The sequence below is a fragment of the Hypanus sabinus genome, chromosome 7, assembly GCF_030144855.1.
Source record: "Hypanus sabinus isolate sHypSab1 chromosome 7, sHypSab1.hap1, whole genome shotgun sequence".
NCBI lineage: Eukaryota > Metazoa > Chordata > Chondrichthyes > Myliobatiformes > Dasyatidae > Hypanus > Hypanus sabinus.
Genome location: NC_082712.1, coordinates 164803318 through 164875406, shown reverse-complemented (window position 1 = coordinate 164875406; position 72089 = coordinate 164803318). Strand labels below are relative to the sequence as shown.

Sequence of the window (72089 nt, the reverse complement as noted above, 5' to 3'; positions counted from 1 at the left end):
AAAAGGTGAAATATTCGAGATGAACTTGAGGGAATCTTCTTCGGTTGGAGGTTGGTGCAAGTGTGGAACAAGCTGTCTGCAGAAGTGGTAGATACGGGTTCAATTGTATCATACAGTACAAGAAAGGTTTTGATAGGTAGGTGGATCAGAGGGGTTTGGAGGGATATGTACAGGTGTAGATAGGTCAGCATAGACTGGATGGGCTGAAAAGTTTTTGCTCAATAGGATGCTATGACTCAATGGTCACAATGAATGTGACATAAATATATATATGTACAATTGTTTGAGACTGCAGCTGAAGGATTTTGACAACTGAATTATGTTGAACTGTTCAATATCCCCTGTTCTTTGTGGCAATGCGTCCCCGCAAATTTGATCAGCGATGGGAACAAGAAACAGTGCATTCACCCAATATTCACAAATAGTTTTAACACTTACTCCACATGTTGACTGGGTTGACTCTCACCAGCTTCAGAGCTGAGCGTTCCCGCACCTTGACCATAGCCATAGCCCTTGGGTCCATACTTCTTGCCATAGCAGGACTTACAGTAGATTTCCGCTTCATGGGCAGCCATGGTGGTGCTGTCCAAGGCTTTTCTGCAGGTCACTAGAAAGGGAAGGGAGAGAAAGGAAACAAAAGCTACTGCAGAATGAGTTCCTCCAGCATTTTGCTGTGTTACTCTTGATCTCCAGCATCCGCAGAATCTCGTGTGCTAATAACTAGCAAAGGGCCAGAATGAGAAGTCCAGCTTGCATATACACAGAAAGGTGCCAGGAAGGGGTCAGTAACATCATGGAGGATCCCACCCACCTTGCTCATAGACTAGTTGTCCCTCTCCCATCAAGGAGGAGGCTAGGTAGCATCCACGCCAGGAACACCAGACTCAAAAGCAGTTACTTTCCTCAAGCGGTAAGGCTGATCAACACCTCCACTCATGAACACACCCTTCACACCCCAGCCACCAGTACTTTATCACTTCCTGTCAGTCACCTTCTGTACAGACATTACTGTACCTCATGTTGCCTAATGGACATGCAATCAATCTACGTATATAAGTTCACAAACACGAGGAAATCTGCAGATGCTGGAAATTCAAGCAACACACACAAAATGCTGGTGGAACGTAGCAGGCCAGGCAGCATCTATAGGGAGAAGCACAGTCGACGTTTCAGGCCGAGACCCTTCATCAGGACTACCTGAAAGAAGAGATAGTAAGTGATTTGAAAGTGGGAGGGGGAGTTACATTTTCAATGTTCCAGTCCTTTGGAACCATGCCAGAATCTGTTGATTTTTGAAGGATCATTACTAACGTCTCCACAATCTCTTCAGCCACCCCTTTCAGAACCCTGAGGAGTCAGTTCTGATGAAGGGTCTCGGCCGGAAACATTGACTTTTTTTTCCTCTCCGTAGATGCTGCCTGACTTGCTGAGTTCCTGCAGCATTTTCAGTGTGTTTATCTGGATTTCTGGCATCTGCAGAATCTCTTGTGTTATTCAGGGCACAGGTTCATGGACAACCCTTTGATAGCTGACAGAAATGGTGGTCTTAGCACTGTATACAAGAGAGCATGCGGGTAATTTTGCAATAAGGAGCCCACCTTTCGAAGCAAAGTTAAATTATAGCTATCAGCTCCCGAGACATAGAAGCCTTTTCATTTTGTACTCTGAGCAGTTTCTCAGCTTGCGACCTTTCTTGTTACTTTGGTACATGCTCCAAGATCAGAATCATTTGGGAAAGATTTGAATTAATTATGTGACTATTGTGAACTATTATTAGGCTTGCTATGCCTCTGGGAAGTTCGTTTCTTACAGCCGGTGCTCAAAGTGTGCAGAAGTTCAACACACATTTATCAGAGACCAAAAGAGTTTCTGCCAGTTGCTCTGATTTCCTTGAACATTCGGAGGATGTGCTAGTTGATTAATTGGGTAGTTATTGGTAAATTAGACTTTGGGTAAACTAAGGGAGAAAAAGGAGGATGAGATTAATCTGTGGGAAGCCGACTCGGATCTAAAGGACTGAGTATTTTCCTTCTATGGCAGAGTGAGTGAGTGAGTAAAATATAGTACTGGTTGCTGTTTACAAGGACAATACAACTTATGTCCTCAGCATTGTTTATGTATTTATCTGTCTATCCATTTATTAAATCTATTTATTTATTCCATTTATTACATTTATTTTATTTATTTTTTCATTTATTAAATCTATTTGTTTATCAGTTTATTTTACTTAATTATTTGTCTACTTATTTATTCACTTGCTTAATTAATTGACCACCTACTTATCTGTTTTTTTCTCTTATTTATTACTTCCATGTCTGTTTGTATATTTTATTTATTTTTGTATTTGCTGTTTGTTTTCTTTTGCATAAGTGGGTCTTTATTGGTCTTTGTGTGGAGTTGTTCATTGATTCGATTGTATTCCTTTGTTCTACTGTGAATGCCTGGAAGAAAATGAATCTCTGAGTAGTATAAGGTGATGTCTACATACTTTGATAATAGATTTACTATGAACGTTGAAAGATTGTACCTGTTGCTCCACTGAGGCTGACAAACCCTAATGTGAAATGCTAGGTACCAATGGCAAATGGTACTTTCAAATCACATTTTCCTCAAAAGATCAAGCACAACTGGTGTGGTACAGAGGAGTGTGGTAGAGCAGAGGGATCTGGAAATTAAGATCCCTTACTCCTTGAAAGAGGTGTCAGAGGTAACAAGGCTGCAAATAAAGCTTTTGGCACATTGGCTTTCATAAATCAGAGTATTGACAAGAGTCAGAATATTATGTTGAAGTGTTTAAGAAATGGATGAGGCTCAGTTTGGAGTATTGTGTGCAGTTCTGGTCACCTAGGAAAGGTATCAATAAGATGGAAAGAGTACAGAGAAAAATTATAGGATGGAGCTGGGACTGGAGGATCTGAGTCATAGAGAGAGGTTGAATAGGGTAGACATGTATTTACTGGAGCACAGGAGAATGAGGGGACATTTGATGGAGGTATAAAAAATTATGAGAGGTATTGATAGGGTAAATGCCAACAGTCTTTTTCCACTGAAGTTAGATGGGACTAGACCTAGAGACCATAGATTAAGAGTGAAAGATGAAATATTTAACGTGACCCTGAGGGACATCTTCACTCGGAGGGTGATGAGAGTGTTGATTGAGCAACCAGCAAAAGTGGTGGGCACAGGTTCTAGTGGAACATTTAACAGGTTTGGATAAGTACGTGGATTGGAGGGGTGTGGAGGTCTATGATTCAGGTGCAGGCAGATAAGCATAGGCAAAAGTATAGACTAGACATAGACATAGTTCAGTATAGACTAGATTGGCCAAATGGCCTATTTCTGTGATGTAATGCTCTATGACTCATTCCTATCCAACAGAAATGATATTTTTTGGGATCTTCAATTTGATGCTGAGCCACATGAAGCGGATAATCCTTTGGGAGAACATCTTGCTCAATTTGAGTGATCACACTAGCATCATTTACTAGTAAATAGTTACCTAGCTTAAACTCCACTCCCTTCAAATCTAAGTAAATCTACTAATTTACTAATCTGCCATGCATTGGGGGAGCATATTGGAGCAATTTCTTGTTGGAAATCATAAATAGGAATAAAAAAATCAGACAGACCTTGAAGTATATGTATAATCTGCTCGCACACAAAAATCACTTAATGCATATGCTGGTGGAAAAATATGATTTGGCTTTCAGTTTTAAACAAGATGACATCTGACCAGCATGGTGTTAATTGATAGTCCAACAGTGCTGATGAAGATGATACATTAAGAAAATGTAGTCACGTCGTAAAGAATTTCTAATTTTTAATTTCTCCTTATTTAGAGATACAGCATGAAACAGACCCTCCTGGCACTCTGAGCCACAATGTCCAGCAATGGTTTTTTTGTTCCCCACCTGCCCCCCAATTTAATACTAGCTTAGTTTAGGACAAATTTATAATGGCCAATTCAGCTATCAACTGGTACATCTTTGGACTGTGGGAGGAAGCCAGGCATCCTAAGGAAACCCACGAGGAACGGGGAGAACATACAAACTCCTTGCAGGCAGTGACGGGAATTGAACCCTGGTCATCTGTACCGTAAACCATTGTGCTAACCACTATGCCACCCCTTCAGTGAGATGTTTAAAGTTAGTACTGGTGTTTCAGGAATTATTTTATTTGATTTATTTCAAGATACAGCATGGTTTCTGATCCAACAGGCCCACATGTAACTTACGCTCGTGTGACCAATTCATCTACCGACCCGTGTGTCTTTTGGTACTTGGGAGGAAACCAGAGTAATGGCGGATCCCAATTCCTTGGAAAGCAGAAAGCTGGTTACACGTCGGCATCTGCTGCAGGGTTTGTTTAATTTTTGCTCCAGGGTTCTTTGTTTTGGGAAGGGTGGGGGAGAACTGCTAGCGTGTACTTACTGCAAACGAAGCAGGTTTTGTGGAAGCTTCGGTTGTTGCACTGTATTTCCTCTGCGTGGTAGACCGTCTTGTCACAGGCGGCACACTTGGCTCCACCACCCCACTGAGGCATTGCACCAGAATATAGGGAAGGCAAGAAACTAGACGAGAGAAAAAAACACAAACATAATCAGAAGTTTATTACTACTGATATTTATCAAGAAATCTGTTCTTTTAAGGCAGCAATAGAGTGCAATACATAAAAATTACTGTAAGTTAGTTTTGGAAGTGACTGTACCATTGAGAGCACTCTAACTAGCTGCCTTACCGAATGGTACGAAGGGGCCACTGACGGGTTTGCAAAAAGCTACAGAGGATTATAAATGTGGTCAGCTTCGTCATGGGCACGAGTTTGCCACCATTGAGGGCATCTTCAAAAGATGATGCCTCAAACATAGAAACATAGAAAACCTACAGCACAATACAGGCCCTTTGGCCCACAAAGTTATGCCAAACATGTCCCTACCTTAGAAATTACTAGGCTTACCTATAGCCCTCTATTTTTCTAAGCTCCATGTACCTATCCAAAAGTCTCTTAAAAGACCCTGTCATATCCGCCTCCTCCACCATTGCTGGCAGCCAATTCCACGCTCTCACCACTCTCTGAGTAAAAAACTTACCCCTGACATCTCCTCTGTACCTACTCCCCAGCACCTTAAACCTGTGCCCTCTTGTGGCAACCATTTCAGCCCTGGGAAAAAGCCTCTGACTATCCACACAATCAATGCCTCTCATCATCTTAAACAGGCTGCATCCATCATTAAAGACCCTCGCCATCCAGGACTTTCCCCCTTCTCATCGGGGGAAAGGGTACAGGGTGCCTAAAAAGCCATATTTAATGTTTGAGGAACAGCTTCTTCCCTTCCACCATCAGGTTTCTGAACGGGCAATGGACCCATGAACACTACCTGCCCATTCACCTCCTCCCTCCCAGTTCCAATCAGGACCCCAAACAGTCCTTCCAGGTGAAGCAACACTTCACCTGCGAATCTTTTGTGATAGTCTATTGTGTCTGGTGGACTCCTCCACGTTGGTGAGACCCATCATAAATTGGGAGGGCTGCTTTGTCGAGCACCTCTGCTCCATCTGCCAAAAGCAGAACTTCAAAGTAGCCAAACATTTTAATTCTCGTTGCCATTCCTGTTCCGACATGCCAGTCCGTGGCCTCCTCTTGTGTCATGATGAGACCACCCTCGGGTTGGAGATACAACCCAACCTGGGTCTGGGTGTCCTCCAGTCTGATGGCATGAATATAGATCTCTCTTTCTGGTTTAAAAAAAATTCCCTCACCCTCTCCTCTTCTTCTATTATCCACTCTGACCACTTAACTCCTCACATGCCTATCACCTCCCCCACGCCCCAGTGCACATCCTCCTTCCCTTTCTCCTATGGCCCACTCTCCTCTCCTATCAGATTCCTTCCACTCCAGCCCTTAACCTTTCCTACCCACCTGGCTTCAGCTATCACCTTCCAGCTTTCCTCCTTCGCCTCCCCACCTTTTCATTCTGTCATCTTCCCTCTCCCTTTCATTCTCCCTTTCATTCTCCCTTCCATTCTCCCTTCCATTCTCCCTTCCATTCTCCCTTTCATTCTCCCTTTCATTCCCTCTCATTCTGTCATCTTCCCTCTCCCTTTCCAGTCCTGAAAAAGGGTCTTAGGCTGAAACTTCGACTACTTATTCATTTCCTTTGACACTGCCTGGCCTGCTGAGTTCCTCCAGCATTTTCTGTGTGTTGTTTCCGTTTTCCAGCATCTGCAGATTTTCTTGTTTATTTTTGCTCTCGATTTGTGCAGCTTATTTATTTTTTATATTTATTTCTTGTTATAATTTAAAGCATATTTTATGTCTCGCTGCTGCAAAACAGCAGATTTCCCGACCTGCATCAGTGATAATAAAACCTGATTCTGGAAAAAAAAGTTCAAAAGATTCATGGGTTCATAGTCCATTCGGAAGTACGATGGCAGATAGGAAGAAATTGTTCTTAAAATGCTGGACACAGGAGTATTGATGCAAGTTATACCCCAGTGTCATTGACCAGCGTAGTGAAATGCTTTTGAGTCACTATCCACCATTTTCAGCGAGGAAACAGGTATAAAAATTAGAACAAAAACTAAATTTCAGATGGAATCTCTGTGGGATTTATGAAGAGTGGTTGAAATTGATGGAACTTACCTTGAAGGCTGAAAGAAATTTTACTGTAGTCATAAAAAGTAAATAGAATTTAATACTGTCGATTGTTTGTACCTGCAGCTTCACTGCACAGAATCAAGTGTAAGGAGCTGGTGTGAAGTTACCAGTGACAACAGTTACTTTCAAATTGCATCAACTTGAATCAATATTTAAATTAATGACTCATAGAAGAGTTAAAATTTGATGCTTAGTTATACCAGGAACTGGATAAGGGGGTACGTTCAAAGGACATGTGGGGGGGGGGCATCTTTTTTATACACAGAGAGTGGTGGGTGCCTGGAATGCACTGTCTGGAGTGGTGGTAGAGGCAGAACCATTAGGGATTTTTAAGAAACGTTTAGACAGGCGCATGAATGTGAGGGAAATGGAAGAATATGAACAGTAACACACGCAGAATGCTGGAGGAGCTCAGCAGGTCAGGCAGCTTCTATGGAAATGAACAGTCGATGTTTCAGGACATGTAGGCAGAAGGGATTAGTCTAGTTGGCTATTTGATTACTACTTCACTTGGTTTAGCCTAACGTTGTGAACCGTAGGGCATGTTCCTGTGCTGTACTGATCTATTGCCTTCATCAATCGTGGGATTGAGTTTAAGAGCCAAGAGGTAATGTTGCAGCTATATAGGACCCTGGTCAGACCCCACTTGGAGTACCGTGCTCAGTTCTGGTCGCCTCACTACAGGAAGGATGTGGAAACCATAGAAAGGGTGCAGAGGAGATTTACAAGGATGTTGCCTGGATTGGGGAGCGTGCCTTATGAGAATAAGTTGAGTGAACTCGGCCTTTTTTCCTTGGAGCAACTGAGGATGAGAGGTGACCCGATAGAGGTGTATAAGATGATGAGAGGATTTGATCGCGTGGAAAATCAGGCTTTTTCCCAGGGCAGAAATGGCTAACATGAGAGGGCACAGTTACAGAGGAGGTACAGAGGAGATGTCGGGGTAAGTTTTTTTACACAGAGAATGGTGAGTGCGTGGAATGGGCTGCTGGTGATGGTGGTGGAGGCGGACACTCCTGGATGGGTACATGGAGCTCAAAAACAGAGGGCTATGGGTAACCCTAGGTAATTTCTCGGATAAGGACATGTTCGGCACAGCTTTGTGGACCTAAGGGCCTGTATTGTGCTGTAGGTTTTCTATGTTTTTATGCTCTAACAAGTTCTTTTTCAGAGAAACACATTTGGAAAGTGTCCAAAAAGGAGTGGACTGAGTTTTCAGAGTCAATCCCAGAGCTCTGGGCTCAGGCAAATGAAAGCATCCACTATCCACATCAAGCTCTCCTCTCGCTGCTGCCGTTGAGAAGGAGGTACAGGAGCCTAAGGTTCAGAAAAAGTTATTACCCCTCAACCATCAGGCTCTTGAACCAGAGGGAATAACCATACTCATCCATCACTGAACTAATTCCACAAACTATGGACTCACTTTCAAGGACTCTGTAACTCACGTTCTCAGTATTATTTATTTAACTGTGAATCGATCTTCTATTTACTATTGTTAGTTTTTTTGGTACTTGCATAGTTTGTCCTTTCCATATTGGTTGTTTCGTCAGTCTTTGTGTGTAGTTTTTTATTGATTCTATTGTACTTCATTTTTCCTGTGAATGCCTGCAAGAAAGTGAATCTCAGGGTAGTTAATGGTGACATTTTGATAATAAATTTACTTTGAACTTCGATGGTCTTGATGCCGGTGCTGGAGTTTTATTTCCAAAATTCACCCAGAAGTATAGAGGGAGAATAAGGGGAAAATCCATAAAACAATTCAAAAATGAAGCTAAAAATGTGAAAGCTGTGGTTTTTAAACTGGACTAGGTGCTAATGCAAGCACAAAGCTGATGGCTGAGCAGGATTGGGTATGACAGTGAGTGCAGACAGAGGGACAGGCTTGCAAAGGTTAGAATGAGCAAGTCTTGAAAGATTCAAAGACCTGGGCAGGTTAAACACAGTTTCAGTTTAGCTGAAAAAAATAATACAAGCAGAAACATGACCTTAAATCAGAGTATTGTCCAGTCCTGATGCAGGGTCTCAACCCCAAATGTCAACCATCCCTCTATCTCCACTGATGCTACCTGCACAGTAAGTTCCTCCTGTAGTTTGTTTTTTTTTTAACCTCAGGTTACAGTGTATTTGCTGTTTCTTCACAGTATTGTCTAGCTTGCCTTGAGAACTAAAATCCACTAATTGCCTACAAAGAGAAAAATTGCATTCTACTTGATGTAATTCACTGATTGCAACAAGCTGTATTTTACAAATAATAATGTAATTATTCTTGCGATTAGGATCCAGTCACACTTATTGTGTTAAGTGTTCATAATTTTTGCATCCAAATAGAATTTATTTGTATTAGCTTGTAACATATTATGCTGCAAAACAGAATGTCAGAATCTCGGCTAAAATCTGCCCTGGCTACTACTTGTATGGTTCAATTCCTTCAACGTTATTTAACGTCTTCTGAGAATCGTCACCTTGTCGTGGTGGAGAGTTTTGTGAGTTCCTGGGATCCCAAGATTGATGCCGTCTTGAGCTGAGATACCAGTGGGGTCACCTATGGAGTTAAGGTCAGGTGGGAGGTTCTCAACAATGAACGAGCCAACCAAGGCCTCAAGGGTGGAGCTGGCAGAAGACGATGACATATCACAATGGCAGTGAGGGGTCCCCAGTTGTCTTGCATTCCATGCCACAGTCAAAGGCTCTGTCAATCTTTAAGGACTGTGGGGTTGCTGCCTCTTACGCAGCCTCCCCACGTTAAATAAAGTACGAGAGGTGATTGATACGTTCGTGGCCTCAGGTAGAAAGAGTCAATTTTAGAAAACCTAGCGCATTTATTTTTCAACATAGTCCCCTCCTACATTTACACACTTAGTCCAGCGGTCGTGGAGCATACGGATCTTGGACCTCCAGAAAGTGTCCACAGCAGGGGTGATTGATAAGTTCGTGGCCTAAGGTAGAAGGCGATGAGTTATTAACTTCAAACTTTCTGCATTACCACTCAAAGAGTTGAACTGCACATGCATGTAATGAAAGCTGTAGAACTCACTCCTTCTACCTTAGGCCATGAACCTATCAATCACCCCTGCTGTGGACACTTTCTGGAGGTCCAAGATCTGTATGCTCCACGACTGCTGGACTAAGTTGAAAAATAAATATGCTAGGTTTTCTAAAATTGACTCCTTTTACCTTAGGCCATGAACTTATCAATCACCCCTCGTGGGAGGTCTCTGTAAAGAAAATAACTGAATGGGTGAACTTCATGCTCCACTCGAGGCGTCGCACAACAACTACTTTACCTATTGCCACAGTTTAAAATGCCAATGTTACCAAAATGTTCGCCCCAGATCCTCTTATTTTTTTTGTTTTATATCTCCTGGTCATTGAATGCCATAAAATGGCAGGCTGTCAAACAGATACGATCCGATACTTCATTATCAGCTTGCTGCCATGCTTTGTCAGAGCAGATTGATTCTCACAATAGCTTTCCGTTTTAGAATCCATCATTGGAATTCACACCATTGCTTAGCATAACTGTGGTCTTTATTAATGGGGGAGGACAAATGAGATAACTTGTTCAGGAGAACAAGATTAGTTAGGACTCGCAGAAATAAACCAATGAATATTTTATAACCTGCCTCAAGAGTTCTCTCCATTAAAGTACAATCAGGGGAACCTTTACAGAAATGTGAAAAACAGCTTACAGATCTAATTTAAAATAAGCCCTTTTGTATTCACCACCTAAGTTTAACGGTAAATTGTTCCAGATAATAGCAATTTGAACACCTTTTTAAAAAGTGAACCATCTCAAAATCCTGCTGCTTATTCAGTCAGTTAGAATCTCCCGGACAGAGATGGTCCACTAGTTTAGTGGTTAGCACGTTTTACAGTGCCATCGACCTGGGTTCAATTCCCGCCACTGTCTGTAAGGAGTTTATATATTCTCGCCGTGACCTCATGGGTTTCCCTAGGTGTGCTGGTTTCCTCCTACAGTCCAAAGACTGTGGTTGGTAGGTTAATTGGTTATTGTGAATTGTCCTGTGATTGGGCTTGTGTTAAATTGAGTGTTGCTGGGCACTGCTCAAAGGCCTGGATCTCTGTCCTAACAGGACACTCCTCTATTCTGAGGCTGTGTCCTCTGGTCTTAGACTCTCCTACCATTGGAAACGTCCTCTCCACATCCACTCTACCAAGACCTTTCACCATTCAATAGGTTTCAATGAGGTCACCCCTCATTTTTCTGAATTCTAGTGAATTCAGGCCCACAGCCATCAAACACTCTTCATATGACAAGCCATTCAATCCTGAAATCATTTTCATGAACCTCCTTCGAACCCTCTCCAGTTTCAGCACATCCTTTCTAATGGGCTCAAAACCACTCACAATACTCCGGAAGAGGCCTCACCAGTGCTTTGTAAAGTCTCAACATTACATCCTTGCTTTTATATTCTAGTCCTCTTGAAATGGATGTTAACATTGCATTTGCCTTCCTCACCACAGACTCAACCTGCAAATTAACCTTTAAGGAATTCTGTACAGGGACTCCAAGTCCATTTGCACCTCTGTTTTTTCGTATTTTCTCTCCATTTAGAAAATAGACAACCTTTTCATTTCTTCCACCAAAGTGCAGGACCATATACTTCCTGTAACTGACTTCCATTTGCCATTTTTTACCCATTCTCTTTATCCAAGCCCTTCTGTAACCTCGCTACTTCCTCTAAACTATCTGCCCCTCCACCTATCTTTATATTGTCTGCAAACTTCGCAGCAAAGCCATCAATTCCATCTTCTGAATTCTTGACATGTAATGTAAAAAGAATCCCAACCTAGACCCCTGTGGAACACCACTAGTTACCGGCAGACAACCAGAAAAGGCTCCCTTTATTCCCATTCTTTGCCTCCTGCCAATTAGCCACTGCTTTAACCAAACTAGAATCTTCCCTGTAATACCATGGATTCATAGCTTGTTAAGCAGATTCGTGTGGAACCTTGAATAGAAGGATCAACAAAAATACTCTCAAATTATTACTTCCAGCTACAGATCTGTCAGAGTCATACAGAACAGCAGCCTGTCCTTCAGCCCAACTAGTCCACACTGACTAAGCTCGTCCCATTTACCTGCAAATGACACTCAGCCTCTAGGAGCTCATTTCATACACAGACTGTTCACTTGGTGTAAAAGGCTCCTACTATTTTTCTCTGAAGTGGTCAATCTAAACATTATTTCTGATTATCTTTCCACAGCTGGTGCCTTCAACATTTTCTGGAGCAACACACACAAAATGCTGGAGGAATTCAGCAGATCAGGCAGCATCTACGGAGGGGAAAAAGATCAGTCAACGTTTTCAGCCAAGACCCTTCATCGTGGCTGGAAAGGAAGGCGACAGAAGTCAGATTAAGAAGGTGGAGGGAGAGGAAGAAGTACAAGCTTGCAGGTGGTCGTTAAGGAGGATAAAGTAAGAAGCTGGGAGGTAGATAAAGAATACCAACTGTTTATTCCTCTCCATAGATGCTGCCTGACCTGCTAAGTTCCTCTTGCATTTTGTGTGTTTTTCTCTGGATACCCAGCATCTGCAGAACTTAACACAAGAGTTTAACATAGGGGAAGGATGAATAAGGTTAGAAACTTATTGTCTGGAGTGTTGGAGAATGAGGGGAGATTTAACAGAGGTATACAAAATTATCATGGGTAGATAGATAGGATTAACGCAAGCAGGCTTTTTCCACTGAGGTTAAATGAGGCTAGCACTAGAGGTCACATGTGAAGGGTGAAAAATTTAAGCTGATCCTGAAGGGTCCTTTCTTTTCTCAAAGGGAAGTGCGAGTGTGGAACGAGCCTCCAGCGGAAGTGGTGAATGTGGGTCTGATTCTAACATTTAAGAGAAGTTGGGAGAAGTACATGGACGGAGGGCTATGGGCGATGGGACTAGGCAGAATAACAGGTCAGCATGGCTTCGATGTGCCAGACGCCTGCTTCTGTGATGTCGTGCTCTTCTGACACCATTTCCTTTTCATATTTCAGATTTCCAGCAACTTCTACATTTTGCTTATGTATACTTTATAGGCATATGTTTTGAACAAGTATCTGGAAATTGATATGATGGGTTTGAATTTTTACTGTAACAACCCATGAGCCTGTGGGGAAGTTTTATTTTCAGGGCCCAGCTGTTGTTCTCTTTCAGTGAGAGAAAAAAAAATCAATCCCTCACACGATAAGATAGCAATGACTGGCAGCCTGGACTGATTGGCTCTAACATCACAGCTAATTCTGGTGTGGTATCAGTGAATGAAGAAAGGGGGCTAGCTGGAATGCTTTGATAAGGATCCAGGAATAGCTGGGTCAAAAGCCCCAATGACACTGCGGTAATGATGTTTTATTTTGCCTGAAATTACTCTGCCTCAAAAGGCTACTCCAGAAGTGACACTGATTATGTTACCATTATATAGAAATGAGTCACTCCTTCCATTATGTGAGAGTGGAGTGAGCAGTTGTTTCACTCACAGTTGGGGTTAGCCGTGCTCTAACCTTCAGTTTGTTACAGCACCAGGCATCTGATTATCTTCACAGCTTTCTTTTCAAAGTTCAACGTAAAGTTATTATCAAAGTACATTTCTACATAATACATATACTACCCTGAGATTAATTTTCTTGCAAGCAATCACGGTAGAACAAAAAAAAACAACAGAATCCGTGAAAAATTACACACAGAGACTGACAAACAACCAACGTGCAAGAGGAGACAGTATGTGCAAGTACATAAAAGTAAATAAATAAGTAAGTTTGGATAGATTAATTAATGCTGAGAATGAGTTGTAGAATCCTTGAAAGTGAATCTATAGGTTGTGGAATCATTCCAGAGTTGGGATGAGTGAGATAATCCACAGTTTTTTTTAAACTATTGAACGTTTTACTTCTTCTGAGGCGGTCCCTGAGAATCGAGGATGGCCTGCTTCTGCTCTAGTTTTGTGGGTTCTGAAGTCGCTCAAGGCCAGTGTGACCCTCACACTCACACTCATCTTCCTGATGGGGCAGGCAGGCACACAGTTTAAGACACAAGCGACTGCAGATGTTGGAATCTGGAGCAAAACAAAGAGCAAAATGCTGGAGAAACTCAGCAGGTCAGGAAGTGTCTACAGAGAGGAATAAATAGTTGACATATTGAGCTGAAGACTCTTCAAGACAGTTTATTCCTCTGCATTAATACTGTCTGATCTGCTGAGTTCCTCCAGCATTTTGTATGAGTTTCTCTGGATTTCCAGCATCTGCAGAATCTCAAACAAGGGAAAATCTGCTGGATGTTGGAAATCCAAGCAACACGCACACAAAGCTGGAAGAACTCAAGGCCAGGAAGCTTTAATGGAAAAGAGGACAGTTGACATTTCATGCTGAGACCCTTCATAACTAAGGTTATGTGGAGAAGGCAGGAGAATGATAATAAAGGGGATAATAAATCAGCCATGATTGAATGTACAAATGCTTTAGTTATGTCTTGTGTCTTAACTTCAGGAGTGAGAGAATTATCCACTTTCAGTATTACCCAGGGCTCTAGATTAATTAGGTACCCTTTGTACAAAATTCATAATCTGGACCTCAGTCTTAGCATCTTGCATTTTTCATCTCTCAAGATGCAAAAATAAAGTAGGAAGAGCAAATTTAAACATGGTCAGAGATGTGAGCTTCTCCCAAAGATATATTCAAAAAGTAGAACTGGAAGATCAGAGACCGTAAGATGTGGGAGCACAGTCAGATCATCTGACTCATCGAGTCTGCTCCGCCATTCCATCATGGCTGATTTATTATCCCTTGCGACCCCATTCTTGCCTTCTCCCTGTTACCATTGATGCCCTTACTGATCAAGGACCTAAGAATGCCTGTTTTAATGACTTGTCCTCCACCGCTGCCTGTGTCAATGAATTCCACAGATTCACCACACTCTGTCTAGAGAGACTGAAAGAATTCCAAAGGCTAGCATCAAAGCAGTGGCTTACACAGGATAAGGAGCTGAACTTTCCTTAAGTGCCCTTGAGTGTCTGGAAAGAGGCTGGAAAATTGACCCAAAGTGTCAGTTTAGATTACAGGATACATTCTCAGAAGCTGGACATAAATCCCCAACCTCTGAATCAGAGGGAAGAGGGCCACTCTCAACCACCGCAGACACCAGTGAATATAAAGCAGCTTCTCCAAGTGTCACAGAACACTGCACTGATGCAGGGAATGAGCTTCTGCTGTTTTTCCAAACAAACTGACTTTATCTTAAAAACGATTGTTCTGGAAGCTCACCAGCCATTTCCAAGAACATTTTGCACCAGATTAAAAATTGTGCGGAAGATCTGATGGCTTTCGTTTCATTTGTAACAGTGAAATGACTTCTGTTTTCAAGTTGGGAGAATAAAATGGAGCTAGTGTAAATAGGTGGTTGATGGTTAGTGCAGATTTGGTTCTACAATTTATATTCTCAGTATTATTTATTTGCTGCATTGTGCAGAAATCTTGGGCATGTATATAGCTAAGGTGCTTACTGCACAGTACTGTAGTAATTTTATGTATTGCACAGTACTGCTGCTGCAAAAATAAACAAATTTCATGACATGTGTGAGTGATGATAAACTTGATTCTGATATGGGTCTTTATTGTGGACTGAGAGTGGGAAGGGGGCAGGGAAAGGGAAATTATGGTTGGGAAAAGGGGAAGGAAGAGGGGAGGGAGCAGGAAGCACCAGAGAGACATTCTGTAATAATCAATAAACCAATTGCTTGGAATCAAATGACCTTGCCTGGTGTCTCAAGTTTAAGTCTGCCTGCACCTGCACGACATCCCTCCCCCCCCCCCCTTTTGGCCCTGGCACTCTCTTCTCTGCCACCTGTCCCACACTCCCCCTGCTGCACTCCACCCTCATCATTCCCAACATCCTTTGCTCCCGCAATATGTATCTAAAACTTTTGCACATTTCTGTGTTTAATTTTCATACTTGCTCAAATTGTCGTCTTTTGCACACTGGTTGCTTGTCAGTCTCGTGTGTGTAGTTTTTATTGATTCTATTGTACTTCTTCGTTCCACTTTGAATGCTTGCAGGAAAATAAATTTCAGGGTAAAATATGATGACATATAAGTACATTGATAATAAATTTATTTTGAACTCTGGTGGGCTTAAGGTCCTATTTCTGTGCTGTAGGAGTTTATGACTTAAAGTGAGAGAAAAAAAACCATCTGCTGATGTGGAGAGATCAGTTTGCAAATTTTAGATGATTTTAGGGAAGGTGCAAAATTGGTGTATTAATGCTATTTTATATTCAAGTCTGATTACTTGTGTGAAAATATGTTGTTTCATATCTACACATCTGTTACTGCAGACTGCTCCAACATTCATGGAGTAAGGGACTTGGACTATTTTTTTGTGTGGGGCTGTATCTTACTGATATCTTATATTTGCCTTGTGACTGTTGGCACTGTGATTTGCACCTTGGCTCTGGAGTAATGCTGTCTTGTTGGGTTGTATTCATGGTTATTCAAGAATGGTTGAAGGACAATTAAACTTGAATTCGCATCAGTTGTGTCGGTTCTGCAGAGCAGCAACTGAGCCAGGGAGAAAAAGTAAATAGCATTAATGCCAACTTCTAATTGACTACTTAATCATATGAGAAATTATAAGAAAAAGAATATTCTTCATGAGCCGAGGATCTGAAACAATGCAATTTATGTAATAAATTTCATTGTAATAAATAAATAAATAATTCCAAACTCATTTATAATCCGTTAAGTACTTCAGAAGAGTAGCCACTGTGAAAAATGTCATCACTAATTCCTGCATAGAGAAGTTCCCTCAAAAAGCAATATAATGATAACAAATGAGAAAATCTGCAGATGTTGGAGATCCAAAGCAGCACGCGCAAAATGCTGGAGGAGATCAGCAGGCCAGACAGCTTCTATGGAAAACAGTAAACAGCCAATGTTTTGATCCTGCTGAAGGGCCTCAGCTCGAAATGTCAACTGTTTACACTTTTCAATATGATGATGACATTGTGATTTTGGCTGAGGAATGAGAAATTTAATTTTGGATGGGATATCCTGGAAGAATGCTTTTGTTCCATTAGGGAGACTTGGTTTAATATCTCTTCCAAGTGTTGGCATCTCTTGATTAATGGCTGGTCAGATCAAATGCACAAGTCCCACAAAAGAGTCCTTGGCAAATTTTCAAAATTCTCACAACATATTTGCAATCATTTCTTGGCCCCGCTCCCCACTTACAACACAATGAAGAGCTGTACATTTCCAGTTCTAGCTTCTTGATCAACAGTTTAATTGCACTCCAGTAACAGCCATTTTTGACTAACAATGCCTTCCCTAAAACTCATTATTACTCATAAGACCATAAGCTATAGGAGCAGAAGTAGGCTATTCGGCCAACCAAGTCTGCTCCGCCATTCCATCATGGGCTGATCCAATTCTTCCAGTCCTCCCCACTCCCCTGCCTTCTCTCCATACCCTTTGATGCCCTGAATAATCAAGAACCTATCTATCTCTGCCTTAAATGCACCCAATGGCTTGACCTCCACAGCACTTGTGGCAACAAATTCCACAGATTTACCACCCTCTGATGTGGAGTAATTTCTCCGCATCTGTGTTCTAAATGGACATCCTTCAATCCTGAAGTTGTGCCTTCTTGTCCTAGACTCCCCTACCATGGGAAATAGCTTTGCCATATCTAATCTGTTCGGGCCTTTTAACATTCGGAATGTTTCTATGAGATCCCCCTCTCATTCTCCTGAATGCCAGGGAATACAGCCCAGGAGCTGCCAGACGTTCTTCATACATTCCTGGAATCATTCTCGTAAATCTTCTCTGAACCCTCTTCAATGTCAGTATATCCTTTCCAAAATAAGGAGCCCAAAACCACACACAATACTCGAAGTGTGGTCTCACGAGTGCCTTATAGAGCATCAACATCACATCCCTGCTCTTATATTCTGTACCTCTAGAAATGAATGTAAACATTGCATTTGCCTTCTTCACCACCGACTCAACCTGGAGGTTAACTTTTAGGGTATCCGGCACAAGGACTCCCAAGTCCCTTTGCATCTCTGCGTTTTGAATTCTCTCCCTATCTAAATAACAGTTTGCCCATTTATTTCTTCCACCAAAGTGCATGACCATACACTTTCCAACATTGTATTTCATTTGACACTTCTTTGCCCATTCCACTAAACTATCTAAGTCTCTCTGCAGGCTCTCTGTTTCCTCAACACGACCTGCTCCTCCACCTACCTTTGTATCATTGGCAAATATAGCCACAAATCCATTAATCCCATAGTCCAACTCATTGACAGACATCGTAAAAAGCGGCAGTCCCAACACTGACCCCTGTGGAACTCCACTGGTAATTGGCAGCCAGCCAGAATAGGATCCCTTTATTCCCACTCTGTTTTCTGCCAATCAGCCAATGCTCCAACCATGCTAGTAACTTTCCTGTAATTCCATGGGCTCTTATCTTGCTAAGCAGCCTCATGTGCAGTGCCTTGTCAAAGGCCTTCTGAGAATCCAAGTACACCACATCTACTGCATCTCCTTTGTCTACCATGCTTGTAATTTTCTCAAAGAATTGCAGTAGGTTAGTCAAGCAGGATCATCTTTTCAGGGAACCATGTTGGCTTTGGCCTATCTTGTCATGTACCCCCAGGTACTCCATAATCTCATCCCCAACAATCGATTCCAACAATTTCCCAACCACTGATGTCATTCTAACAAGTCTATACTTTCCTTTCTGCTGCCTTCCATCCTTCTTAAATAGCGGAATAACATTTGCAATTTTCCAGTCATCTGGTACAATGCCAGAATCTATCAACTCTTGAATCTCTCAAGCTACTTCCTTCAAGGGTGCATTCCATCAGGTCCAGGAGATGTATACACCCTCAGACCATTAAGCTTCCTGAGCACCTTCTCCGTCTTAATTTTCACTGCACAAACTTCACTTCCCTGACACTCTAGAATGGCTGGTATATTGCACATGACTTCCACTGTGAAGACTGATGCAAAGTAAGCATTCAGTTCCTCTGTCAACTCTGCGTCTCTCATTACAATCTCTGCAGCATCATTTTCTATTGGTCCTTTATCTACCCTCAACTCCTTCAAAAATCTAGATCTTTGTCTCATTTTTTTAACTAAGCATTTGCTTATCAGACCTTACATCTCTTTATGGAGTTCAATGCTAAATTTTGTTTGGAAGTCTTCCTGTGACCCGTCTGGGGACATTTTGTGTTGTTACAGTTGGCACTACATTGATACAGCAGTGAGTTATTGCAACCTCTGACCCAAGCTTGGCACCAAAGTGAATTGCTTTTAAGTTTGGGGTGAATCATACTGATGTTGTCACTGGTGCTCTGACAAGCGGTGTCCTCACTGGTAGAATTTTCCATTCATTTTGCTAATGACTTTTAAGAAATGTTTATTCTTAGACTTCCATTCTTAGATTGTAAACATAAGCATATTTATACTTTTTAAAAAATGAGACTCATCACAATAATATGCTGTTTCAGACCAACGAGCCTGTGCTGTCCTATTGCACCTATGTGACAAACTACCCTACTAACGTGTGTGTCTTTAGAACGTGAGAGGAAACCGGAGCAGCTGGAGGAGATCCACATGGTGACAGGGAGAATGTATAATCTCCTCACAGACAATAGTAGAGTCAAACCTGGGTTGTTGGCACTGTAATAGTGTTATGCTAACAGCTTCACTACTGTCAAACACTATTTTGCTATCAGCATCTATTTAGCAAGCATTCACTTTCTTCTTAAAAACCCTTTTAATTGAATTTTTCCCTTTGCTGCCTATTATTCCCAATGTTACCAAAGATCAGTAAATTTTTTACACATGTACCATGGAGAGCATTCTGACTGTCCTAGTGCCCTTCCCTTGGACAACACCTGTGGTGTGGAGAGGAGAGACTTGCAGCTTGGGCAAATGCTGGTCTTCCATTTAAAAAAAACACCTTATGCCCTGGAAACTTTCCAAGCCACAAATCCATGGTCTATCAAGACTAACGGAGGCCAACACTCTGACTGGTAGAATCACCGTCTGGTGTGGAGAGCTCCAATGCACAGAGATGGAAGAAGCTGTAGAGGCTTGTAAACTCAGCCAGCTCCATCATGGGGACTTGCCTCCCCATTAGCGAGGACACCATCACCAGGTAATGCCTCTAGAACAAGAGTTCCCAACCCGGAGTCCACAGACCCCTTGCTTAGTGGTTTTGGTCCATGGCATAAAAAGGCTGGGGACCCCTGCTCTAGAAGGTGATGTCCATTTTTAAAGATTATCACCACACAGGAGCTGCCCTCTTCTCTTTGCTACCATCAGGGAGGAGGCACAGAAGCCTGAGGACACACACTCAACAATTTAGGAATGGCTTCTTCCCCTCTGCTGTCAACTTTCTGAATGGACAATGAACTCATTTTGATATTTCTTATTGTAACTTATAATAATTGGAACATATTGCACTGTACTGCTGCCGCATAACAGCAAATTTCATGAGATACATCAGTGATAATAAATATGATTCTGAAACACTCTTGGTTGCTAGTACATCTCCCAGGCTGAAAATGAACCCCCTTGAACATCAGCAGACATTAGCGTATAATCCAGACGCGCACTGCATTTAGCAGAAGGTGGTTTTGACAGAATTTCCCAAAGCCTCGACCGCTGCCTCAGTGCATGGGAACACCACTGACTGCCGGTTCCAAATCGCCTAGCTTTCAGATCGGAAAACAGATTGCCATTCCTTCATCACTGCTGGGTCTAAATTCTGGATCTCCCCATCAAGTAGGCTGTGGCAGAGATATCAATTAAGAGTTTACAAATGTTCACCATCAATTATTATTCTTGATAAGGAGAAAACTTTGTCCTTCTCTAATTATCAAGATAAAGCTCAGTAACATAAGTTACTTTAACACAAGATCCATGTAACATAAGCAAATAACAAAATTCTGTGTTTGGATTGTTTAGAATAGATTTATTGTCATATGTACCTCAAAATATCGAAACTTAGAGTGAAATGCGTCATTTGCATCAATGACCTACACAGTCCGAAGATGTGCTGGGGGCAGCCCGTAAGCGTTGCCATGCTTCCAGACCCAACTTAGCCTGCTCAAGGCTTAAAAGCCCTAATCCTAAATTAGTCTTTGGAACGTGGAAGGAGACAGGGGCACCCAGTGGAAACCCACACAGTGATGGGGAGAATGTATAAGTTCCTTATGGCCAGCAGCGGGAATTGAAACCTGATCTTTGATTGCTGGTGGTGTGAAGTGTTGCCCTAACTGCTACAAATCAGCACGTACCGGAGAGCGATAGTTTACACTAAAGACAACAAGTTCTGCTGAGGGGTGGATACCCTCCATTTCGTGATTTCCGATTTTAACGAATTTAACGGAGAGGACACAAAACAAAATTAAACGTGACAGTGGCACTTACTATCAATACCCTAAAATGAGAGAAGTGTAAGATTGCATACAAGGAGGTGATCATTTCTTGAGGCTAAGAAAGGGGTAGAGAAAGCTGCACCAGTCTGATACACAGTACAAGTCCGAAACATCATGAACAGCTGAATGGATTTAAGGCATCATCTCAGTTACATTTTCACAAGTAGTCCAGTCCAGTCCAATCCACCACCCGGCAACCACTGTTTATGAACTAAAACAGCATGTGCTTCAGCAGGATTTGGCCAAAAGCATGTTACAGCTGAGGTAATTGTGTGATTATGTGACAAATGCACTTTCCGGAAAAGAGGGGTGAAGTGTCTGTAACCATTGGGAGTGTAAATTTCATAGCAAAAATATCAAATCAGATACATTTTCCACAAGACAATGTTGGATCCTGATAGCTTAACAAAATAAGTATAAAACAAAAATCTTCGACTCAACGAAACGAAAATATGATTATATATGATCAAGCGCATTATTAACAATTGGCAAGCAAAGGATAATGAATAGCAGCGATGACTCTTATTCTCCCATTATAAATACTTCATACTATAAAAATATGTCCCATACCCTATTTATAATTTGGCCTTCTCAAATTTAATTGCGGCTCTTTAATGTCCTGGACAGTTCTTCTGTAAGTTTACTTTTCCATTTGGCTGTGTTCCACAGTTCCTGATTTATTCAAGGTGCAAAGCGTGGACTTAAAAAAAAAACTGGTAAGCAAGTGAGAATTCAAGAACTTTCCCTGAATACTAAACACAGATAGCGTACACACGTATAATGTTATGCATTAGGTTTTGACATCTGACTGCACGCTGCTAATAAAGCAAAGATGAATAGTATATTGCTTTTTAATTGCTGGCTTGGGTCTTCTTTGAGTCATAGAGCTGTAAACACATAACCAGGCCCACCATACCCATGCCAACCATTTTAACCAATTACACCAATCCCATTTGCCTATTTAAGTATCTGACCAAATGCCTCAGAGATGCAGTGATGTATTTCCAGATACATTTCAAAATTTGAAACAACTGCCTAAAAGGAGGGTTAAAGTTCAAAGTTTGAAGTAAATATATTATCAAAGTGCTTTAATACAAAATTATGAGGGGTATCGCTTGGATAAATGCGAACAGGCTTTTTCCACTGATGTTGGGTGAGGCTGCAACGAGAGGTCATGGGTTAAGGGTGAAAGGTGAAATGTTTAAGGGCAACATGAGGGGAAACTTCTTTACTCAGAGGGTGGTGAGAGTGTGGAATGAGCTGCCAGCGCAAGTGGTAGATACGATTTCAACTTCAACATTCAAGAGAAGTTTGTATAGGTAAATGGGTGGGAAAGGTATGGGGGTCTATGGTGTGGGTGCAGGTCGATGGGAATAGGCAGTTTAAATGGTTTGGCATGGACTAGATGGGCCGAAGGGCCTGTTTATACGCTGTAGTTTTCTTTGACTTTAATGTCTCCATATACTACCCTGAGATTTGTTTTATTTATGTATTGAGATACAGTGTGGAATAGGCCTTTCGATCAGTGCCGCCCGGCAACTCCTGTTTTAACCTAGCCTAATCAATGGACTGTTTACAGGGACCATTCAACCAGCAGCTTGTTTCGCTGTTGTTGCTTTGTCTGTTTCATTGTGTTCTGTGTTGTTCTGCCAAGCAGGATGGGATGCCTGGCATGTGTGGAGACAACTGTGGGCTGCCCCCAGCACATCCTTGGGTGTGTTGTATGTTTCCGTGTACAGTACGTGTGATAAGTAAATATGAATCAGAATTAAAATTTAATGCATTAGAAATGTAAATCTTCAATGTTAAATTCCACCTTGGTGGTTAAAGTCTAAATTCCCAAAAATTGTTTTTCCTGATTTTAATGCTATCTTGGGGGCTTTAATAACCTCTTGACCTCACCTCTTGTAGTTAGTGGCTTGACTCGTGTTACTCTGAGGATATGCAACAGTGTTTTAGTAACACTTTGCCATGATCTATGGTTGTAAAGTTACAGGCCAGATGAAATTGAACAGATGGGCAATGAAATCCCTGCGCTGACAGATTACTGTCAATATATATCAAAAATAATGTTATGTAATCCTTTGACTTCTTAACTTTAAAGAGGAACAAAGCTAAATCGATGCTTCAAAGGATCTGCGGGTTGTTCAACCCATCAATGTGGGGCACGGAGGCAATGAGATTGTGGAAGGAAACTGAAGAACCTGAAGGAAACCCACGAAGTCACAGGGAGAATGTATAAACTCCTTATAATGGTGCCGGAATTGAACTTCGAAATGTGCCGTCTATAAGGAGTTTGATCTGTATTAAAAGCATGCAAGACAAGTTTTGACTGCATCTTGGTACATAAACCAATTCCAACAGCAATCTGAAATTTGCAGTACTGAATTACAGTTCCCTCAAGAAAGCATCTTTCAGATGAAATATTAAGTTAAGATCCATTTTTCCCCTTTAATTAGATGTAAAAGGTTCCATGTCACTGTTCTGAGAGAAGGGAAGTTATCTTTGATTTGGCCAATAGTTGTTCCTCAATCAACATTTAAAAGAATATCTACACATAATACTTTGACCTTACTGGGAAATTAGAATATAACATACAAGAGCAGAATTAGGCCATTTGGCCCATCGAGTTACTCCGCCATTCCATCAGGGCTGATAAGTTATCCTTCTCAACCCTATTCTCCTGCCTTCTCCCTATAACCTTTAATGTCCTTGCTAATTAAGAACCTGTCAACCTCCACTTTAAATATACCCAATGACGGCCTCCACAGCCGTCTGTGGCAATGAATTCCACAGATTCACCACCCTCTGACTAAAGAAATACCCTCTCTTCTGTGTTTCGTATCTCATATTTACTACTGGAGTTCTTATTTCACAACAGAAGCTTCACTTTTCATAAAGCACCATAAAAATTACTACGTTAATCATGTCTAAGTACAAGTTGTTATTTTATCCCCCTTTCCCTCCGACTACCCTCCCTCTGGGACTTCAATTTACTTGAGTTTAAACTATATTTAATAGGTTTCAATAGGTACATTTAATGTCAGAGAAACATATACAATATACATCCTGAAATTCGTTTTCTTTGCAAACATCCACAAAAACAGATGTGCCCCAAAGAATGAATGACAGTTAAATGTTAGAACCCCAAAGTCCCCCCAGCTCCCCCTCCCACGCATAAACAACAACCCCCGACCCCACCCCCAGCAGCAAAAAAGCATCTGCACCTTCCACCGAAGACTCAAGCCTTTGCTTTGTAATTTTTAAGTCAATAAAAAGAAATACAAATTTTGTAACTCTATTTACTCTGATAACATGATTTACCATATTTGTCTAATAAGTCTATTGCTTCCTGCAAAGTCCAATATGGAAGCTCATAAAATTGCACAAATCCACCAGCAGTGATGAAAAATAAGCATTTTACACAGATGTAATTTTACTTATCGAACATATCAGTATATTTATTGGCATTTATTGTAAGAGAAATGGAAAACATATGGAAGTGTTAAATCCAGTAATTGGTGAGAACACATCTCAAATACGACAGAGAGTTTCAGCTTCCTTATTTAAGGAGATGTATTCATGTGCTGGAAGCAGTTCAAATAGTCCCTAGGTGAATTTGCGGGATGAAAGGATTATTTGAAGGGGAAAGGTTACACTTTGAATTTCCAAAAGATGAGAAGTGATATTCCCTCAATTACTCAAGATAGTAATAGGGCTGGTGCTGAGAGAATGTTTCCTCTTGTGGGGAAACCTAGAATTAGACAGTTTAGTTTCAGGCTAAGGGACCACTACTTCAGATGGATAAAGAGAAGATTCTTCTTTCCGAGGGTTGTGAATCTTAGGAATACTCCATTTTGGAAAGCTCTGGAGCTTAGCTCAAAGAAGGGATTCAAGACTAACATGGAATGATGTTAGAAATTGCAGCATTCAAGTGTTACCCATAATCTTGAATAGTCCATACTCCCCAAGTCTTTTGGAAAGTGCATTTAAGTCTAAGATTCAATTAACTCTGATTTGTCAAATGGCAAAGCCGTCTTAGGTAATTTTTTAGACTTTTTTCCTCTCCTTTATCTTTTATTCTTACAAGTTATATTTGTAGACATCCCATGTGCACTTGGCTCCTATTTTAGTCCTTCCAACAATAACTAGATCCATTTATTAATTTTCTATTCCATCATTGTCTATAAAAGGTACTTTTGAAAGATATTTCTTTTTAAGACTGATTCAAGCACATTGTATGACATAGAAATATATTTTGATGGCTATAAATGTATTATTGCAGATAAAAATAGTTCAGATCAAATTAATCATTACAATTGATTCTGAAGAAAATGACCCAATATTGTTTTATCTTACCTGACTCTGAATCAGGTGCAGTTCTTGTAAGCACTGCTGAAGTAATTGGATCGTCTGGCGTTTCCCACAAAGGCTTCAAGGGCCACTTTAAATATCTTCACTCTGACTGACTGGGAGGTCTCTTGGTCAGCCAACTTGTGACGTGACTAATTTGTGACTTAAAACAGCCACTGACAAAGCCCAGGATGAATCCATGCATCAGAAATTATAAATGAACCAAGTAAAGGGTAGAAATGACCCACAAACAAGAATAGGCACAGGGTGAGTGCTTGGTTATTTTTGGAAAGTGATTTACAAGGTCTTTTATTTCTCTTGGGAAGTGCTGAGGGACATTGTTAAATCTATTTTAGGTTTTAGAATGGTTTGATCTAAAATGATTTGTCCAGAGAAAGTGATCTTCTAATGGTTGAAATTTTTGGTTAAACTATACATTGGAGGATATACAGAGGTATAGTGGTGATACAGAGGTTAAATTACCAGGCTGGTAATCCAGAGACGCAAATTCAAATCCTACCATGGCATCTGGGAAAATTTATATACAGTTAATCAGCTAAAAAATTTAAGAATAACAATTAACCATCAATATAAAAAAAATAGATTCATGGAGTAAAACAGCACTGTCACTTTTCTCACTGCCACCATCAGGAAAGTGGTACAGGAGCCTTAGGCATCAGGAACTGTAGAGGAGGCTTGACCCAAAAACAGAGCAGAAGAGGCAATTTAGCAATAAGCAATACTTTACTAATAGACCATAAAATAACCTGCCACAAGGGCCAGAAAACAAGAGAGTCCAGAAGGTAATCACAACAGGTAACAAAGGCAACTTGAGGCAAGGTTGGGAGCAACTGGTTAAGGACAGCTGGTTCAATGGGTGTGAATGAGAGCTGGGTTTAAATAGGCTGCAGGTGATGTGTTGGAAACAAGTGGCAAGTGATCCTGTTAGCTGGCTGGGACTGGGAAGTGCCTAACTGTGCAGGCCTGACAGCGTTTCTTTCACTCATATGGTTAAGTGCTGGCAGTAAATGCCATCTATGCAGAATTCCCATTTTAATTCATGTATTTCTTATGAGGATACTGCATGTGTCTTTCAGAACACTCATGTAGACAGCTAAAGAATCCCATTTATCCATCAATAGAGTTGTATCACTGGTGAAAAAGGCTTATGTAAAATTGTAAGCTGACATGGGACAATTAAATAAAAAGAAAATAAATGTTTTGTAGAAGAAGGGACAAAGATAAAGGCTAAACAAGTGGGTAATTGCTGTTTTTAATTATCTCAATTTAGTGTTGCCTTAGATAAGCTGAAAGTTGGTACAGAATAAAAATACAAAAATATTAATTTTTTTTCCAAATCTGAAGAAAAAAATAATCGGAACCAAAATCAGTCATCAACCATCAGGCTCCTGAACCAGTCTGGAGAACTTCTCTCACCACAACAGTGAACTGATTATTGAACACAGCCAATAGAGTCAATGACTCTACAATTCAACCTTTACGTGTTATTTATTTATTTATTTTAAATTTGAGGCTTGTCTTCTTTTGCACATTGCCTGCTTATCAGTCTTTCCTTGTGTGAAGTTTTTTTCATTGATTGTACTGTATTTCTTTCTTCTACTGTGAATGCCTGCAAGAAAATGAATCTGTATGGTGACATACTGTATTCGTACTTAGTTAATAAAGTTACTTTGAAATCATGCTCTTATTATAAAGTGCATCTCATCAGTCTGAATGTTCTGGTGAAGCACCATAGATATAATATTTTTACACGGTTAACTGGAATGCAAAGATAAAGAACTAATATATGACACAAGAGACTGTTGTATAAACTTCTCTATACACTTTTGATATTCTTTAGTTTTACCTAAGAAAATGGCTTCTGGTAGGGCAGCAAAATCACATAGTTGTGTTTTCAGTTCATTTGATTGAAATGAATCCATGGGTTCTTTGGGTCAAAGAATCACTTAATATCTAATTGAGCAATTGTATGGCACCAGTAATAACATATCAGTATCAAATAGGTGTGCAAATCCACCAGAAAATAGATTAAATTCCTTCTGTTGCTTTCAAGTTGTGTCTTTAGCCAGTGAACACCATGCCTTTTATTTCAAGGGTAGTTTTATTTCCCAAAGTCATTTACCAGAGCAATGAATCATTTGGCTTCCAGGAAATTTTTCTTTTAGTTAAATGCTCTTAATCAATCAACATGTTTGAGAGTTGTATCTCATTTTATACTTGTAGTTAAATGGGACAAGCTGGGAGAGATTAACATGTAACACCATGACGGTTAGTTATTGCAACCTGAGGTATTCCTTTCTTACTCACTCAGTCTAGCTTCAGCTGTCACAAGGTGTGCATAGTGATGCAGTTAGTAGAGCTACTTCCCCATAGTTCCAGAAAGCCAGGGTCAATCCCGATCTCCAATGCTGTCTGCATGGAAATTGCATGTTCCCTTCTGACTAAATGGATTTTCTCTATCTGCTCTGGTTTGCTCCCACATCTCAGAGAAATGCAAGTTATTGGGTAGGCTGGCCAATGTAATTTGCCCGTGGTGCACAGGAGGATGGTAGAATTTGGGGAAGTTAATTGGAACATGGTGAATAAAATGGGATTAGTATAAATGAGTGCTTACTATAAATATAATATGCTTAATACTTAGCATTGATTCCATGAGCTAAGAGGCCCATTTCTGTATTGTTCTGTTCAGTTTATTGGACATGTTCCAGATGCCTGCACTATTGATCCGGAGACACAGATTTGAATCTCACCAGATTCACAATGCACACAGATTTAAAAATATGCTTGCAGTATCATCACCCAGTATCAAAATCTGATCTGAAATGTTGTCATCCTTCAGAGAAGGAGGTATTCCATCCTTGCTAATCTGGCCAAAGTATGACTCCAAATCAGTCAAGGTCAAAGGCTCTGACCTTCCAGTCAAGATGGCGCCAGCAAACAGGTGACATCTTCCAGCTATATGTCTTTCCAATTGTTTCATTTCCTATGCCTTCTGCATGTTCTTTTTGTCTTGCTTGTATCACGGGAAATGTTGGAGAATGTGATGTACAGTTTGGAACTCGATCGAAGGATCCTGTGCTGTGCTGTGTCCGGAGAGCTGCCTCGTGGAGATCAGAGATCGGGGCGGGGGGTGAGGGGGGGGGGAATGGATGGTGAGGAGGTCCAAGAACACAAGCTGACTCATGGAAAATACAGAAACAAGGCACGGGGTCATAAATGACTCCATCTCAAAGTGGTGAGGAAGACTGAAGCATCGAGGTGAATACAGAGGGGGTCAGCAATGGCTCTCAACAGAGACAGTCAGCAGCTGTGTAGGTACATTCAGCTCTAGGTTGGAGACCGCTCTTTACGGAAAAACCAAGTTTGTGCGGCTGCTCATATGCAGAGGATAAGTCGTTTCCTATATTCTGAGACTTATCTGATTATTGGACTGTATTTTATATTGGTTTCCTTCAGTTTTTCGGTGTTTTATTTCTTGTGGATGATTGGTGGGTCTGTGATCTGTTAAATTTTGCATGTAGTGGGTTGGGGGTTTGGTGCTACTGTCCCTGTTCTTTTCTGTGAGTGAGGGTGTCAGGGATGTTATGTGTAGGGGACTATTGATTGTTACTGTGGCTGTTTTTTTGCAGCGGGCAAGGGAGGAATTTTGGAGTCTGCGAATTTTGTTTTTCTTTTTCATGCTGGTTGGGGGGAGTTGATGTTTTTTCTTTCATCGTCTTTCTGTACTTAATGGCTATCTGTAGTAAAGTATCAGCTATATCATACATACACACTTTGACAATAAAATGAACCTTTGAAATGAAGTTATTATCAAAGTATTTACATGTAACCATATACTATATTGAGATTCATCCTCTTGCATTTCCATGAAAATAAAGAAATTGAGTAAGGTTTATGAAAATCTTTTACATAAACAAAGGTTGACCAGCAAGTAATGTACAAAAGAAGACATATTGTGCAAATAAAAGGATAAACAATCCTGAGAACAAGTCCTTGAATCAGCTCAGAATTGAGGTGAGCAAAGTTATCCACGTGGTTCAGGAGTGTGTTGATTGCAAGGTAATAACTGTTCCTGAACTTGGTGGCGTGGGACCTAAGGCTCCTTCACCTCCTTCCCAATGGCAGCTTAGAGAAGAGAGCATGGCCTGGATGGTGGCGGTCCTTGATGAATGCTACTTTCTTGTGGCAGTGCTCCTTGCAGATGTGCTCGGTGGGGAAAGGCTTTGGCTGTGATGAACTGTGCTGCATTCACCTCGTTCTGTAGACTTTTCTGTTCCTGAGCTTTGGCGTTTCTATACCAGATTGTGATGAGACCTATTTTGATACTCTGTACATCTATATAAGTTTGTCAGTTTCAGATGACATGCCAAATCTACACAAAGTTCTAAGTAGACCTGCTGTTGTGTCTTCCTTGTAATAACACTTACATGCTGGTCCCAGGACGGACCCTGTGATATTTCAAGGAACTTAGTTATAGGCCCTCTCCACTTCCTGACTTTCAACAGTCTTCTTCAATGGCACAAGCCACTCTGTTCATGGACAAGAAATTCTCAATGCCCTGATCTTTGTATGAACTGAAAAGTGAACTATTTTCTTCCCTTTCTAGCAACTACTCTAAATCCGTAATTTCTAAACAATATTTTTCAGCCCCTGTAAGCTAGCTAGCTCCAGTGTGGTCCTGGCCTCTCCTATGAAATACTTCAAATGATCAATTTTTTAAAATGCAATCATCACTATATATATATATATCTGTCCAGAATTGGCTTGGCCACAGAAGGCAATGAGTGGTTGTATATGGGTCACATTCTGCATGGAGGTTGGTGACCAGTGGAGTGCCTCAGGAATCTGTTCTGGGACCCCTACTCATTGTGATTTTTATAAATGACCTGGATGAGGAAGTGGAGGGATGGGTTAGTAAGGTTGGGGGCATTGTGGATAGTGGGGAGGGCTGTCAGAGGTTATAGTGGAACATTGATAGGATTCAAATCTGGGCTGAGAAGTGGCAGGTGGAGTTCAACCCAAATAAGTGTGAGGTGGCTCATTTTGGTAGGTCAAATATGATGGTAGAATATAATAATGTTAAGACTCTTGGCAGTGTGAAGGATCAGAGGGATCTTGAGGTCCTAGTCCATAAGACACTCAAAACTGCTGCGCAGTTTGGCTCTGTGGTTAAGAAGGCATACGGTGCATTGGTCTTCATCAACCATGGGTTTGAGCTTAGGAGCTGAGGTAACGTTGCAGCTATATAGGACCCTGGTCAGACCCCACTTGGAGTACTATGCTCAGTTGTGATCACCTCACTACAGGAAGAATGTGAAAACTATAGAAAAGGTGCAGAGGATATTTACAAGGATGGTGCCTGGATTGGGGTGCATGCTTTATAAGAATAGGTTGAGTGAACTTGGACTTTTCTCCTTTGAGTGACAGAGAATGAGAGGTGACCTGATAGAGGTATACAAGATGATGAGAGGCATTGATTGTGTGGATAGTCAGAGGCTTTTTCTCAGGGCTGAAAATGGCTAACACGAGAGGGCATAGTTTTAAAGTGTTCGGAAATAGGTACAGTAGAGATGTTGGGTTAAGTTTTTTATGCAGAGTGGTGAGTGCGTGGAGTGGGCTTCCAGCGACGATGGTGGAGGCAGATACAATGGGGTCTCTTAAGAGATTCCTGTATAGGTACATGGAGCTTAGAAAAATAGAGGACAATGTTAATTTCTGAAGTAAGTACATGTTTGGCACAGCACTGTGGGCCGAAAAGGCCTGTATTGTGCTGTAGGTTTTCTATGTTTCAGTTTTGTTGTACCTGTATCTTTAATGATTCAATTGTTGTGGTTTGGTGGAGTCTAGATTTTCGTTAAATTAAAATTATGTCTTTATTTGGAAATAAGCTTTTCACTAGTATGTACGGTGACAAAACTTGGTGGTTCGTTATGTTATAATATAATAAAAATAATTCTATGCAAAAAAAAGCTGTTTTGTACCTTGTTAAATCCAAAAAGCACAGGTAGGTAACAGGAAGCCATCTACTTTACCACACAACTCAAAGTGATAGCTCATGCAGTTGGACTTAAGAACCTGTAAATTTGTTACCCTGTCCATTCTCAAAAACAGGGCTTGATCAATTAGACAATAGGTGCAGAAGTAGACCATTCGGCCCTTCGAGCCTGCACCGCCAGTCTGAGATCATGGCTGATCATCTACTATCAATACCCCATTCCTGCCTTGTCCCCATATCCCTTGATTCCCCTATCCATAAGACACCTATCTAGCTCCTTCTTGAAAGCATCCAGAGAATTGGCCTCCACTACCTTCTGAGGCAGTGCATTCCAGACCCCCACAACTCTCTGGGAGAAGTTTTTCCTTAACTCTGTCCTAAATGACCTACCCCTTATTCTCAAACCATGCCTTCTGATACTGGACTCTCCCAGCATCTGGAACATATTTCCTGCCTCTATCTTGTCCAATCCCTTAATAATTCTGCTGCATTCAGAGGGAATGTCTATTTGTGATTTCTATGTGAGAAAGAAGCTACAAGAACCTTTCTAGATAATGAGTGAGCTTGCAATATGAAGGATGACTTATAAATGAACTTAGCTCTATTTAATATCATATTGAGTTATTGAATCAATTCTTTAAAAACTCAGGTTTGCTTTGAGTTTCAATTTGCCATGTGATAATAGTCATGTTGAACTGTAGTCTCAAGAAAGGTAAATATTTGCCACATAGCTATGCTTATTAATTAGGCAACCAGTAAGAACAACTTGTTGTGTAAAAGTTATTAAAAAAAGTACAGATTTATTTTTGAACCAGTCACAGTAGAGAACAGCAGAAGAATATAAATAAAATTGAAATAATTAAGACAGAATCTTGATTGAACTAACACAAAGATCACTTTCCACATTTTTAAGATTTAATTGTTAATAGCGCCAAAAAAAATCATAACAAACCTATGACTTTCTACAGTTCACAGTACCTGTGCAGGCTGGTTTTACAAGAGACAATTGAATAAGTATACCAATTTGAAATTAAATTCCATTTAAAATTAATGCTTTAATGTAATATAAATATAGCATTATGTACAAGTTACAGTACTTGTATTTTTTTCCAATGGATTATCATGTTTGTCAAGTACAGCCATACCATTTTTCACCTCCAATCAGATGTTTAGTTTCATCTTGATTTCCAACAGACCAAGTTGTGAAGTAACTATTACCAGCTAGTGTTCTCAATGGAGGAGGAGACTCAATACTATATATTCATCTATGACAAGTATGTTATTCCTTTTGGAAGATATTCATGGAATCCACAAGTTCAAGTGTGCAAATGGTTATACCACTCATACACCAACATAATAAACCAACTTCTAGATAGGATAGAATTCATCCTAATATGTTTCATGTCTTGTGTGCAAAGTGAATATTACTTGTAATTTTTGCTATGTTTAAACACATTACTTTCTATGAATATGATTTCATACTGGTTTTATTCTGCTGAGGCAGAAGATCATGGTTTAGTTAACTCTTGTCTATTGTTAACAGTCACATTGGTACAATGTAAACTTTTCAAATACAATTCTTTAGAGCAATATGCACCACCAGGTAACAAAAAATGCACTTAACGCAAATTACGTGTTACACGTTTAGAATCGACTGAGATTTGTTCTTAGCCTAGTAATGCATTAATTTTTATAATAAACAGACCATTTCAAAGTCATTGAAATTCTTCAGTGCAGACTTTGAGCTTTCGTTGAGGAAGGTGCACAGTTCCTTGAGGACAATTGCCATTGCCATTGGACATAACAGTAGATACTGATGATAGGATGGAAGATGATGGACGTCCTGGCGTACGGAAGAAATTCTCCCTACTGATAGACTGAGCATCCTCAGCTGTAGCTGGCATACTGGGCTGTAGAATTAAGAGAGTTGACTGTTAAGTTTTAATTGTTTCATAAAACAGCTTAGAATTGCTTTATTAGCAGCACAGTAGAATAGAAGGTAGCACAATGCTATTACAGCTTGGGGCATCAGAATTCAGTTCGGATGCTGTCTATAAGGAGTTTGTGCATTCCTCCCCATGAACGTGGGAGATTCTTCCAAATGCTCCGGTTTCCACCCACGTTCCAAAATCACACTAGTTAGTTGGTTAATTTGTCATTGTAAATTGTCCTCTGATTAGGCCAGGGTTAAATAGGTTAGGTTGTTCTGCTGTACGGCTCATTGAGCCAGAAGGGTCTGTTCTGTGCAGCACCTCCAAATAAATAAATTGAATTACAACTGCCTCTCTATTAAAACATATTTGACAATGTTTTAAATGGAGCTGATGCACAGAAATTTACCAAGCTGGTATATTGTCTTAACTAAGGATACCTTTTAAAATAAAATCTGACATCGCAGTTTTTTTGGTATTTGATAAAAATAAACATACATTCTCAAGAATAGATCAGAAATTTGCAGTACTTTTATGTATACATGTTGATAAACATGCAAATTTCTTAACAAATTTTAAACTGATAATCAATATCACTGAGGAAATGTCAAACTCATTTCATCGAAACAGAATAGGATGCTGCATCTACTCAAAATAAAATTAATTTAAAACTCAGAGGCAGAATCTCTGGCATTTATATTACCAAGTACAAGTTTCACACTTTGAAAACAATACTAATAAACTGACTCATTTTTGAAAAACTGAGAATTGAACATTTTGTATTTCTTTCTCAAGATTCAACTATTTTCTTCAGCAAGACTTGTACAGTGTATTTTGAATAAGCTGAACAGATACTGTTTAGTCCCAACTTCTCACATCTTGAGAGCCAGCTGTTAGAAATGAACCTACTACCATTAATATTGCACCTTACGTGTAACAAAAACATACAAAGCCCTCTTCAAAAAGTGTTAACAAACAAAAAAAAAAGAAGCCAGCCCACATTAGGAGATATTTGTGCAGTTAATTAAAGGGTTATTCAAAATATGATTCACGTCTGAAAAGAGGAAAAATGTGCAAGATACCAGAATTCCAGGCCTTGGAAGCACAACTGCCAGTGGAGGAATATTTAACCTTAGGTACTTGTGAGCCAGATATTGAAATAACTCAGTTACAGAAAAGAAAGAGGTTACAGAGAAATGTAGACATAAAGAGTCAGCAAGCAAACTGTTAGGTCTTGGTTTGAGCTAGGAAATGAGCAAAAGTGAATTACCTTTGTATATGCTTCTAAGACCTGGATAATTAAAGCAGGCATCTCAAGGCATTAGAATGAGCCCTCCAAAACTGTTTCCACAAAATCTTCCAAATTCATGGGAAGCAAACCAACGTCAGTTTCCTCTCTCAAGCTGCATTCCCAAAATCAGAGCCCAACTTAGTCAGTCAGTTCCCAACTAACTTGCCACAATGTTCCAATATTGGACACCAAACTCCCAAAGCAGACACTCTAATCCAAGCTCTTTCCACAGGAAGAGATTACCAAATTTACAAAGGAAAATATCGTTGAATAAAATGCAATATCTGCACTGATTCTTTAAGTCTTGACTCTTGGGAATCTCTGGTCCGTGACCACCAAGAGTGAAGGAGCAGTTAGAATGCTATTGTGAACTTTTGAGTCTATTTATCAGGGCTCACAGAAGTATGCTCACTTTCATCCAAAAAAGGGGAAGGGGTAGGAAATATGTTCTGGATTTGTTATTGTACTGTTCAGTTCTGTGAAAGCTGGTATGAACTAGCCATTCTTCACACTGGGGCCTAATTCCAATTATGAATAAGCTACTTGAATAAGGAATAAGGTCCGGTGTTAAGAACTGATGGAAGTCTTATGTCTTACATTCAAACATTCCCAAAAGACTAGTAACAGGAATTTCAGATTCCATTCCAAACCCCTTTCTGAATCACACAAATGAGAAATATTACCAATGCTGACAATCAAGTTAGATCAGATAATAAATTGAAAAATTATTTACCAATAAAATGTTACTTCAATATTGAATTCTTTAAGATGTTAGTGTTTAGGCATGCTACTACCTGAATCAAAAGAAATTTTAAATGTTAGCTGTGGCTTTGAGCATTTGAACAGCAGCTCACCTGTGGTAGACCGATCAGTGCTACAGACTGGTGATGAGGAGATACTGGCTTAACAAAGATCATCTTTCCATGTTGAAGATTTGTGTGTGCTGTGAGAGAACCAGCTTGTTCTGGGGAAGCAGTTGTCATTGAAGGTCCTTGATTCACCGAAAACTGCATTCCTGGATTGATTAAACCAAGATTCTGCAGTGTGAAATTCAGAATTCCTGGGCTGGGACTGTGACTAGGAAAATGATGACTTGAAGAAGTGAAAGATGATGCGTTGGCTTGGCTCACAACAGGAAGGGAGGCAACTGAAGATGGAACAGCCATTGGACAAGGCAATTTCAAAGGGGTGATGTGAGTGGCAGGTAAATTGGCAGGGGAAAAATCCGAAGTTGTCATTGGTGTAATGCCTAAGGGGGGAGAAAAAGAGCATTTTAAATGCTTATTGACAACGCTAGAATAAATACTTTTTAAAAAAAAACCCATTGTTAAGTATTCAAGACTTTAACCAAATAATGACAAAAATTGCATAAGCAGCAGTAATAGAATGCAACTAATACTTTCCCCTTAGTCCATGTAACATAATTTTATCTGAAAGATATCAAAATTGCTGGAATCAGCAACTTCTGCACAATACCATGCATATTTGTCTTCAGACAGAGTATCAAAGAATTGGCACAAAGCAGCTGTTCAAGTGAAGAGAAATTGTGAAGTAACATTTAAACCGGTCTTAGTGAAAGATGATAACCAAAACAGGAAAGATCTTAAACAAAAAAATCTGATAGAATTATGAGACCTGAAAGGTAAAATGCATTCAGGATCTCATAATTTAGATGAAATTTGAAAGTTAGGAAGATGGCCACAGGAGCTTTTATGACAAAGGAACATTAAGTTACAGCAGATTTAAGAACTGTGATTTTCTGTGGCTACCTGATAATGGCGAATGATAAAGCTGTTGCTCAGGCGAGGACACGGAATTGTCTTTCATTTCAGGAGATCTATCACTTGAGTTACTACAAGATGATTGCTGTGGCAATGGGATGAGATATCCTGATGGCATTAAAGTCTAAGGCAAATAAAACAAAATAAACTATGACAATCATGACCAATGAAAATTCAAACCGTGTGGAAAGGAACGGATTCTTTTGATGCTAGAACTAATCTGAGAAGTGGAAAAGTGATTTCAGCTTCAGGCTCATGGCTAATTTTGTTAATCATATTTATCAGTTTATAAAACTCAGATCTTACCTCGGGGACTGAACAAAGATGGGCAGGAAACGCAAATGCCACTGGAACATTTTTGACCATGGCAGCTTGTCCTTCTGACAAAACAATCCCACACTTCTCTTCATTCTCAAGAAAACATTCAACACTGTGCTCTAGTTTTTCTGAACCAAGACTCTTATCTTCAGGAGCGTTGATGAACTCTGGGTCAAGATGTAGGGCCCTAGGGGAAGGCCGAGTTGTCATCAAGGCTCTACGGGCCTTCAGCCTTGCTTGGTGAACCTCAAAAAGCTGATCTTTATTTGGTGATTGGCCCTTCAAGAAAAATGATAATTTTTCTCATTTTCAGAGCATATCAGTTTAAATGTAAACAGAGAAAGTAAGTTACCTAAAATTACCAAATTCATTTCTTTAAGATGATTTTGTTTTGTTTCCCAAACTTACATTGGAAGGCATTATAGCGGTCTGATAGTTCAGAGGAGGAACAGGAAGGAGAATTAACATGACTGTCGGTTGGTTAACAGGTTGCTAATGTACTTGGTTATGAAATATATCATAAAGTAAACAGTGCTGTATAACAGGCACTAATGCCATTTTAAATTGGACCATTCTTCTGTACAAGTATTTCCACCGATCATTTCAGATAAGAAGATTCATGCAGCATGACAAATAAATACTAAGAGTATTGATCATCTCAAAGTGCCAATTGCATAAGAAGGCAAGCTAAATTTAAATATCAAAGACAACTTCAAAATATAAACTTAGCATAACCTGAAATAAAACAAAACTTCATAGTTTCTTTGACATGTATACATGGGATGTGACAAATGTATATAGTCAAAAAAACAGGATCTTTACACATCATGTTCTTTAAAAGATATTTCAAAGACAGACCTCTAACAAATTTTCTAGCACTTTAGCAGTCTGCTCCCGATGAGGCTCATTTGTTAGGCTGTTGAACTCAGAATGAAGTATTCTTTGAGACAAACATCTATATTTACTGCACTACTTAACAGAGGGACATGAACTAATCATTTGTCAATAATGCACCTCTTAGGTTATTACACAAACTTCTGAGTAATTTGTAAGTCACCTGTAACAAGTTTTGTATAAATCCAATCACAACCAAAATTATAAACTGAGCAAGTAGATTAAATGCAGAATATAGGCATCAGGGTTGAGTGTTAAACAACGCAGAAACAGATCCTTTAGCCAACCAGGTCCATGCCGACCATTAATTGCCCGTATATACTAAGCCTATTTACCTGTTCTTGGTTTGTAGCCAATTCAAGTGCTCTTTTAGATCTTTCTTAAATCTTAAGAAAGCCCACTTCAACTTCTCATTCAGGTACTGCATTTCAGATTCCTACTATCCTCTGCTGAAAAATAATTTGTCCTCAGATCCCATCTGGGTTATTTTCTTTTACACAAATCATGCCCTCCAGTTTTTAAACAGCTGTCATTGTGAAAATCTATGGCCCTCACAATATTGTACGCCTTATCAAGTCCCCCTTCAGTCTCCTCCATTCTAGAAATATAAAAAGCAGCCAAACCAGTTTCTCCTCAAAACTGACTGGTTTCATTTCATGCCTGGCCTGCTGAATTCCTTGAGCACTTGGTGTGTTGCTCGGATTTCCAGCATCTTCAGATTTTCTCTTGTTTGAGGTTTCATTCCAGGCAACTTCTTGAACCCCTCTGCACTTTCTCCAGTGCAAACACACCCTCTCTGTAACCAGAAATGGACACTGAACCCTAGGTGTGGTATACGTAACAAGACAATACTTTTTTGCTCTTATAATCTATGTCCTGGCTAATGAAGGCCAGTATTCTGTGAGTAAATCACACAAAAAACTCAGCAGGTCAGGCAGCATCTGAGACCCTCTCCAGTTTTCAGTGTTCTGCAAGCCCTCTTCATTGCCTTATTTACGTGTGTTTAGGAATCCTTGATGCTGTATACCAAGGTCCATTTATTCTTCAGTATAGGAATAGGGGCCGGCCACTCATTGCATCATCCCAAATACCCAAGTTATATCATCTTGCACTTACTAGAATTACATTTCATCTGTTATTGCTCTCATTTTTACCAAATGATCAACATCTTCCTGTCATTCAAGTTTTTTCCTCGGCAATTTTCATTTCAAACATGAACCTAATCATACTTCCTACAATCGTATCCAAATCATTTATGTAAATAATAAACACAAAGGTTCCACTACTTACACCCATATACCTATGATCATAGGCTTCCAATCACAAAAACAACCCTCAACAAAACCCTCTGTGTTCATCATCAAGCCAACTAGCCTTTGAAACTAGAAGCATAGGCTTAGGGTAAATGTCAAGGAGCTTGGGGGGTGGTGATGTAGGAATTGGAAGAATATACACTTAGTAGCCACTTTATTAGATATGCCTTGTCCAGTGATGGGTTCCTGAAGGTTGTTATATTATAGCAAGGTGGGGGTGGGGGTGGGAGAGGGGATGAGTTCTCACTACCTATTAAATGCTCCCAATGGTGTGTGCCTCTGACAACCAAATCCACGTCCAGGCCTCTACGCATGGCTTAGCTACTAAGCTCAGTGGAACCTTTCTACTGACAGAAGAGGCAAAGGTGGGTCACTTTGGGCAGATGGAGCTTGTCAGCTGTTGTTGGCAGCTCATCTAGAAGGAAAACTCTGATCTCTAACCTCTGTTGCCTTGCAGCTATACCCATTCATAACCATGTCTCTTGACTACATCTACGTGCTTTTATGCATTGAGTTGCTGCTACATGATTGACTGATTAGATATTTGTATTAATGAACAGGTGGACAAGTGTACCAAATAAAGTGGCCACAAATTTTTAAAGAATTGGTAGGTTCAAGAGCCTGCTTCTGCACTGTATAACTAATATTACACAGGTTAGTTCAACTTCTATAGAGTAATTTTGTCTGGAGAGATCAAATTGAGTAATAACATATCAAACGTACTTTAATATGATAGGAATCTGCAAAAAAAGCAATCCAAGATTTTGGCTTTGCAATCAATCCAAGATACATTTGTTGTAAAATAAAACCATTACACAATTGTAGGAATATGATACTATTTTCTGGTATCACCCAGTTTCTGGAGAGCAAGGTGTGTGGCACCTTGTGTGGCAATTTAATTCTCTAACTACTGACACCTGCAGTCTTTGTCTTCTACAGTCTGCGTTTAAAGGATTCACTCTGCCAAGCACGGAGATTTAATAAGTAGGAAGGAAATAAGTCCCTGGAATAATGAAATTGTGTCTTAGGGGTAAAGGATGGATTTAACCAGAGTGCAGGCAACCTTTCTACTGATGATTCAATCTAGCCCCTTTATCTGGAATGCAGTATCATGGAAAACGGCTCCAGCTCATAGAAATAGCTCAACCCTTCAAAATACCACCACTGAGACAATCAACACTACTACTCACAAACAGTGTATCTTTGCTTCATGGTAGGCAGAAAGAAGCTGTTATCTTATTAAATCAGACTGGGTTTAACAGTAACAGACTAAAACAAATTAAATTAAAAGACTATGGAAACTAGTTCAAATTTGAAGGACGGTTTCAGCCATTAAAATGCATTAGTTGATTATTTCCAATAGAAAAATTAATAGCTAAATGAATTTCTCTGGTTCATAATCATGGAGGAGGTGGGAAGAGAGTAAGAAGAAAAAAAATCACTGGTTTCTGTTGCAGTGACCTAATGAATAATAGTTGTGACACCACACCAAAATTGCTATTATCCACAAACCTTGGCAAACTATCATGTTAACATGGAGTTTGCCAAGGTTCACTTAGGCATGTTTGCAACTAGTAACATAAAACAATCAGGAAACCCAGCATATTTTGAGACTATTTTGCATGCCTTAATACTATCTACAAAATCAATCACCAGTTAAATGATTAACATTACTTTCAATAGCTCCAGGATGCCACAATAGTACATTAGAATTGTTGAACAGCAGGGCAAAAAAAAAACATCAGGTGCTGGACATTTGAAATATAAACAGTAAACATTGGGCATTCTCAGGAGGTCAGGAAAAATCTGTGGACTGAGAAATGTTGAAAGTAATTGTATCAACTGAACAACCTTGGTCTTCAGCTGATCACAGGCATTCCCTTCCTTTATGGCTTACATTGTGCTCCCTCTGCAACTTAATTCAAGCTTGTTTTCCCATTTTTTTCTAATTCTGATCAAGAGTCATTGACCTGACCATTAATCCTATTTCTCTCTTTAGCACCTGACCTTCTGAGTAACCCTGTATTTTCTGATTATATACCATTAGAGACAATGATATTTATGAGACTTGCACCAATTTACCCTCAATAAAACAGTTTCCTTCTCTGGCTGGCTCTCTTTCTTGACTGCTTCCTTGAAATTTTTGGAATTCCAAACTTCACTAAGGTCATGCTTGGAAGGTTGTTTCAGACACTGGTCAGGGAGAGTATCACATTTGGCCGCTTTTCTACTTTGGTCCTTGTAACCTGTACCTGATGCATCAGCGTACATCTCAGCAGTCCTTTTACTGGTGTGGATTCTTGAGTTTGAATTATTTGGACTCGAAATGTGTTTCTCAGTGGCAAGGGATATAGATGGTACAGCGGAGCCAGAAGAGGGTGCAGTCAGGTTCCTTGGTTGTGCAGGTTGCAAATAAATTGTATAAGATCCACCAGAGTGGCATTGAGGTAACACCACTGGTAAAACAGAGGAATACTGTCTGTGAACCAAAGGATAGACTCCAAGAGGCTGAAATGTGGGTTTAACCTGAGGGAGTACCGAATTAACTCCAGTACGTTGAGTTTGTTCTACAAGTCCAGGGAACTTATCAAGTTTTGAGTGCTCTTGTGAGGAAGAGGTTTCTGATGGCGAGGTTGTGAGTTTACTGTCATTCTTCCTGAGGGGAATGAAAAATAAAAAAAACTTAATTCAGAACAATTTAAAAAAAGTGACCATACTTCATTTTGTATACTACCAAATAAATACCACCTTCAATGACAATGAATATATTGTTCCAATTATTCTTGTAGACTAAGTTAAAAACACATTGATTTAGTGTTCGTAAAATGTTCAAATTTTAAATCAAATTTGATTACACATTAATCTTAAGATATTTACAATGGAGCAAAATGTTATTTCTATGTAAAATTTCAAAATCTATTTGGGAGATATTGAATGAATTTTTGACACTTACTTGGATTGTGCCTCCAACTGAAGTTTACAGATTGTTGCAAGTTGGTCCATTTTACTGGGATATAATCCAGGTTTATCCCAATCACCTTTATGGAAGGGAAATAAAATCTTCAACATTCTGTAAATTCTATTAAAGTACAGTACCATTGCAATAAGCAATAAACTTGTTGTCAGAATTATATTTTGTGTAACAAGAAAGTGACCCATTACAGCACCAGAAAGGTTGCTGCCAAATTAAATTATTCTTCCATGCTGTTAAGGAAAACACCATTAACATCGCATAACACTAAAATAATGATGCTTGAAAAAGTAATACACATCTGAATATCAGTAACCAATATTTTTGCTCAGTAATTGACTTCAGATATGGAAAGATAAACCTGTCCTGTTATTTCTCAAGGACGTCTCTCCGTTAATTGAATTTCAAAAAAATGATTTGAACTGCTAAAATGGTTTTCTCAAAAAGTACAAAAAAACCTGAAACAAGAATCTTCTATCCACATTAACCTCTACTATTTTCATAAAAGCAAACCAAAGTGGAATCATCAAAACAATTGTCAGTATACAAAAAAAAAGAAACAAATATAGTACCAGATTAACAAGTGATTGAGGTGCAGGCCTTTTCATGAAATTATCTGCTTTTAATTTTGGTCTTTGTTAGTCATTCTAAAACATAGTGGATTCTGGTTAATTGGGCTATTGGTTAATTAGGGCAGCTGCTTATTTGAAGCCAACTCTTAAAAGAACAAAAACTAATCGAGAAAATAGCGGGGATTTATTTGGGATACTATGCCACTTAATTGGCACAGATCTATTGACAACTTTCTAATGAATATCAGTCACATGTGGCCATTAAACACTATACCATGCTTAAAGCAAACAGCTTTTAAATAGCATCACTTGCATGTGTTTATCTTTAAAAAGCAGTGATTTTTTCGCTGATTAAGCAGTAAACAATTCAGAACTATTTTGCTCACTGCGGTTTCAGGCTTGGAGATACCGGAAATGGCTGGGAGTGAAAATGAAATGATTTCACTACTTCAGCAAGTTAGGAACTAAGAAGAATTTGAAGGTATCATCTTGCATGTTATAATGAAAATGAGGAGTTAGAGGATGTAATCTTCAAAAGCATTGTATGAAAGTATTATCTGTATTAGGTGTCAGCACCGATTTTGTTCATTTACAGTCAATCAAAAGAAAGCTCAGAATCAGAATTATCACCGGCATGTGACGTGAAATTTGTTAACTTAGCAGCAGCATTTCAATGCAATACGTCATATAGAAGAGAGAAATAAATAAATAAAAATAAATAAATCAATTACCGTATTTGTATATTGAACAGATTAAAAATACGCAAAAAACAGAAATACCCTGTATTTTAAAAAGTGCGATAGTGTCCAAAGGTTCAATGTCCATTTAGGATGGCAGAGGGGAAGAAGCTGTTCCTGAATTGTTGGGTGTGTGCCTTCAGGCTTCTGTATCTCTTAACTTATGGTAACAGTGAGGAAAGGGCATGCCTTGGGTGCTGGAGGTCCTTAATAATGGACTCAGCATTTCTGAGACACTGCTCCCTGAAGATGTCCTGGGTACTTTGTAGGCTAGTACCCAGGATGGAGCTGACTAGATTTACAACCCTCTGCCGCTTCTTTTGGTCTTGTACAGTAGCCGCACCCCACCCCCCCCCAAGAACACCCATACCAGACAGCGATGAAACTTGTCAGAATGGTACATCTATAGAAGTCTTTGAGGTATTTATTGGCATGTCAAATGTCTTCAAACTCCAAATGAAGTATAGCCACCATCTTGCCTTCTTTATAGCTACATTGATATGTTGGAACCAGGTTAGGTCCTCAGAAATCTTGACATCCATATATTGAAGGTGCACCATTTATTGGATGAATTCTTCTCTCAATAACAATTAGGTGCTGAGATACATCCTAGGATGTGCTAAAGCACATCATCAGTGATATAACCTGGAGTCATTGGGTATTTTGGGTCTTTCAACATCAGACACTCTCACCCAGGTGACCCAGCAAGGGTTGATCAGGCCCTTGCTTGTGTCCCTGCAGAACTAATATATAGTTTTATAGTACTGTGGTAGTATTGATAGTGTTCTAATTTGTTCTGAATTTTATTTAAGTATGTAATTTGTTGCTCGGTGAAACAGTAGTTTGCCTTTTTTTTAAAAAATAACTTTTGAACTATTTCCATGAAACTTTGGCTAATTGGGACAGCTGCTTAATTGGGCCAAAATAATCGCAGAGAGTTACAGTTAACTGGAAACCACTGTAATGATTTTTAGCAAAGAAGTAAAGCAGGTAGTAACAAAATTGATGACTTAATGTTATTTTAGGAATTTAAAAATAAGTTGCTGTACAGTTACAAATTAAAATTAGTAGAAATATATACCACATGTTTTCCCAACTGGGCTACTCGGTGCAGAGCTGATTCTCCTCTGATCATTCCCAATGTTTGGCATCAAGTGGTTTAAAGATGCATGTCGAGTGAAACTTTGCTTGGTGGTAGATGCAGGGAAAAGATTTTTGACAAGTGTTTCTTTTGAAATCTTAGGTGATGGAGTATTATTTACAATTGAGGTAGTCAGTGTAATAGGCTTCACATCTGCAAAGACAACAGTTTCATTTTTAATCAAAGGCGCATTCCTTAATTGTGAAATCAACTCTTACGCAGAAATTATCTAAAATTTTAAGAACAAGAAAGATACATTTTTAAAATCAAAATAATTGTGTACCATTTACATCTGGAAATGCCTCTGGTCCTATCCATTTAAAAGCTGGCTTCCGTCCTCTCACCTCTGTTACGTGCACTTTCTTTATAAGTTCAAGGCTGGTGAGAACATTGGCTATATCGTAGAGTCGCCTTATTTTAGCTGTGAGGTAAAGACATTGTCACATGGTGAAACAGTTATTTTCAAAAATTCCTAAATGTTTCAAGGATGTAATCCTGATATTAATTATATTTAGTGCTTTTATCCACAGTACCTGATTCAAAGAATTCAATAGTTACCTCCCCATATTAAGTAAGTGTTTATTTCAAAGATCTTAGAACAAAGAAAGACCAACACACATTAATAAGAGATGTGATCACAAAGCATTGAATAGATAATCACGGTTTCTGGGTTTCTGGTCTATGAAGTATATACACTCTGTCATTGTGATTTGGTTTATAAGAACAAAACAATAAGTTAACAATTTATCTCACATTGTGGTGAGCAACAATGTGGTGTTGTTAAATATAAAATATGTGGTGAATTAGTTTAAATCAGATTCAACAGAACAAACAAACAAATCAATTCAAACAATAAATGGGGAAAAAAGCAATCAGTTAAGCAGCATTAATGCATTGCAAGGCCTTGGGGATGAAAGTGTGGTACTTGGAAAGCTGACATGGTCTCATTTTAAAAACCATGTCAGTAAACAGTGGCTGATATTCCATTGGTTATGAAGACGGACCTATGCCAAGGAAAATACTGATTTGCAAAATAATATTCATATGCTTTGAGCACAGTGATCTGCTTCAATGATTACCATTAGTGGCATTTACATCAATCAATATTAACAAAGTGCTTTGAAAGGTTGGTTACGATGTCAATCAACTCCTGTTTTAGAGATGACCTGCATTTATTCCAATTTGCCTTTTCTCACAACTAGTCAACAGAAGTTGCAATTTCTCTAGCTCTTCACTCTGCTCTGGACCATCAGGAAAACAGAAACTTGTACATCAGGCCGTTGTTCATCGACTACAGCTTTGCATTCAACACTAACATCTCATCTAAACTCATCTTCAAGCTTCAATACCTGAGCCTCTGTACCTCCCTGTGCAATTGAATACTGAAACTTCTTATTGGTAAACCTCATTCAGTGAGTTAGTAACAACATCTCAATCTTACTGACCATCACATCAGGGGTACCTCAATGCTGTGTGCTGAGTTGCCTGTTTTACTTTCTAAACTAACATGACTGTGCAGCTAAGCACAGCTCCAAAGCTGTCTTCAGGTTTGCTGATAACACTACTGGTGTTGGACAAATCATAGGTGCCAATGAGTCTGATTACTGGAGTAAGATAGGTTACCTGGTTGAGAGGAGCCACGAAAAACAACCTCTTGCTCAAAATCAGCAAAACTAAAGAAATTATTGTTGACCCCAGGAATGTATGTCAATGATCTGGACTATGGTATTAAGGGATTTGTGGCTAAATTTGCCGACGATACAAAGATAAGTAGAGGAGCAGGTAGTGTTGAGGAAACAGAGATCCTGCAGAGAGTCTTAGATAATTTAGGGGAATGGACAAAGAAGTGGCAAATGAAATACAATGTTGTAAAGTATAATGTCATGCACTTTGGTGAAAGAAATAAACAGGCAGGGGAGAGAATTCAAAATGCAGAGATCCAAAGAGACTTGGAGTCCTTGTGCAAGAAACCCTAAAGGTTAACCTGCAAGTTGAGTGGGTTGTGAAGAAGGCAAATGCAATGTTGGCATTCATTTCTAGAGGTATAGAATATAAGAGCCGGGATGTGATGTTGAGGCTCTATAAGACACTCATGAGACCACAGTTGGAGAACTGTGTGCGGTTTTGGGCTCCTTATTTTAGAAAGAATATACTGACATTGGAGAGGGTTCAGAGAAGATTCACGAGAGTGATTCCAGGAATGAGAGGGTTACCGTATGAGGAACATCTGGCAGTTCTTAGGCTGTATTCCCTGGAGTTCAGGAGAATGAGGAGGGAGAAAGGCCTGAACAGATTAGATATGGCAAAGTTATTTCCCATGCCATAGGATTCTAGGACAAAAGGGCATGACTTCAGGACTGAAGGACGTCTTTTTGGAACTGAGATGCTGAGAAATTACTTTAGTCAGACGGTGGTAAATCTGTGGAATTTGTTGCCACAAGTGGCTGTGGAGGCCAAGTCACTGGGTGTATTTAAGGCAGAGATAGATAGATTCTTGATTAGCCAGGGCATCAAAGGGTATGCAGCGAAAGCAGGGGAGTGGGGATGACTGGATGAAGTGAATCAGCCCATGATTGAATGGCGGAGCAGACTCGATGGGCCGAATGGCCTACTTCAGCTCCTAAGTCTTATGGTCTTATGGAATGGGAAGGTGGGTGAACATGTCCCAGTCTTCACTGGGGGGGAATTCTCAGTGGAGAGACGCTTTAAATTCCTGGAAATTAGCATATCAGATTATCTCACCTTGATGCAATCAGTTGAGAGGGTGAGTAGTTTCAAGTTCCTCAGTATACACATCACTGATGATCTCATCTGGACTGTACACACTGGTTTTGAGGAAAACAAAGCACAACAGCGTCTCTTCCATTTCAGGTGACTGAAGGAGTTTAGCATGGGCATCCAACCAGGAACGAGGCTATTTTGGACGATGATGTGTAATGAACAGGAATTGATAAGTGATCTTGAAGTAAAGGAGCCATTAGGAAGTAGTGATCATAACATGATAAGCTTTTATCTACAATTTGAGAGGGATAAGGGCAGATCAGAGGTGTCAGTGTTGCAATTAAATAAAGGAGACTACGGAGCCATGAGGGAAGAGCTGGCCAAAGTTAAATGGGCGGATGCCCTGGCAGGAAAGACAGTGGATCAGCAGTGGCAGATATTCTTGGGGATAATACAAAAGATGCAAAAGCAGTTCATTCCAATGAGAAGGAAGGATTCAAAGAGGGGGAAGGGGCCACAGTGGTTGACAAAGGAAGTCAGAGATTGTATAGCATTAAAGAAAAAGAAGTATGACAGGGCTAAGATGAGTGGGAATACAGATGATTGGGAAAGTTTTAAGGAACAGCAGATCTTAACTAAAAAAGCAATACGGAGAGAAAAAATCAGGTATGAGCTCAGTCTAGCCAGGAATATAAAAGGGGATAGCAAAAGCTTTTTTAGCTATGTGAAGAGAAAGAAGATAGTTAAGAACAATGTTGGCCCCTTGAAGAATGAATTGGGAGAAATTGTTATGGGAAACAGGGAAATGGCAACAGAATTTAATGCGTACTTTTGATCTGTCTTCACCAGGGAGGACACAAGCAATCTCCCAGATGTATGGATGGGCCAGGGTCATAAGATATCAGAGGAATTGAAACAGATTGACATTAGGAAAGAAACTGTGATGAGTAGACTGATAGGACTGAAGGCTAATAAATCCCCGGGTCCAGATGGTCTGCATCCGAGGATTCTAAAAAAGGTGGCTCCGGAAATTGCAGATGCATTGGTAATCATTTTCCAATGTTCCTTAGATTCAGGATCAGTTCCTGAAGATTGGAGAGTGGCTAATGTTATTCCACTTTTCAAGAAGGGAGGGAAGGAGAAAATGGAGAACTATCACTCTGTTAGCCTAACGTCAGTCGTGGGGAAGATGCTTGAGTCCATTAATAAGGACGAAATAGTGGCACATCTTGATGGCAGTAATAGGATTAGGCCGAGCCAGCATGGATTTACCAAGGGCAAATCATGCTTGACTAATCTGTTGGAGTTTTTTGAGGGTGTAACAAGGATGTTAGACGAAGGTAAGCCAGTGGATGTTGTGTACCTAGATTTTCAGAAGGCATTCGATAAGGTACCACATAGGAGATTGGTGAGTAAAATCAGAGCTCATGGCATTGGGGGCAGGGTTTCAACATGGATAGAAAACTGGTTGGCAGATAGAAAGCAAAGGGTAGCAGTGAATGGGTGTTTCTTGGACTGGCTGGAGGTGACTAGTGGGATACCACAGGGCTCTGTATTGGGACCACAGCTCTTTACGATTTATGTCAACGATTTAGATGAGGGCATTGAAAACTATATCAGCAAGTTTGCTGACGATACTAAACTGGGTGGCAGTGTGACATGCGAAGAGGATGTTAGGAGAATACAGGGAGACTTGGATAGGCTGGGTGAGTGGGCAGATACTTGGCAGATGTCATTCAATGTGAATAAATGTGAAGTTATCCACTTTGGAAGCAGGAACAAGAGGGCAGAGTATTGTCTGAACGGTGTAGAGTTAGGTAAGGGAGAAATGCAAAGAGACCTAGGAGTCCTAGTTCATCAGTCAATGAAGGTGAATGAGCAAGTGCAACAGGCAGTGAAGAGGGCAAATGGAATGTTGGCCTTTATTACAAGGGGAATTGGGTACAAGAGCAAGAATGTCCTTTTGCATTTGTACAGGGCCCTGGTGAGACCACACCTGGAATATTGTGCACAGTTTTGGTCTCCAGGTTTAAGGAAGGACATTCTGGCAATTGAGGAAGTGCAGCGTAGATTCACTAGGTTGATTCCTGGGATGGCAGGGCTGTCTTACGCAGAGAGATTGGGCTTGTACACACTGGAATTGAGGAGATTGAGAGGGGATCTGATTGAAACGTTTAAGATAATTAAAGGATTTGATAGGATTGAGGCAGGAAATATGTTCCAGATGTTGGGAGAGTCCAGTACCAGAGGGCATGGATTGAGAATAAGAGGTCAGTTATTTAAAACAGAGTTGAGGAAGAGCTTCTTCTCCCAGAGAGTTGTGGAGGTGTGGAATGCACTGCCTCGGAAGACGGTGGAGGCCAATTCTCTGGATGCTTTCAAGAAGGAGCTAGATAGATATCTGATGGATAGGGGAATCAAGGGATATGGGGACAAGGCAGGGACTGGGTATTGATAGTGAATGATCAGCCATGATCTCAGAATGGCGGTGCAGACTCGAGGGGCCGAATGGTCTACTTCTGCACCTATTGTCTATTGTCAAATCCTCCAGATCTTCTACAGGGGCACAACTGAGAGCATACTGACTGGCTGTATCGCCACCTGGTACGGGAACAGCACAAACCTTGATCACTGGGCACTGCAAAGAGTGGTATGCCAGCCCAGCATATTTGTGGATGTGAACTTTCCTCCATTGAGGACATTTGTAGTAGCAGGTCCAGAAAGAAGGCCTGGAAGATCATTGGGGACACCAGTTGCCCCAACCATAAACTGTTTCAGCTGCTTTCATCTGGCAGACCCTACTGTAGCATTAAAACCAGGACCAACAGGCTACGGGACAGCTTCTTTCTGCAAGTCATTGTACTTTTAAATTTACATGTCTGTACATAGCAACAGAGGCATAACACAAAGATTTTTACTCCTTCATGTTGTGGGATGGATCTAAGATTTAAACAAATTCAAATAAATTCTAATAGGGAAAGTGCATCAGGATCTTTATCTTCTTAGGAGTTAAAGAGATTAGCTTTATTTGTCACATGTATGTATGTATAATCTATATTTTCATTTATATTTATCATCTGTTATGAGCAGAGAGACAACATCTGCCAGAAGTAAATTCCTTGTGTGTCCAGGTACTTGGCGATTAAAATCTGATTCTGATGACAGCGAAATGCAATGTTTTGCGTCAATGGCCAACAGTTTGAACGTGGCACTCCCATAACTTGCCAACCCTAACCCTAATTCTTTAGAATGTGGGAAGAAACCAGAACACCCGAAGGAAACCCACACAGCCATGGGGAGAACATACAACTTCTTGCAAGAAGTGAACCCCAATCTGTGACTGTGCTAACTGCTACGCTACGGTGCCACCTAGGTTTGGCTTGTCATTGAACAATCTACAAAACTTCTACGGAAGAACTATTGGAAGTATCCAGTCTGTTTGCATCTGTATGGCAATTCAAATGCACAGGAAGCTACAGAGTTGTGAACTTATCCCAATACGTCACAGACATATCCCTCATCATTGGTAGTTTCTATAGAAGGCAATGCCTCAAGAAGGCAACATCTATCATCAAAGATCCCTAGAAGCTTGAAGTCCCACACAACCAAATTCAAGAATATCTGCTTCCGTTCAAGCATTCAGTTCTTGAATGAACCAGCAAAACCCTAACACTAGTTTAGCAATACTATGACCACTTTGCACTGGACTTTGCTTTTTTATTCCAATTGTGTTCTTTCTTATAAAAATTGTATATAATTTATTTCATTTATGTTTTTCTTGTTATGTTGTGTATTAGACACTAAGTGCTTCTGATGATGCTGCAAGTTTTTCATTGCACCTCTGCATAAATGTATTTTTGCAAATGAGAATAAACTCCACTTGGACTTATCTTCTCTCAAACACCATACATTTTTCTCTCATCCAGTAACTTTAAAAAGTAACAAACATCACATAGATCAATGATCAAAAATCAGTAGCCCAATAATCAATGATCTACAATACTCATAATTATACATGTGGTTTCAGGTCTTGCATTCAAAAGAAAATCAGGTAAATACGTATTAAAGGCTTTGCTGTTAGCTAACAGAGGAGGAGGTATATGAAAGATATATACCAGTATGAAATAGTTAAGACTGAGTTATCTGTTTTGGTTCTACATATTTCCTGTAATTTTAAACATGGAAATAAAAAGTGAAGAATTTATACTTTTAAATAGGACTGTATAGTTAGCATTCGATCATTTGTTATTGTGATTCGATATTCTATCAAATCATTAATACACTTACTCTTAAATTTGCTATGATCCAAATCCACCTTCTGGTCATCACCAATTAGGATTTTAGCAGCAGTGTCAAGGCTAACCACTCGTGGCTTTGATACCAGGAATAACATGACAAATTTCTGACTCATTACTCTCAGGGATTTATCCTTCCGCCCATTCACTGAGGCTGTAGATGAAGAAATTATATCTTAATTGCAAAATTGATAAGAACTTAATTCAAGTAAGTGTCTATTATTCTACAAATATGATTTGTTGCTTTATTTCTGAATCACAGTAACCAACCAGGAATGTTTCTAATCATTGATACTATATCATGAAGCTCTTCATTTCCAGTGGACTCCGATTAATTGGGCCATCAGTTAATTGGGGCAGCTGCTTATTTGGAACATAATGCTGGTTAATTGGGACACATGCACTTGTATGGTCATTAGACACTATCCCACTTTTCGAGCAAAGTTTTTAAACATCATCAGTTGTGTGTGTTTATCTCTAAAAAGCAGTAAATTTTGTTACTGATTGTTAGTGAGAAAAAAAGCAGTACAACAATTCAGAGCTGTTTGGCTCACTGCAGTTTCAAGCTTTCAGTCTTGGAGATGCCAGAAAATTATAAAAATGAAACAATTTCACTACTTCAGCAAGTTAGGAACTATGAGAAATTTGAAGACATCAACAATAATCTTGACTGTTGCAATGAAAATGACAATTTGGAGGAATCAATTGTCAGAAGTATTGTAGGAAGGCAGTCCAATATCTACACTAGGTCATTTCACAGTCAATCAAAAGAATGAAGCAGCTTACAGGTACACTGGATGAATTCCTTCAGTGATAGCTATGGAACTGATAGTTTTATAATACTGTAGTAGTATTGGTAGTTTTCTAATTTGTTCTGTATTGCATTTTAAGTACATAATGTGTTACTCAGTTTAATGATAGTCTGTCTTTTTTATATCTTTGTAATTATTTCCATGAAACTTTGGTTAATTGGGGCAGCCACTTAATTGGGCCAAAATGTACTGGTTTTGGTGTATCCCAATTGACTGGTATCTAATTTAATTATAATGCAAAGTATCATCAGACGAGAGTGAAGGGCACTGTGTCTATGAGAGTTATCCAATTACTGCTGCTCTTTGTAACCTTGCTCTATCTAATACACTTTTGAACATTACTGTTGCATCAGGTTTTCCCATCATCTCAGGAAAGCATTCCAGATCCAGTTTGTTATATTACAAAAATTCTTATCTCTCTTTTGCCCAATCATCTTAAACTATGTGTTCTATGGTTACTCACTCCCTTGCTAGTGGAAACTGCAACGTAACTCTTCATTAGAAGTATAAAAATAATCTTCATTTGAAATATTGCTAACGATGCCACAGAAAAGCCTTGATGGAGCAGATGTGGAAAAGGTGTTTCCTATAGTGGGGGGAGGGGGGGGTAGATGAATCTAGAATGAGAGGGCACAACCTCAGAATAGAAGTAAGTGCCTTTAGAACAGATGAGGAGGAATTTCTTTGGTCAGATGGTACTGAATCTGTGGAATTCATTGCCACAGACAGCTGTGGTGGCCAAGTATTGGGTATTTTTAAAGTGGAGGTTGATAGGTTCTTGATTAGCAAGGGCGTCAAAGGTTATGGGAAGGAGGCAGGAGAATGGGGTTGAGAGATAATTAATCAGCCATGATGGAATGCTGGTGGAGCAGACACGATGAGCATAATTCTGCTCTTCTGTCTTATGGTCTAAGTCAGTATGAAATTAAGGAATGACCAATTCACATATGGCAAAGAAAGATTACCAAATATATATCTGAAAAGAGACAGCAACTAGGAATGTAACTTGTTTCCAGAACAATGGAAAGAAGGGACCAATGGCTTTGCTTTGTTACAGCATTTAATGCTGCTGTATTGGGGTGTCACAGTAGCGTAACAGTTAGTGCAATGTTGTCACATCTCGGGGTGTTCAAGAGTTCAGAATTCAATTCTGGTGCTGGTTTGTACGGAGACTCTGTACGTCCTCCCTGTGGAGTGAGTGAGTCATCTTGCCAAGAACCGGTACAAATGGCTTGGCCGTCATAATCTAACTCACAGTCCAAAGACGTATCAGGTAGGTTGGAAATTGACCTGTGATTTGGCTTGGATTAATCAGGTTTTCCGGAGGTTGTTGGGTTGATATGGCTTGAAGGGGCTACTCTGTGTTATATAAATAAAGCATTTTATTTTTGTAGAATGTGAGTTACTCTACAAGACTGGCACAGAAAATCGAGGCAATACACAACTTCAATGAGTTCTGCAATAGCAGAGGTAATGCTGTTTGTGCATTAAAATAAGATCAATAAACCTGAAGACATAAGTACCTGCTCGAAATTCCATTCCAGGGAGTTCCACAAAGTACATCTCCTTGGGCTTCACTTCACCTTTGTTAGCAGAATTTTGTTCACGTAGTGGCTCTTTTACAAATGTCTCATGCAGTTCAAATCCTTTCTTCTTAATGTGCAACATTTGTTCTGCATATTTTTGATCTTCACCAACATTTTTCAATGTTCCTAGTGTGTGAGTGAGATTATGACGGCCATGCCACGTATATCGATTCTTGGCAAGGCGACTCACCATATGTAAGCTTTCTAGAACATTCACAATATCGTAGATACGTCGACGTTCAACATCTATTGCAGGGAGACGCAAATTTCCATTAGTAGAATAGGTACCTGTATATCATTTCCAGATGAGTTAAACAGTATTTTAATCATTCTAATGAAGAAGTGTCTCAGCCCAAAACATCGGCTGTTTGTTCATTTCTGTGGATCCTGCCTGACCTACTGAGTTCCCAGCATTTTGTGTGTGTTGCATTAAAAATAAATTGTTTCGTAAATTATACTCTTATAGTTTAACTTAATTTTCTCCTCTGCATCTGAACTTGTATTTGTCAATATTTTTACACAGATGCACAATCCCCTCTATTACTATACTTAATTGAAATTAATTGTGTGGAAAAGGTAAGAAATTTGGATAAAATAGTACATTCATGGAGTTAATGCTCCAATAAACTATGTGCAAACACCAAAAGCATAGAATTTCATAATTTAATTATCTCTAGAGATCATCAACTTTGGGCAATAATTCAAAGATTTTTTTCTAATCAAAACACTCCCCTCCTCCAACATCATACTTTATCTCCTTGCTACATATTTGCATTTTATCACGTGTAAACTCACTCAGCTCTGCTGCTACTTCATCCAAGCAAATATCATTGTTCACTGCAGGATTTGGATAGTCAGGATACCGTGCCAAGAATCTGTAGCACAACAAACCCAGACTCTTCTCTTTACGACTCGGATGAAATTCTTCCCCAGATAATTGATTCTGAAATTCACAATACATTTGCCTTACTTTCTTCACATTAAGAGATGTTGATAATTTGTTTTTTTTGAATTTTTGAAGTTACGGTACCTGTAAATTCTCAACTGCCTCGGAAGTATGGTCTTCATCCACAAGCAATTCCCTCTTCTTTTCTCTGTTCCGGATCTCTGGACTAGCAGCACTGATTAACATTTTCAGATTCGCAGTAGGAGTCCATGGTTCTCCAACAGTGGTGTCCTGAAGTTTTGTTGGAGTTGTCATGGTACTCAATTCTGACCTGATTGCTCCTAATATTGAATGTGAGGTAGAGGATTGCTGCTTCAATGGTGTTTTTGTTGTTTTTTTATGCGGTTCTAAAAACTTATTTTCCTATTTTGAAAGAGAAAAAAAAAGACAAAATACAGAAACATTTGTTGTTTCCAAACATTGCATCAATTTCAGCCCATTATATTTAACTGACAATGTGGAATTTGCAATGATTTGTCTTGCAGATTTTAGAAATGGCTTATTTTACTGTTTTTATTGAAGAAATTATTCCGTGCACAGATGTTGTTGTCACTGGGCAAAAAAATTGCACAGTACAAGATTTCTGTGCACACTGGTCATAAATTAGAGGGAACATTGGTGTAAAAGGTTTTTAAAGAAGAGTTAAAATTTTGTCACAGCTTTGAAAACAGCACTTTTTAAAAAAGAAAACCAAACACACGGCATGTTCACCCTTGAATCTTTATTAGAGTCATTGATCACGAAGCAGAAAAGTACACAAGGTCTGTGTTCGCTATTAAGGACACATTTACACCTTTTACACCAATGTTCCCTCTAATTTATGACCAGTGTGCACAGAAATCTTGTACTGTGCAATTTTTTTGCCCAGTGACAACAACATCTGTGCACAGAATAACTTCTTCAATAAAAACAGTAAAATAAGCCATTTCTAAAATCTGCAAGACAAATCATTGCAAATTCCATATTGTCAACACTGTCCATGTCAGAAACCAAAAAAGGAAATATGACTGTGTACGATCATGAAATATACTTAATATGCCAATGTAGTGGAAGGTTACAACCTTTTGTGTTTAAATTCTTTTGTGTGCTAGCAGCAAAAGATGTGTGTACGTGTATGCATTAGAGGGAACACTGCACCACTCCCATTTTACTATCCTTTCAACTTCTCTGCAATTCTCCTCATTCACCTGCGCCTAGGGGCAATTTACAGTAGTAAGTAAAACCAGTGGATCTAGACGAAGCTCCACTGTATCACAGAGAGGATGTGCAAACTCAACAAAGATAGAATAAGAGGTAAAGTTGAACTGGAGTTATTGGTGCTTTGCGGCAGCAGCACCTCTTGCTTCACACCACTATACTCCCCTGCCCCCCAGATTCAAACTTGTTCTTGCCTGACCAGCTAAGATCAGAGACAGAAAGACATCAGCAGTTCTTCCATCTGGCACTGTAACCCTTGCCTCATCAGATCATCAGCTCTGTGTCAGAAGGCACCTGAAGTGAAAGAAGTCCCCACAATACCATAAGTCTTTGTAACTAGGAAATAAGCCAATATAGAGAAACCCACCTTTCGGTTAACATCTATATCAGCTTCAGATTTTCCATTTCTGTCAGCCCTATTCAAGCTTTCACTCATGTTTTCACCCTCAAACAAAAGCTTGTCTTCTTGCTTACCTGAAAATCAAAAGTGGACATAGAATTGGGAAAGCAAACTCCTATTATGTAGAGCATGGATATGAACTATATCTATTTCAAAACAAAATAGTGGGTTTAAATAATAACAAGTGGAACAATAAAATTACATAACTAAGAAAAAAACAACAGATATTTTCAAAGAATGCATAACATATACAAGGATAAAAATAGTTCTTGAGAAGACATCAGTACGCCCAAAGCTTTTTACAGTTGGGTACTTTTGAAATACTCTAGACTGTTGGAAAATCTTCGAGTTAAAATCACGCACATCAAGGTCCAAGAAACAGCAATGGATTGCATCAGTTAGTGTGGCTGTTGTTGATCAACTAGGGGATCAACCTTTAAAAGCTAAGTGTACTTATGCAACAAAATACGGAAGGAGAAGAGCACATGAAGATGTCTAGACATCGATATCGAAGCCCCTAACGCGAAAGCCCAGCGAGCATCTCCTCGCCGGCGGACAAGTTCCTCAACTGACAGGCAGCCGGCGGGGCCAATCGGAGCTCCGTTACCCGGAGATACGGCCCAAACAGTAGGCGGTCCCGACCTATCAGCGAGAGGAGGAGCCGGGACTTCGCGTCAACCAGCAGGTTCGGTTGGCTCCCAGAGGAAGGGAGGGAAAGAATGCGGCTTTTTGAAATTGGCGCGTAAACGAAAAGATCCCGCGCGCGGTTGTCAGGGAGGTTTCACGGCGGCGGGGTTAAACAACCTGAGTAGAATTTAACTGCGAGGAACCTGTAGGTTCTCTTAGTGATCTATAAAACGCAGAGGTAGGGGAAGGTTGATTGTCGGTGAGGCGCCCACCTCTTCCCCCCGTCCCAGGTCGCGGAGGTAGTTATTGTTCATTTTCCTCGATTACAATGTCAGAGCAAGCGGCGGTTATCGGGCTTTTCCCACTGGGCATTCGAGGACGCGAGCCCGCGCAGGACGGGGTTTGAATCCGGATCCCGCGGGCTCGGGGAGGGGCGTGAGGGCAAGAGGGGCGGGTGGGCGGGGCTTGGGGTACAGGGGGCGGAGCTAGGGGCAGGAGCGGGGTAAGTAACTGAGGGAGGTGGGGACGGGGTCAAGGTCTGACTTGTCAAGTGGAGGGGGCGGGGAGTAATGGAGGCTGGAGGTGCGGAAGGAAGATCTAAGCGAGCCTGACCCTGGGGGAAGTATAGGGCAGTTGTGACCCCTGAAGTTCGAACCCAGGAGGACGCGTTGGGGGGGGGGGGCGGCGGGATCTGACCCCTACAGTAAGATTGGGAGGGAGGAGAGTCTAACTCTGTTGGGAAAGGGAAGTAGGGGGGACATTTGATGCTATGGCGACGGAAAAAGATGCGCAAAAAGGTCTGGGGGAAACAAAACCTTCTTCGTATCTCTACGTACTGAGAAAAATGAGAACTAAAGCAGAAGCACCCAGTCCGCCTCCAAGAGGATCGTGTTCCCAGTGAATGAGAAATCTCTGCTGGAGGTGGGCAAGAGGACGCTGCGCGGGGATGAGATCGTCCTGACATTGTTTCTTCTTTGAATATAGGACGAGAATATAATAGCTCGGACTGGGAACATTGCCCTGTAGGCCTGTCCCCGAATGCAGGGTATAGGCATCACCCACTGCGAGTAAATATAACGCTGCTAATCTGTGGAACGTTAGCTAACTTCACACCCCTCGCCCTCCAGTAACCCGCCAGTTTCTCGTCCCCAGTAGTTAACAGGTTGCTGTCTGACGTATTGTCCCCTAAACCCCCCCCTCCAGCAACTCACTTCACGCCTCTCTCCCCTCATTGCTTAAGAGTTTAGTTGCTAATATAATCGTGTTTGACAATCTTTTAAATTGAAACAGCAGCTGTATCGATCAGCGTTGATTTTCGGCGCCACAACAGATCCCTCTCATTGAGATCATATCAACAATCGGTGTTTGCACCGGTATCTAACGTCTTCCATATACGCAAAGAAAACAATTTACCTCTTAATAAACACCTTACCCCAAAACATTAAGCAAAGTTGAAGTTTCTTTTAATTTTACAAAAACCTTACCCGAAGACTCTTTTCCATTTAATCACTCACTGGCGTGTGGGATAACAAAATTACTTGAAGTAGTTCCATTGAACGGTTATAACTTCTTTTCTCATTACACAGACCTGTAAGATGTTTTCCCTCGTCAAGAATGAAAAAAATCAGTAAATTGCTTAGCTTCCTTCATTTGCAGCCCAGGAGAAAAGTGAAAATTTGTTCTTTGTACCGCCGCTGCCATTGATGGAATCCCGCCCCGGTATGGCCCCTCCCCTTCCAAAACTTCTCAGCCAATCATAATACGTGCAAAAACTCCCTCTGGCCAATCCCAAAGCGTAGACAACTTTCAGACAGGAATGTAAAATTGGCGGGGGAAAGAGCGCGCAAAAATAGCCTGCAGTTTAAAAATCATGTTAGCTGCAACATCTCCCGTTTGCAATTACTTGTCATTTACACTTTGTGGTGTGTGTATTTTTAATATTAATTGCAAATTTGTTTTACTTGTATCGATACCTACGACAATGACTTCCTCACGTATCGTTTCGGACGGTTATATGTTCCAACATTTTCATTCGAGATTGCTCAAGTAACATGTTACTGGTGAATGCTGATAAAGCACTTCCATGGCAGATGAATGTCCGGAAAACATCGTTTTCTTAAGAGAAAATATTGGATGTAGAAAGAGACGGCAGCATTTAAAAACTAAAGTATTAGCGTTTTGTGAACTTGCTATCTTCGGCGCCAAATTGTAATTGAAACAAAAGGATGGCGCTATGCTGTTTGAAGAATCTCGTTCAAAGTAGCCTGTTTAAGGTTCAATCTGACCACTCATTAGAAAAGCAGATGTGATACGTTCATTTTGCTATCGTTTTGGTTAACACCTTATGTATACAGACGCCACAAAGAGAATGGGAAACAATTTTCCGAATTGAAATAAAGAAGGAGCACTTATCAAACCCCTTACATGTTTGAAGAAAAGAGAATGATAATCTATAATTAAACGATTCAAAAAGGATTGAAAGTATTACTCAAATATCAATCAGCTGAGTATTTTAATAGAGGTGAATAAACCATAATCACGGCAGTGCAAATTTCATAGATAAAATAGATATTCATTGAGAATATAGCTAACTTTAAACAGATCTGGATTCGTTCATTGTAAAGTTTAATGGACAATATTTATGCAACCAAAAACCGACTCCTGGATATCAATTTTAACTTTCATTCGGTTCTATACTAATTAGCTTTGAAAGAGCGATGTTAGCACTTGGGATGACAAGCATGCTAGCGTAACAGGGTCTTCTAGTAGCTGTAGAATTAAGCGAAATAATTATACCGAATGGAAACAGGTCCTTCATCCCACTGAGTCTTATCAGTCCCGTCTATATTCACAGTCACCCAATAGTAATATTCCATGCCACAGGATTTCAAGGGTTTATCTAAGTACTTCGTAGGAAATAGTGAGACTGCAGGCCTTCACTATTCCCTCAGACAATATATTCCAGATTTTTGCTGAAAATTTAAAAAATCCTCAAATTCCCTTTAAAATCCCTACCATTACACTTATATCCTCTGTTTTCTTAAAACTTCTGCTAAAGAGAAAGGTTTCTCACTCTCTACCCTTTCCATGTCCGTTTTAATTATGTATAACTCTGTCAGGTCCCTGCTCAGCTTACAAAGCCAACAAATCCATTCTCTCCTGATAGCTAAATATGCTCCATTCCCAGCAACATCCTTGTGAATCTCCTCTGCACTCTCTCCAGTGCAAGCACACACCTTTCTCACAGTGCAGCTACCAACATTACCAGCACTCCTTAACATTTTATATGATTAACATGATAATCTCTTTTATTATTTTCAGTGCCTGGTTAATGAAGGCAAGTATAATGAAAGGTCTTGATCTGAAATGTCTACTCTAGATGCTACATAACCTGCAGTTTCTGTGTGTTATTCTGGATTTCCAGCATCTGCAAAATCTCTTATGTTAATGAAGACAAGTATCCCACGTGACTTATGAACCATCTTATCTACCTGTGCTTTCTTTAGGACTCTTTGGACACTCGATTCCTTAATACTTCCGAGTGTCCTTCGGTACATTATGTACAGATTAACATTATGGGGTCTTCCCAAAATCTCATGTTTTTTAAGCATTAAGTGATCATCATTGCTTTCTAGATAAAGAAAAGATTAGCTTTATTTGTCACACGTATGTTGAAAATACAGTGAAATGTATCATATGCATCAATGACAAACACAGCCTGAGGATGGGGCAGCAGAAGAGTAGTGGAGGTCTGGAACTAACTGCCAGGGGTGGTCGTAGATATTGATACTATAGGGACATTTGAAAGACTATTAGATTGGCACATGGATGTAAGAAAAATGGAGGATTATGGGCTCTGTAGGAGGGAAGGGTTGGATTGATCATAGATCATGGAAAAATACTTCACTGTGAAGCCACTCTGTGGTTGGAAGAGCAACACATATTCTGTCTGTGTAGCCTCCAACCTGATGGCATGAACATTGACTTCTCCAAGTTTTGGTAATTCCCCCCCCTCCTTCTTCAATTCCTCATTCTTACCTCTTCTTTTCTCCCAATCTAGCTATCACCTCCTGGTTTCCTCTCCTTCTTTACTCTCTCCCAAGATCCATTCTCCTCTCCTGTCAGATTCCTTCTTCTGCAGTCCTTTACCTTTTCCACTGATCTCCTTGCTTCTTACTCCATCCTCCCCTTCCCCCACCTACCTGGCTTCACCTATCATCTTCTAGATTGTATTCCTTCTGCTCGCCCCATCTTTTTATTCTGGCTTCTTCCCCCTTCCTTTCCAGACCTGATGAGGGGTTTTGGTCTGAAACATCCACTGTTTATTTATTTCCATGGATGCTGCCTGACCTGCTGAATTCCTCCAGCGTCTTGTGTGTGATGCTCACTGCTCTCTTTTCGCACTATTTATTTAATTATTTATACATATTCCTAATGATAATAATTTGTATTTTTATGTATTGCACTATTCTACTGCTGCACAACAACAAATTTCACACCACATAAAACCTGAATCTGATTCTGAGTATGTTTATATACTATGTATCAGTACAACATGCTGGGCCAAATGGCTAGTACTGTTCTATACTCTCTGTTCAAAGGTGTAGTATATACTCTAGATAGAGAATTCAACATCAACTATCATGCATGGCTTGGTAGGGGCATCACTGACCATGCTGTTGAATCCTGAAGAGAAAGTTACAAATTTATATGATCCCCTGCGTAAAAAAATTACTTCCTTATTTCACTCTTCAGTGGCCCCCTTTTCCTTATAAGATTATCTACTCACCAAAATAAAATGTTTTTATTTTTGTACACTGTTAAATCTTTTATTATTTTTAGTTGCCTCTTTTCCTAATCTTCTATACTCAAAGGATTACAAGTAAAATTTATGTAACCAGTCCTTGTTATTTAACTTTATCTCCCAGTATAATTCAGAACATATGGTGCAGCTCCTTTAATGGGAATTTAAACTTACAATGCAAAAATATATCACTGTTTGTACAGCCATTGGGTATCCTGGTGCTGTAGAAGGAGCAATAACAATGAATGCCTTTCTTTACTTAAACCTTCAGTTCAGTACAAATTAATTTTCTCTTTAAATATCAGGTGATGAAGCAAATAACATCAGCACAAGGAATCTGCAGATGCTGGAAATCCTAAGGAACAAAAATTCCAAATGCAGGAAGAACTCTGCTGGTCAAATATATGGAAAGAATTAACAGTTGACATTGCTAAACATAAAGTTGATTTTCTCTGCTCCCTAAAATAGGAATATCTGGGAATATTAACAATTATAAAAAGCAATCAAAGATCTTAACTCTTACGAAAAACACAGAATTTACGAAATCAATTATTAATTGTAGTTGAGAAACTTTTACCAACTAAGAGTATTAAGGCATATGGAGTCTAGGCAGGCAAAGGGAGGTAAATCTGCCAAGATGGAAACAACACACACAAAATGCTGGAGGAACTCAGCAGGTCAAGCACCATCTGTGGAGGGAAGCAACCAGTCAAAGTATTCAAAGTACATTTATTATCAGTATGCAGTATGCAGTATTCAACCCTGAGATTCTTCTTCTCTGCAGACTGCCACGAAACAAAGAAGAACCAGGGAACACATTCAAAGAAAAAAACATCAACATTTACCCCATGCGCAAACAGGAACAAAAAAAAAGCAAGTGAAAAACACAAAATCAAAAGGAATATTTCAGTTCCGCTCAGTGCTTTGGTTCAAAAAAATCAACTGCTTATTTCCCTCCATAGATGCTACCCTGCTCTGTTGAGTTCTTCCAGCATTTTATGCATGCTGCTCTGGATTTCCTGCATCTGCAGAATCTCTTGTGAGCCAAGCTGGAAGCGTGTCAGAAAGACCAGTAGCTGTTCACACGTTGAGAGGAAGCACCACTAACGATATGTATTAAGGGCAGGAACCACATGCAAAGATTTTCTTCTTGTTTTCCAGATCTGAGTCCAACCAAATTCCAACACTTCAACTATTAGGTTTTCAGAGCAATGTTTGTGGATATTGATTAGTGTAAACAGCATCTTCTAGAGGCATTTAGAAACCTTTGAACATTCTCTTTAATTTGAATTCAAATACAATGGCTTCTGGTTAATTGGTCCATTAATTAATTGGGCAGCCGCTTATTTTGGACAACTCTTAAAGAACAAACCAGTTGAGAAAATAGCCAGGATTCCCTTTGTTTAATTGGGACACAATGCTGCCTAATTGGAACAGGAGGATGTTGCTGAACAATTTCTAAATAGTGTCCATTGTGTGAACCTGTGTAGGCATTAGGCACTACAGGGTGCTTACAGCAAACAGTTTTTAAATAGCCTCAGTTGTGTGTACTTGTGTTTAAAAGACAGTGATTTTTGTCACTGATGGTTGCAAGAAATAAGCAGTAGGACAATTTTGAGGTTTCAAGCTTTCAGGCTTGGAGATGATAGAAACAGTTAAGAGTGAAAATGATTTCACTACTTCAACAATTTAGGGACTATAAGGAATTTGAAGGTATCATCTTGAATGTTAGAATGGAAATGAAGATTTGAAGGATGTAATCATCAAAAGCATTGTATGATGGCAGTCCATCTAAACAGTAGTGTGTTGATTTTCTGTCATTCAACAATGACAGTGAAACCTGTGTGAAAAGAGTGTTTAAAGTGGAAAAGCCACTACACTGGGACAGTTCCCCTCTCTCAACCTTTAAACTCAGGCTCATCACAAATTGCGGTCTTCCCTGGTTGCAGAGGATAACCATGACTTGTTCTGTGCCTTATCATGACCTTTGCTCTCCACGAAGCATTGCAGAAGTACCTTCTTGGTCGATGGATCTCATTATTGATCTCATCCACCCACTTGCTAGGACAGGCATGGTCCTATCTTTCTGGGGTATGAGGCTCACTGGCTACCCTCACCTCGTTTAGCCTCCCTGGCAAAGCAGTATACCAGGGTGTGGCCACTGTCACATACAAACAGGTATTTGGTGCCACAGGTGAGAGCTGAGTGTCCAGTGGGGACCAAAGGTGAGTGAACTGCCCTAGAATGCACATGATTAGCTCCTTTCACCAGAGGTGCCACCCCTCCCTGGACACTCTCTACATTGGGGTGTACATTGCATGAATTCCTTCTTTGATAACTATTAGGAACACAGTTTTATAGTACTGTAAAGGCATTGGCAGTGTTTTAATCTGTTCTGTATTTCATAGAAATATATAATTTGTTACTCAGTTAAATTGTAATTTGTCTTTTTATATCTTTTTAAGTCACTTAGTTGGGCCAAAATGTGTTTGCTCTCTTTGTGATTTCCTTGTCCATTTGTCCTTTCCCACTGATGTCCATTCTGTCACACCCCTGTAAGCGGAAGAAGTGCGACACTTGCCCATTTATCTTCTCCCTCACCTCCATTCAGGGCCCCAAATAGTCCTTCCAGATGAGACAACACTTTGTCTCCGAGTCTGTTGGGCTCATCTTCTGATGGCAGAGCTCTCAATATGGCCTCCTCTATAGCAGTGAGACCCAAAGTAGATTGGGGGACCACTTTGCAGAGCATCTTTGCTCCATCCACAACAATTGGAATTTTAATTCCAATCCCCGTTCCCATTCTGACATGTGAGTCTACACCCTCTTCTACTACTATGATGAGCCCACTCTGAGGTTGGAGGAGCAATACCACATACCTGTATACCTTCTGGTTCATCTCCAATCTGACAGCATGATCATTGATTTCTCTAACTTCTGGTAAATTTTCTCCTCTCCCCCTTCTCTTCTCTTCCATTCCCTGTTCTAGCTCCCCTCTTTTCTCTTCTTCTCGCTTTCCTCTGGGTGTCACTCCTCCTTCTCCTTCTCCCATGATCCACTCTCCTCTTCCTTGTTGGAATAGATTGTAAAGATTTAATTTTCTTTGCAGTTTAACAATTTTTGCCTGTTTTTATTTTATAAAAATACCTATATACATATAACTACATAGTATGCTTCCTAGAGGTCACAGTAGGTATGTGCAATTGTTCAGTGTGCTCCTTAATGGTTACAATTCTTTGTATGATTCTATAAGCTTGTTTGTTATTGCATTATTTGAATAGGGTCTATTTGATTGGTTAACTCTTATCTACAAATTTGAATGGAATGTCTTTTATCTGTGGTATAAGAAGGGCTGAGCATATTGTCCTGGCATCTTTTCCTGTCCTCTCTTCTTTGTTTAGATTCCTGCTACAGTCCATTTACAATTCCTTTGTTTTTTTAACACTTAATAAAATGTTTGTGAAGCAATCATTTGACTTCCAAAAGAACCTTGGATCAAAAACATCAAAATCCAATACAGTCCTTCCTGATGAAAGGTCTCGGCCTGAAATATGACTCTTTATTCCTTTCCATAGATGCTGTCTGAAATGCTGAATTCCTCCAGCATTTTGTGTGTGTTCCTTAGACGTTTTCAACAAGGTAAAACATTCTCAAATGCTTCACTAAGTTTAGTGGGGGTAGGGGGAAAACAAATGGGAATTAGAGGAGGAATTGTGTGAAGTAATCAAAAGTGAGATTAAAGAGGTAGATTTTGATGTCTCCCAGTGAAGAAGCAAAGTAATGAACTACTTTCCCACCTCAACCCGGCAAGTGCAACTTCCAATATACAGTTTGGGCTTAAGTGAAGTTATTGGGGCTGACTGCTAATTTTAAACTAGGAGATAAGTGGAAGTTGAAGCCACCAAGCCATTGATTCATAGGTGAGAAACAGGAATATTTATTACGTTAACACAATTTTCTATGAAATTATGAGAACATTGAGGTGACAAAAATTGTCAAGCCAACAAAATTGAAGAAATGCAGTTTCAATATATTAGATGTCGGGTTTGAAACTCCCTCCTGTCCCTAACAGGACATTGAGATTGTGGTGTGTTAGGTTTAAATTGGACAAGCAGCTGGTAAAGTAATTGAATGAGAAATTAGACTGCAACTTTTGTGACCAAGCCACCTTGAACAGCTTCATTTTATTTGCTGAGTGCAGTGCAGAATAGGCCCTTCTGGTCCTTTGAGCCATGCCTCCCAACAACCCTAACTAATTACGGAACAATTCATAATGACCAATTAACCTACTAACCAGTATGTCTTTAGATTGTCGAAGCGAACTCACTCATTCCATGAGGAGAACATATAACTTCCTTATAGACAGCGCCAGGAATGGAGCCCGGGTCAGTGGTACTGTAAATTGTTGTGCTAACCATTACACTACCATGCTGCCCCACAGACGTTAGTAAAGCAACAACTATCCCATACTTGCTTTGGAATTAGGTTGCTGGATAGATGAAGAATAGTAAAGTCACAAAGATGAATATAGATTTTTTTTATTTATTCATTTACAGGGTATGGGCATCACCAGCTAAGTCAGCATTTATTGGTCATCCCTAGTTGCTCTTGAGAAAGTGGTGATGAGCTACCTTCTTGAACTGCTGTAGTCCCTGAGGTGTAGGTACACCCACAGTGCTGTTAGGGATGAAATTCCATGATTTTGACACAGTGACCATGAAGGGACAGTGATATGTTTCCAAACCAGAATGGTGAGTGACTTGGAGGAGGATTTCTAAGTGGTGGTGTTCCCAGGTATCTGCTTTTCTTGTTCTTTGAGATGGTAGTGGCCATAGCTGAGGTATCTAAAAGAAGAAGCATCAAACAGAGTTGAATTAATGCACAATTAAAATAAAATATTTGGGATAAATAAATTTAAAAGGAAATAATTAAAGCAAAGGACCCAAAAGTGCATTCTTTTGCCGTTGGGTCATGAAACACTTTATTGATTTCAAGCCAATTGGTTTACATGTATTTGATGGATTCACATTAATAATTAAATTAAATTGCCTTAATACCATTTCGTACAACAAACCTGTTTGCGATTGAGTTATTGATCCAATATTTATTAACATGTATCTGCAAAAGCTTAATGCAAATTCATCATGTTTGCAGATGACACCAAAATGAGATAAGCATCTAATCCTGAGTGGCAAATCATAAACACAAGAGATTCTGTAGATGCTTGACATCCAGAGAAATACATACAAAATGCTGGAAGAACTCAGCGGGTCAGGCAGCATCAATGGAGAGGAATAAACAGTTGATGTTTCGGGCCAAGACCCTTTATCAGCATGATGATTTGGGATGAGACCCTGATATGCAACATAGTAGGTATCGTCTTCCTCAGTGAGGTATGTGTGACTGAAACATGCCTCTGTTCAAAGATGTGGGTGGGAGGGAGGAAAAGGGCTTGCTTAGTTGCTGGTTGTGTTCTGTGTTCTCTCAAGCATAGTGGGCATGCTATGTTGGTGCCAGAATGTGTGGTGACACTTGTGGGCTGCCTCCAGCCTTTGTTTGTGTTGGCTGTAAATGCAAACGACACATTTCACTGTATGTTTTGATGTATGTGTGATAAATAAATGAACCTTATCTGAATATTTACAACCCACCTGCTGATGCCACTGAATCTGCTCTGCTGGCATCTCCAAAATAACTGAATGGTATAGATTGTCGCAAGCGCATGACGACCATTGCTGGGCTTCATAATTTACACTGATTGGCTCAGGATATGTGTAATTGCTAAATGAAATACTTCAGAAAACTTGCAATCTTTGTCGTTAAGTGATATATGTTTAAGCCATGTTAGTGTGGTTACTGATTGATGGCAGGATGATGGAATAGGGAAGAGAAAAGGAAATTATGTTAAACAAAGGAAAGAGTTAAAGGGAAGAAAGGAACTAATAATAGGATGGAACTCTTTGTGTGTTACTGCATGAACCTAAATTAAGTTATAGAATTTGAATCAGGAAGCAGTCCAAACAATTGCATTGCTCAGCTGTCTGCACAGTACTTGGCTGTTCCAAGGTATCTGATGTCGACTCATTCAAATCTATAAATGCAGTTCTATTCCATCAATAGAATGCACCCCCGAATTGCAGTTATCGCTCATTTATCCAGTGTTATCTGAACATGATATGTACCAGGTGATAAGCAAGTGCAGCAGAAATCTCTGGTATATTTGAGATTATTCAAGTTACATCAGTAGAGCTAATATTGACTTCCAAACTGATACAAATGTGAACACATGCAATTCAATTTTTCCAAAGATTAAAAATTAATCAGTTCAATTTTCAGTTGATGATAAAATAATGCACAGCCTGTAAAACCAGCTTGCAGGCAGAGAAATACAGACAATAAATATTAATGTTGTTCCAAGATCCCTTAGAGATGGCCTCATCTAGATTCACACTATTGACTTTACTATTCCTCCTGTACAATACAGCAGGGTAACATTGCTTCCACTACCAGCACAGGTTAATGGCGATAATACTGACTTCTCACCACCATTTAGCTGGCCAGCATTTTCTGTTTACACATACATTTGCACAGACACTAGAGTCACATTCAGGAATACAATATCTCCAATTATACAGCTCCTTAAATCACCCTGAATACCTTATAGAGTGGCAGTGAAAAGCTGAAGTGCTTCCTTAGTAGCTGCACAGCAAGCATTTGATAAACTATAATTTGGAATTTCCCCAGCTTGCAAATAAAGCATTTCAGACTTCCTGGACTTATCTCTATACCACAATGTAATGCAGTATATTAATAGGTCACTGTTTTGCTCAGAAGACACTTTGGTTTACTTGCATGTCTTGGCAGTGTGTATGTTGTATGTCCTGGATTTGGAGGCATAACTGTGTGTGGGGTTGTGGGGGGGAGGGGGAGGGGGGAGAGGCTTGTTGTGCTGTTGCCTTGTTTTGTTCTGTTGCTGTTATTGTTCAGTGTTGTGTTGAATATTGTGGGCACCAGAATGTGTGGTGACACTTGCAGGCTGCCCCCAGCGCTTTGTAAGGGGTGTTGGTTGTTAATGGAAACAATGCCTTTCACTTATGTTTTTGATGTGCAGGTGATAAAGAAATCTGAATTTGAATCTAATATATTTGGTCAATATGCAAATATTGAAACTATAATATTGAGTAGTAATAGGATGACAATGGAGTAGTGGTAAAGTTACTGGTTCGTTGATTCAAAGTCCTGAGTCTGAATCCCACCAGGACATCTGCTGTCTCTGGTACTTCAGACTCAACAATGTAGTTGGCTCCCAACTACCTATTCATTTCATTGGCACCAAGAGATGGATCATGAACCAAGGCTTGGCAACAATGTCTATATACTGAAGGCGATTTTTTAAAAAAACTGCAAGTAGGAAAGTTGGCTGAATTTATTCCTTCTCCACAACAGTGACAATGTAAGAACTCTCAGTGGAGGAGTGTGCATAGCATTTCATAGACTCTCAAATTATGTAAAACTTTAGCTCTACATTATCCTCAAAACTCCTTTGACCACCATCTATTATCTACTGCCAGAGAAAACTAATTACATTCAGTATGAAATGTCAAATAATTTATTCAATTTTTCTTCTCAGATGGTAATTTTGCATAATGTTTTCTTACAGGTAGATTTAATTTTCTAAGACTAAATGACCTTGCTGAAGAAATGGGCTTGCTGCTCAGAGATAAATATCCACAAATTGGGTGACAATTAGCAGTTAGTATAACTCTATTGCAGTGCCAGGGAGCAGGGTTCTATTCCACCACTGAGTTTGTACATTCTCCCCATGACCCTACCTTCAGGTGCTCCAGTTTCCTCCCACATTCCAAAGACATAACTAGTTAGTAGGTTAATTGTTCACAAGGGTGTAATTGTTCTAAATGCTACTTGCTTACTTCTATTGCTTACAAGATTTGTTTTTTCTCTCTACACACAATGGGTGTTTGTTTCTTTAACTGGGTTCTTTTGTGTTTCTTATTTTGTGACTGCCCGTCAGGAGACAAATCTCAAGATTGTATAAAGTGTACATACTTTGATAATAAATGTACATTGAACTTTGAACTTTGAATTGGGCAGCATGTTTGGCTGTATCTCTAAGAGAAATGAAATTTGTTCATATTTACAGAAAAAAACAAATCAAGGTGGAGAACAAATATAAGGAAGGAAACAGAATTTAGGTTTTGTTTATGTCTTGTAATCAATATGTTCATCTTGCTGGTAAAGCTGTGGACACTACTATTTTATTATCAGCACAATACAAAATCCTTTTCACCTTTGGAGAATTTTGCAAAATTAAAAACAATTAAACATCAAGACAGATCTTGGATGATGAGAATGCCAAATTATTTTGTTTTATTTGTTCTCAATGCATAGAAGGAAACGTATGTTTATAATCATCATCCATTCTTACTTGCCCAGCAAGGCTGATGATTGGCTGCCTTCCTGAATATTCTAATCACCTACCTATGATATTTGAACATATTACTTTTGCTGAGCTCCTTAACCTCAAACATCCTGGGAGTCACCTTTGACCAGAAACTCAACTGGAGCAGCCTCATAAATATGATGGCTGAACAGGCAGGTCAGAAACTGGTTATTCTGTGGAAGCTGGTTACCACATGATACCCAAAGTTTTTTTAACAAGGTTTCAGCAGGATGTGATGGAATATTCTCCATTTGCAAAGGACTACAGCTCCAACATCATTTAAGATGCCCAACACCATTTGGGACAAAGCAGCCCACCAACTATCCAAAACATCATTCACTTCACCATGAGCAGACATTTTCCATAATATGTTCTATCTTTGCTAACAGTACCTTCAAACCTGTGACATTTACCATCCAGAAGGAAAAAGGCATAGAAGCACTATCATCTCCAGGTGCCCCGATAAGTGGCACACTACCTTGGAACTTTCTACTCAACATCAAAGATTACCTTCACCATAAGATTACAGTGGCTCATGGGGGACACACAGCAAAACTTTCTCAAGTACTGTGAAGAATAACAATAACATTCTGGCCTTGTGAGCAACTGAGGTTTTTCTCAACACCAAGTTTAAAACTTCAGCAGGGTTGCAGACTGCTTCCAAGGCCTTGTTGTTTCTTTTAGTTGGCACATGGTCACCTTCAACTCATTACTAATCAAGAATGGTAGAAAAGTTGGAGCAAATAGGTATGGGATCTCTTCAAGGGCACACACTTCAGAGGAATAGTCATAGTTGGGTAACTCTTCAAAGTATTCCTCCAACAGGCAGGATAACATCAGCTATGATGAAATGGCAGAGCAGTCTTGATGGGCCAAGTGGCCTATTTCTGCTCCTATATTTTATGGCCTTGTGGTCTTATGGCATGGACTACTCTCTGTCCATTTTCTCACTTCTACCTTGGCTGAAGAATGTCTATGTTATGGATATCAGAGAGTTATTGACTTCTCACCAGGAAGAAAAGGTTCAAGAGTGCTATAAAAGGTTACTTTAAAACATGCAACATCCTACAAACTCCAGCAAATCCCTGGCCCATGACTGATCAGGGTTGAGGAGGAATATCTGGGGGGGGAGGGTTCAGAGAATTTTGAGTCCAATGCTTTGGGAGAGAACAGAAACCCAGCATAAATAATGGGATTGTACCACACCTACCCCCACTAGGCACTTTCTGCTCCTCCGTTACAGAATTGGAGTGGAAGGAAGTTATCCTTAGCTGCAAAAAGTATTGGTTATAGCCTAGTCGATCGCAGGTAAAGCCTTCCCCACCAGTGAGCACATCTGCAAGGTGCGTTGTTGCAGGAAAGCAAACATCCATCATCAACCCTACAATCCAGGCCACGCTCTTTTCTCACTGCTGCCATCAGGATGGAGGTACAGGAGTCTTAGATCCCACATTACCAGGCTCAAGAACAGTTATTACTCTTCAACCATCAGTCTCCAAAACCAGAGTGGATAACTGATCCTGAAGGAGCAACGAAAAAGTAATAAAGCAAAATCATAATTATCCCAGAAACTTGTACCTTTACTTAATTCCACATCAATTTCACATTGATGGTCGAGCATTCCCTTTGAATTATATAAAAATCACCTAGATTCTGTGCTGATTCTAAGATTGTCATGTGTTTATTGAGAGTGGTACACCATAATTATTGAAAACTGGGATTGAACCTGAGTTAATTCTGCCTGTAATGGTGGAAATAATTGTAATAATACATTCTGGCAGATTATAAGTAGGTCAGGCCAAATTTGTGGG

At 39.8% G+C, this 72089-nt stretch overlaps 2 protein-coding genes across 4 annotated transcripts in view; both read right to left on the bottom strand.

Annotated features, from left to right (window-relative positions):
* csrp3 (cysteine and glycine-rich protein 3 (cardiac LIM protein)) overlaps positions 1-4542 on the bottom strand; it is a 22420-nt gene extending 17878 nt beyond the window's left edge. For 2 of the 3 annotated variants that reach the window (XM_059973980.1, XM_059973982.1), the window contains exons 1-2: positions 4431-4542; positions 439-607 (exon numbers count right to left, since the gene is read on the bottom strand). In XM_059973980.1, the coding sequence (XP_059829963.1) occupies positions 439-607; positions 4431-4542 (281 nt within the window). The remainder of the gene's footprint in view (positions 1-438; positions 608-4430) is intronic. The other variant, XM_059973981.1, reaches the window with a different exon arrangement.
* A 27876-nt stretch (positions 4543-32418) lies between these two features.
* On the bottom strand, positions 32419-58645 carry e2f8 (E2F transcription factor 8). The gene is made up of 14 exons (XM_059973979.1): positions 58498-58645; positions 56354-56460; positions 54874-55152; positions 54639-54786; positions 53781-54089; positions 51438-51599; positions 44713-44850; positions 44370-44582; positions 41962-42046; positions 41091-41664; positions 36790-37080; positions 36472-36607; positions 35557-35951; positions 32419-33390 (listed from the first exon to the last, which is right to left on the bottom strand). The coding sequence occupies exons 2-14, from the start codon at positions 56420-56422 to the stop codon at positions 33196-33198; spliced, it is 2994 nt and encodes a 997-aa protein (XP_059829962.1). The 5' UTR covers positions 56423-56460; positions 58498-58645; the 3' UTR covers positions 32419-33195.
* Positions 58646-72089: the final 13444 nt, after the last annotated feature.

Coding starts and splice junctions, on each gene's coding strand:
- e2f8 (XM_059973979.1), bottom strand. CDS start 56,422: ATGAGTGAAAGCTTGAATAGGGCTGACAGAAATGGAAAATCTGAAGCT. Junction 42,047..44,369: donor CCCAGTTGGGAAAACATGTG/GTATATATTTCT, acceptor CCTTCCATAAAG/GTGATTGGGATAAACCTGGA. Junction 33,391..35,556: donor CACTGATCGGTCTACCACAG/GTGAGCTGCTGT, acceptor TTAATTCTACAG/CCCAGTATGCCAGCTACAGC.